Source organism: Salvelinus alpinus, chromosome 8 (assembly GCF_045679555.1).
Source record: "Salvelinus alpinus chromosome 8, SLU_Salpinus.1, whole genome shotgun sequence".
Taxonomy (NCBI): Eukaryota; Metazoa; Chordata; class Actinopteri; order Salmoniformes; family Salmonidae; genus Salvelinus; species Salvelinus alpinus.
This window is the reverse complement of record NC_092093.1, coordinates 20,906,320-20,978,408: the sequence shown is the minus strand read 5'-3', so window position 1 is coordinate 20,978,408 and position 72,089 is coordinate 20,906,320. Positions and strand designations below refer to the sequence as shown.

Sequence of the window (72,089 nt, the reverse complement as noted above, 5' to 3'; positions counted from 1 at the left end):
TTTTTTTTTTCTACCATGTTATTGACTTGTTTATTGTTTACTCCATGTGTAACTCTGTGTTGTCTGTTCACACTGCTATGCTTTATCTTGGCCAGGTCGCAGTTGCAAATGAGAACTTGTTCTCAACTAGCCTACCTGGTTAAATAAAGGTGAAATAAAAAAATAAAATAAAATAAAAAAATTACCTGTATTAACTGCACCTGTTTGAACTCGTTACCTGTATAAAAGACACCTGTCCACACACAATCAAACAGATTCCAACCTCTCCACAATGGCCAAGACCAGAGAGCTGTGTAAGGACATCAGGGATAAAATTGTAGACCTGCACAAGGCTGGGATGGGCTACAGGACAATAGGCAAGCAGCTTGGTGAGAAGGAAACAACTGTTGGCGCAATTATTAGAAAATGGAAGAAGTTCAAGATGACGGTCAATCACCCTCGGTCTGGGGCTCCATGCAAGATTTCACCTCGTGGGGCATCAATGATCATGAGGAAGGTGAGGGATCAGCCCAGAACTACACGGCAGGACCTGGTCAATGACCTGAAGAGAGCTGGGACCACAGTCTCAAAGAAAACCATTAGTAACACACTACGCCGTCATGGATTAAAATCCTGCAGCGCACGCAAGGTCCCCCTGCTTAAGCCAGTGCATGTCCAGGCCTATCTGAAGTTTGCCAATGACCATCTGGATGATCCAGAGGAGGAATGGGAGAAGGTCATGTGGTCTGATGAGACAAAAATAGAGCTTTTTGGTCTAACTCCACTCGCCGTGTTTGGAGGAAGAAGAAGTATGAGTACAACCCCAAGAACACCATCCCAACCGTGAAGCATGGAGGTGGAAACATCATTCTTTGGGGATGCTTTTCTGCAAAGGGGACAGGACGACTGCACCGTATTGAGGGGAGGATGGATGGGGCCATGTATCGCGAGATCTTGGCCAACAACCTCCTTCCCTCAGTAAGAGCATTGAAGATGGGTCGTGGCTGGGTCTTCCAGCATGACAACGACACGAAGCACACAGCCATGGCAACTAAGGAGTGGCTCCGTAAGAAGCATCTCAAGGTCCTGGAGTGGCCTAGCCAGTCTCCAGACCTGAACCCAATAGAAAATCTTTGGAGGGAGCTGAAAGTCCGTATTGCCCAGCGACAGCCCCGAAACCTGAAGGATCTGGAGAAGATCTGTAGGGAGGAGTGGGCCAAAATCCCTGCTGCAGTGTGTGCAAACCTAGTCAAGAACTACAGGAAACGTATGATCTCTGTAATTGCAAACAAAGGTTTCTGTACCAAATATTAAGTTCTGCTTTTCTGATGTATCAAATACTTATGTCATGCAATACAATGCAAATTAATTACTTAAAAATCATACAATGTGATTTTCTGGATTTTTGTTTTAGATTCCGTCTCTCATAGTTGAAGTGTACCTATGATAAAAATTACAGACCTCTACATGCTTTGTAAGTAGGAAAACCTGCAAAATCGGCAGTGTATCAAATACTTGTTCTCCCCACTGTAGCTGTTACCACACAGCATGTTGATATGGTGGTATTTTATAGCTGTTACCACACAACATGTTGATATGGTAGTATCTTATAGCTGTTACCACACAGCATGTTAATATGGTGGTATTGTATTGCTGTTACCACACAGCATGTTGATATGGTAATATTTTATAGCTAGCTTCTACCACACAGCATGTTGATATGGTGGTATTTTATAGCTGTTACCACACAGCATGTTGATATGGTGGTATTTTATAGCTGTTACCACACAGCATGTTGATATTGTAGTATTTTGTAGCTTCTACCACACAGCATGTTGATATGGTGGTATTGTATAGCTGTTACCACACAGCATGTTGATATGTTGGTATTTTAAAGCTGTTACCACACAGCATGTTGATATGGTGGTATTTTGTAGCTCTTACCACACAGTATGTTCATACGTTGGTATTGTTTAGTTTTTATCACACATCTTGTAGATATGGTGGTATTGTTTGGCTGTTACCACACAGCATGTTGATATGGTGGTATTTTATAGCTAGCTTCTACCTCACAGCATGTTGATATGTTGGTATTTATAGCTGTTACCACACAGCATGTTGATATGGTGGTATTTTATAGCTGTTACCACACAGCATGTTGATATTGTAGTATTTTGTAGCTTCTACCACACAGCATGTTGATATGGTGGTATTGTATAGCTGTTACCACACAGCATGTTGATATGGTGGTATTTTATAGCTGTTACCACACAGCATGTTGATATGGTAGTATTTTATAGCTGTTACCACACAGCATGATGATATGGTGGTATTTTATAGCTGTTACCACACAGCATGTTGATATGGTGGTATTTTATAGCTGTTACCACACAGCATGTTGATATGGTAGTATTTTGTGGCTTCTACCACACAGCATGTTGATATGGTGGTATTTTATAGCTGTTACCACACAGCATGTTGATATGGTGGTATTTTATAGCTGTTACCACACAACATGTTAATATGGTAGTATTTTGTGGCTTCTACCACACAGCATGTTGATATGGTGGTATTTTATAGCTGTTACCACACAACATGTTGATATGGTGGTATTGTATAGCTGTTACCACACAGCATGTTGATATGGTAGTATTTTATAGCTGTTACCACACAGCATGTTGATATGGTGGTATTTTATAGCTGTTACCACACAGCATGTTGATATGGTAGTATTTTATAGCTGTTACCACACAGCATGATGATATGGTGGTATTTTATAGCTGTTACCACACAGCATGTTGATATGGTGGTATTTTATTGCTGTTACCGCACAGCATGTTGATATGGTAGTATTTTGTAGCTTCTACCACACAGCATGTTGATATCACACATTGGTGTTTCCTGAAAGGCAGTTGGAGGGCTTGTGAGAGCTTCTCTCTGAAGGGGAGAGGCTATTGAGGCACTTGCCCTCAGGAGAAATTAGCTTCTTTCTCCGTCAGAGATCCATCTTCATCCAGCGTGTATCCTGCCTATAGTCCTGCAGCGCAGGACCAGCTAGAAAACAAACCACACATCAACTCCAATCTGTTTCAAAGTTTTGTGAGGGTAAGAAAAACTGGATTGTTCTTGTAAATTGCCATTGACCTGACTCCAGTGGTTAGTGTCAATCTCTGAGTTGTGAGACAGTCACCAAGCCTATTACTAAGACATGGGTGAAGAAGTATTACAGTTGACTCAAATGGCCTATTATTAGCATATATAAATATGCCCATAAGGGCTGATCTAAGGTCAGGTTTTTATCACATCATGTCCAAATGGTTGAAGCTGTGTGCTGGCTCTGCCTCCATCCCCATTCATCTCTACAGCCTGGGGGAAGAAGGTGGTAAACAAAACAATCTAATTACACTCTCCAACACAACTCTCTCTCTCTCTCTCTCTCTCTCTCTCTCTCTCTCTCTCTCTCTCTCTCTCTCTCTCTCTCTCTCTCTCTCTCTCTCTCTCTCTCTCTCTCTCTCTCTCTCTCTCTCTCTCTCTCTCTCTCTCTCTCTCTCTCTCTCTCTCTCTCTCTCTCTCTCTCTCTCTCTCTCTCTCTCTCTCTCTCTCTCTCTCTCTCTCCAGGTCATAGAGACAGGTCTGCTGTCTTTCCTGTCTACTTACAGCTCCACAGGCCCCTGAGAAAATAAAAACCCTTAAGAATCCGTGTCAATTTAACCCAATGTGCTGAAAGGCCACTGCCTGTGGTTTGGCCAGATTGAAAAGGCATCTGTCATTGTGAATGTTCCTCGTAAACAGAGAAGGGTGAACGACAGTGCCAATATCAATCAGTCGTCCATCCCAAGGTGTTGGTTTTGGTGAATGTGTTTTATATCTAATCGTAGCATGATCTAAGAGCTGTCAGGGACAGCAGGTAGCCAAGTGGCTTTAGAGCGTTGGACCAGTAACCGAAAGGTTGCTTGATCGAATCTCCGAGCTGACAAAGTAAAAATCTTTCGTTCTGCCCCTGAGCAAGGCAGTTAACCCACTGTTCCCTGGGCGCCAAAGACGGGGATGTTGATTATGGCAGCCCCCGGCACCTCTCTGATTCAGAGGGGTTGGGTTAAATGCGGAAGACACATTTCAGTTGAATTCATTCAGTTGTACAACTGACTAGGTATCCCCATTTCCTTTCAGTAGTATCAAATGACAATCCAGTATCAATAGGAGGTAAATGATGATCTAGGATCTACACGGCTAAGTTCCGATGCAGAATTAACACAGCTAACTACCCAGGGTGAACACAACTAAATGGCAATCCAGGAGCAACAGTATTGCACCCCCCTATCCACATCGACGGGTCAGTAGTGGAGAAGGTGGAAAGTTTTAAGTTCCTCGGTGTACACATCACGGACAAACTGAATTGGTCCACCCACACAGACAGCGTTGTGAAGAAGGCGCAGCAGCGCCTCTTCAACCTCAGGAGGCTGAAGAAATTCGGCTTGTCACCAAAAGCACTCACAAACTTCTACAGATGCACAATCGAGAGCATCCTGTCGGGCTGTATCACCGCCTGGTACGGCAACTGCTCCGCCCACAACCGTAAGGCTCTCCAGAGGGTAGTGAGGTCTGCAGAACGCACCACCGGGGGCAAACTACCTGCCCTCCAGGACACCTACACCACCCGATGTCACAGGAAGGCCATAAAGATCATCAAGGACAACAACCACCCAAGCCACTGCCTGTTCACCCCGCTATCATCCAGAAGGCGAGGTCAGTACAGGTGCATCAAGCAGGGACCGAGAGACTGAAAAACAGCTTCTATCTCAAGGCCATCAGACTGTTAAACAGCCACCACTAACATTTAGCGGCCGCTGCCAACATACTGACTCAACTCCAGCCACTTTAAAAATGGGAATTGATGGAAATTATGTAAAAATGTACCACTAGCCACTTTAAACAATGCCACTTAATATAATGTTTACATACCCTACATTACCCATCTCATATGTATATACTGTACTCTATATCATCTACTGCATCTTGCCATCTTTATGTAATACATGTACCACTAGCCACTTTAAACTATGCCACTTTATGTTTACATACCCTACAGTACTCATCTCATATGTATATACCGTACTCTATACCATCTACTGCATCTTGCCATGCCGTTCTGTACCACCACTCATTCATATATCTTTATGTACATATTCTTTATCCCTTTACACTTGTGTGTGTGTATAAGGTAGTAGTTGTGGAATTGTTAGGTTAGATTACTTGTTGGTTATTACTGCATTGTCGGAACTAGAAGCACAAGCATTTCGCTACACTCGCATTAACATCTGCTAACCATGTGTATGTGACTAATAAAATTTGATTTGATTTGATTTGATTTGATTTGATTGTGTGCTAGCAGCCCATGCTTGTATTTTATGAAAATGTAAAATATTATGTCAGGTTAGGTAAAGTAAACTGGGATATTCCAGCATGGTCACACTGAGAGACCTGCTCAGGACCAAACAAACAAAGACCACTGCATTACAATTGACTGTAATGATGAAAACCCATAGCTCTCAAGTGTATGGATAGTGGTATGGTAGCTTTTCTTCATTAGCAATTACTGCTGCAGCTATTAATATCACCATGAGGATCTGGGGTTATTTTATATTACCAGATCGAATGCATATACTGTGTCAATCAAGTTTTCTATACATTTTCTATCGATATGACATAACACCATTACATCACATTAAAAACAACAAAAACACAACACCCAACAAGACGACAAACAAGACAGCAGCTTTCAACCATATATCAGTGGTTGGAATATTAAAAATGAATAATAATAATATAAAAGAGTAATAATACATAATAAACAAAAACATCCATTACACATACATTGGTACTAACTTATGCCCCAGCTTTTCACCCGCAACTCCCTTATATACACTACCATTCAAAAGTTTGGGGTCACTTAGAAATGTACTTGTTTTTGAAAGAAAATCTATTTTTTTGTCCATTAAAATAACATCAAACTGATCAAAAATACAGTGTAGACATTGTTAATGTTGTAATTGACTATTGTAGCTGGAAACGACAGATTTTTTATGGAATATCTACATAGGCGTACAGAGGCCCATTATCAGCAACCATCACTCCTGTGTTCCAATGGCACGTTGTTAGCTAATCCAAGTCTATCATTTTAAAAAGCTAATTGAACATTAGAAAACCCTTTTACAAGTATGTTAGCACAGCTGAAAACTGTTGTGCTGATTAAAGAAGCAATAAAACTGTCCTTCTTTAGAATAATTGAGTATCTGGAGCATCAGAATTTGTGGGTTCGATTACAGGCTCAAAATGGCCAGAAACAAAGAACTTTCTTTTGAAACTCGTCAGTCTATTCTTGTTCTGAGAAATGAAGGCTATTCCATGTGAGAAATTGCCAAGAAACGGAAGATCTCGTACAACGCTGTGTACTACTCCTTTCACAGAACAGTGCAAACTGGCACTAACCAGAATAGAAAGAAGAGTGGGAGGCCCCGGTGCACAACCGAGCAAGAGGACAAGTACATTAGAGTGTCTAGTTTGAGAAACAGACGCATCTATAATGGAATGGCTTGCACAGTCACCAGATCTCAACCCTATTGAGCTGTTGTGGGAGCATCTTGACCGTATGGTACGTAAGAAGTGCCCATCAAGCCAATCAAACTTGTGGGAGGAGCTTCAGGAAGCATGGGGTGAAATCTCTTCAGATTACCTCAACAAATTGACAACTAGAATGCCAAAGGTCTGCAACGCTGTAATTGCCTCAAATTGAGGATTATTTGACGAAAGCAAAGTTTGAAGGACAATTATTATTTATAACCTTGTCAACGTCTTGACTATATTTCCTATTAATTTTGCAACTCATTTCATGTATGTTTTCATGGAAAACAAGGACATTTCTAAGTGACCCCAAACTTTTGAATGGTAGTGTAATTCAAAAAGTGTTCCTATACCATACAAAATGTCCCTTTCCTCTCCTGTAATTTTGCTATCATTGATTCATAAGATGCCGTCTCCACCATGAGTTTGAGCCAATCTGTTGACTTCAGACTATCTGCTCTCTTCTAGTTGCGTACTATGAGTCTAGCTGCTGTAAGAAAACCCACTGAGACAAGACCAAACTCTTCTTCGCTAACACCTGGTGGTAAAATAGATATATCCACTAATAAGCACAGCTGTGGGGACTCTGGGATAGGCTGTTCCAAACATTCTTCAAGCTTTATAAGAACCTTCTTCCAGAAAGCGAGCACCATGGGACATCCCCATATAGCATGCACAAAGGTACCTACTTCACCCTTGCATTTCCAGCATAAATTATTTTGCAATAAACCCATGTTATTTAATCTAACTGGGGTCCAATAGTATATGAACAATCTTATAATGTGTAAATCTACTCTTTGTATCCCGGGTACACCACCCTAAATTGGAATCAATATTTTTCCATACATCGTCCTCAATGTCACAATTAAGATCCCTCTGCCAAATCAACCTTAAATTATTACAGTTTCCATATTGTGCATACGAGACTCTTTTATAAAACACTGAAGTGGAATGTGATATTCCTGGTAACATGTTTTCATCTCTCTGGAGGTTAATACTCATAAGAGACCCCATGCAGCTCCTTAGTTGTAAGTATTTCCAGAAATATCCCTTACCTGGCAAATGAAATGTATCCTTCAGGTCGTGATAGGACATTATCACGCTTCTCTCATATAGATCGCCTAATGCTCTGCAGGCCTTGTTTAAGCCATACCTCCCAGATAAATTTATGTTTTCCCATGCAAACTGATTAATTGTGTCATTTGGAAGAATATTTTTGTTTATACTGGGAAATTCCAAGCATTTTAGTAATCTTTATCCATACCTCTCGGGAATATTGTAGGATGTTGGCTGCCTCTGCACAATGTTTAGTAATAAGGCCTCAATAGGCTTAAATGTGGCCGTGATAGACCTCTCAATCTAAGTCCATCCCAAATGGGAATCATAATTGCCCCAGTCTGGCCAATTTGGCTACATCAAATGATATGTTGTATGATTCCACATTGGGTAATGCTAGTCCTCCTCTATCCTTTGGAGCATATAACTTGTTCACATTTATTCAGTTTTTTTCCCATCCAAAAGATAATCCTTAATCATTTGATTGCACTGCTTAAATAGTAAGGGAGAAATGGTCACAGGGAGCATCATGGACACAACCATTTTAGCAGTACTTATTTTGACCCATAACGTAAGAGCAACCTCCATTTATCAAGATTATTCTTAATTTTTTTGTAGTTGTGGCATCATATTAATTTGCCTGATATTCTGTAGTTCTTTGTTCAGTCTTATACCCAGGTATTTCAGGATGACATCATTTGGATACAGGCATAGCCTCTGACTTCTTCCAATTAATCTTATAACCAGATATTTGTGAGATCATCTATAATACCTTAACCCACCTGATAAATCCAGGGCCAAAGCCAATCTTTTCAAGGGTATATGTCAAAAAGCCCCACTCCACGCTATCAAATATCTTCTTCGCATTTAGGGAAAAGGGTTAAACTGATAGGGCGAAAACTCCCTGGGTCTGTGGGGTCTCTATCCTGCTTGAGAATTCATTAAATTACTGCCTTATTAAAAGTCTCAGGGAGCTGCTCCAGTTCCAGAGCTTCTGCGTACATCCATAACCTTAAAACCTTTGGAAAAACCCAGGATCCTCCTTGTTTGGTGCATAAATATTACACATTTTAACCTTACTACCATTTACAGATCCTCAATACAAATCATTCTTCCTTCCTCATCCTTATGTTGCTTTAACATGACAAAATCTTACTTTTTGTGTACCAAAATTGCAACAGCATGTTTTTTTTGCTTGAAAATTAGCTATGAAATATCTGCCAAACTTAATCCCTTTTCAATTTAGCTGTCTCTTAATCAACTAAACTAGTTTCTGGGTTACAAGCTACAGTTGAAGTCGGAAGTTTAGATGCACTTAGGTTGGAGTCATTAAAACTCGTTTTTCAGCCACTCCACAAATTTCTTGTAAACAAACTATAGTTTTGGCAAGTCGGTTAGGACATCTACTTTGTGCATGACACAAGTCATTTTTCCAACAATTGTTTAACCTTTTGTCAATAGGGGGAGCTGTTAGCATTATTTTTTGTTTTACATTTCCAAATTAAACTGCCTCGTACTCAATTCTTGATCGTACAATATGCATATTATTGTTATTATTGGATAGAAAACAGTCTATAGTTTCTATAGGAGTTGAAATTTTGTCTCTGAGTGGTACAGAACAATTTCTACAGCACTTTTCATGACAGGGTTCAGATTTCAGAAATTTTTACCTCTGATCTGGGGTCTGTTTATAAGGCCACAGTGAATGCTATGAAGAAACCGACACTACCTACGTCTTCCTCTGGGTGTCTGTACGTCATCACGTTTTCAATGAAGTCTATGGGACGTTCACAGCCATTATAAATGACAAAAATGTACAGAGACCCCTCTTTCTCAACGTGCGCCTCAAGCGTGAAGGCCATCGGACCTGCCTCGTTCCAAATCGTTTTCTAACCAGCAGTATTTCTCCGGTCATGTTTTCAGTCGTTATAGTTGTTAAAAACATCATAATGTAGTGAATTGTAACCGTTTTATATCAATTTATATCCGTTTAGTGCGATTTTGAGGAATTTCTTTGTCGTGCACTCTGAAAGTTTGGACACGCTTTAGGGTGTCGGTCGTTGGTGATGGACATTTTGAAGGACAGAGGACATCTATCGACCAAAAGACGTTTATAACATAGAAAGGATACATTGCCCAAGAATATGATGGAAGATCAGCTCAAAGTAAGCAATATTTAATATGATAAACCGTGTTTCTGTCGAAATATTTTAAACGCATACATCGCCATTTTGTTTGGTATAGCTTCACTTGGCCAACCCTGTATTGAAAAGTAAGGATAATTTTAAAAATGTAAATCAGCGGTTGCATTAAGAACTAATTTGTCTTTCGATTCCTGTCAACCCTGTATTTTTTAGTCAAGTATATGATTAGCTTTTAATTAAACTAGATCACTCTGATAGATGACGTCAGACATATTGAGGCTTGATTTCCTAGTATTTTCATTGTGTAACCACGGTTTTGTATGGCTAAATATGCACCTTTTCGAACAAACTGTATATGTATGTTGTAAAATGATGTTACAGGAGTGTCATCGGAAGAATTCTGAGAAGGTTAGTGAAAAAATTAATATCTTTTGGCGGTGATTACGTTATAGCGCTCTTTGGCTGGAATCGATGCTCTGGTAACGTTGGAACATGTAGTATGCTAACTTATCGATTTATTGTGTTTTCGCTGAAAAACGCTTAGAAAATCTGAAATATGGTCTGAAATCACAAGAACTGGGTCTTTCCATTGCTATGCTTTGTCTATTTTTATGAAATGTTTTATGATGAGTAAATTGGTCATACACGTTGCTCTATCTAGTAATTCTAGTGGATTTGTGATGGTCGGTGCAATTGTAAACTGTGATTTCTACCTGAAATATGCACTTTTTTCTAACAAAAACTATCCTATACCATGAATATGTTATCAGACTGTCATCTGATGGTTTTTTTTATAGGTTATTGGCTATCAATATCTTAGTTGAGCCGAATTGGTGATAGCACCTGAAGGAGTAAGAAACTGATGGAGTTAGAATAGTGGTGTATTTTGCTAACGTGTTTAGCTAATAGATTTACATATTTTGTCTTCCCTGTAAAACATTTTAAAAATCTGAAATGGTGGCTTTATTCACAAGATCTGTATCTTTCATCTGGTGTCTTGGACTTGTGATTTAATGATATTTAGATGCTACTATCTACTTCTGAAGCTATGCTATCTATGCTAATCAGTGTGTGGGGGGTGGGGGGTGCTCCCGGATCCGGGTTTCTGAGGCAGTAAAAGTTAAAGACAGATTATTTCACTTATAATTCCCTGTATCACAATTCCAGTGGGTCAGAAGTTTACATACACTAAGTTAACTGTGCATTTAAACAGCTTGGAAAATTCCAGAAAATTATGTCATGGGTTTAGAAGCTTCTGATAGGCTAATTGACATCATTTGAGTCAATTGGAGGTGTACCTGTGGATTTATTTCAAGGCCTACCTTCAAACTCAGTGCCTCTTTGCTTGACATCATGGGAAAATCAAAAGAAATCAGCCAGGACCTCAAAACATTGTAGACCTCCACAAGTCTGGTTCATCCTTGGGAGCAATTTCCAAACACCTGAAGGTACCACGTTTATCTGTACAAACAATAGTACACAAGTATAAACGCCATGGGACCACGCAGCCATCATACCGCTCAGGAAGGAGATGTGTTCTGTCTCCTAGAGTTGAACGTACTTTGGTGCGAAAAGTGCAAATCAGTCCCAGAACAACAGCAAAGGACCTTGTGAAGATGCTGGAGGAAACAGGAACAAAAGTATCTATATTGTGAGCGGACCATTTAATTTGGCGTCACTCTAAAGCGGAAAGGTGGAATAAACGAGTCAGGAGTTGGTTTCTTTGTTTGAACACAGTTCTCTATTGAGGGATTTTGGTCAATACAAACACCAACATAATCAATGAAAATCTCCCAAGGAAAAACATACATCTTCTTCTCCAGATGAAACAGGAACACAATACGATTATCTTTAAACTACAACAAAAGTCACGGGTTTTGTCACCGTCTTAATGGTTCTTCGTGGTTAGCTTCTCTCTCTTGGTAGCCATCTTCCAGAGATAGGTTTTTCCTCCCCCTTGCTGGTTCCCTCCTCTCTCTGGTAGGGAAAAGATAATAGGTCATTATATACCATCAGCTGTGCTTAATTACCTCAGGTCCCCTTGACTCACATGCCTAGTTGGGCTACTATCCGTGAGTCCAGCCTGCCCTCTGGTGGTCCTTCCACATACCTTCCCCCTTAGGACCGAACCGGAGGGTCGGGCGCCAGACGCCCTGTCTTGGTCGCGTCGGGACAGCGCGTCTGCATTCCCGTTCCTCGATCCGGCCCTTTGGATGACATGGAAAGAGAACGGTTGTAAAGCAAGAAACCATCTGGCTATTCTGTGGTTATTGTTTCTCTTACCAGCCATCCACGTGAGGGGAGCATGGTCAGTAACTAATGCAAACCTACGACCCAGTAGGTAGTACCAGAGATAATTGAGGGCCCACTTAATGGCTAGGGCCTCTTTCTCTACGGTAGCATATCTCTGTTCCCGATCGCTGAGCTTCCTACTTATGAAGAGGATAGGCTTCTCTGCTTCGCCTTCACCCTGAGCTAGGACGGCTCCGAGCCCAGGTATCCGAGGCATCTACCTGCACAATGAACTCTTGTGAGAAGTCCGGAGCCTGTAGGACGGGATCAGAACATAGGCCATCTTTTAGCAATTGAAAGGCCTCTTCCGTCTCGTCCTTCCACTCTACCCGGTTTGGCAAGTTTTTCTTGAAGAGGTTTGTGAGGGGGGTGGCAATGGTTGCATATCCAGGGATGAAACGGTGATAATATCCCATTATCACTAAGAAGGCCCGAATATCCCTCTTTGTCCGGGGTTGAGGCCAATCCCGATTTGCCCTGGTCTTTTCTGCCTGTGGACGTATTTTCCCATTCCCCACGGTGTACCCCAGGTATTCCGCGTCGGACAGATCCAGGCAGCATTTTTTTGGATTGGCCGTCAACCCTGTGGCTTCTAGGCTCCCTAGCATTGCCCGTAAGCTCCAGAGGTGACTATCCCAGTCCTCGCTGTGGATGACCACATCATCTATGTACGCCGCTGCGTACTCTTGATGTGGTCGTAGAATGGCATCCATGAGGCGTTGGAAAGTTGCAGCAGCACCATGCAGTCTGAAGGGCTTCCTCACATACTGAAAAAGCCGCTCCGGTGTGGCGAAGGCAGTCTTTGGGCGATCCTCCAGGGCCACCAGCACTTGCCACTATCCCTTTGTCAATCCAGGGTGGTGAGGAACTTGGCCTTTCCTAAGCGCTCCAAGAGTTCATCCACGCGGGGCATGGGATATGCGTCGAATGTAGAGATGGCGTTCATGCTCCTAAAGTCATTGCAGAGTCTCATACTACCATCGGATTTGGGAACCAGGACTATGGGACTGGACCACTCACTCGTAGATGGCTCAATCACGCCTAGCCTCAGCATCTCCCTTACCTCGTTCTTAGCGATGACTCGGCGGGCCTCAGGAATCCTGTAAGGCCGGATATTTACCTTCTTGCCGGGTTCAGTGTGGATATGGTGGAACAGGACATCTGTTTGTCCTGGGAATGGAGAGAATACCCGGCTATAGTTCATCATCATCTTGTCTAGCTGTCTCGACTGCTCCGGCAGGAGAGTTTGGCCACGACGCACCTGTGGTGGAGCCTCCTCTTTTCCTTTGCCCTCCAGGGCCATCAAAGCCATCTCCTCCTCTCTTCCATGGTACTTCTTCAACAGGCTTATATGATATAGTTGGACCTTCTTCCTCTTGTCAGGTTACTTGATGAGGTAATTGACCGGTGATACCTTTTTCATTACCTCGTAGGGCCCCCTCCACTGCGCCAGCAAACGGTGTTCAGCCGTGGGCACGAGCAACATTACTTTTTCTCCCACGGTGAACTCACGGGGTGTCGCGGACTTATCGTAGGCCCGGCCTTGGGTCCTTTGCACCTTCTCTATATGCTCCTTTACTATGGGCCACACTGCCGACAGGCGGTCTCTCATCAGGGTAACATGTTCTATTGTGGCCCGAAAGGGGCATGGTTGGGTCTCCCAGGTCTCCTTGGCTAAGTCGAGGATCCCTCGACAGGGTCTGCCATGGAGCAATTCAAATGGGGAGAATCCAGTGGACGCCTGGGGTACTTCTTGCAGAGCAAAAATTAAGTGTGGGAGAAGCATGTCCCAGTTTTTCCCGTCTCTGGACACCACTCTTCTCAACATGCTTTTAATCGTTTTGTTCAAGCGTTCGCACAACCCGTCCGTTTGAGGATTGAATATGCTTGTACGTATCTGTTGAACCTGATATAATCGACACAAGTCCTTCATCAACCGGGACATGAATGGGGATCCCTGATCAGTTAGGATTGTCTTGGGAAGGCCCACCCGAGAGAACATCAGGAAAAATTCCTTAGCAATTCCCTTTGACGCCATGTTACGCAGGGGTATGGCCTCTGGGAACTTGGTAGCGTAATCTACGACCACTAGGATGTACTCGTGTCCTATGGCGGATTTTGGGAGGGGTCCCACGAGGTCCATAGCTATGCGTTCAAAGGGGGTCTCTATAATGGGTAGAGGAATCAAAGGGTTATGTAGGTGTGGCCGTGGGGCTGTACGCTGACATTGATCACACGTCCTGCAATACCTGGCCACATCCCGGGTGACACGGGGCCAATAGAATCTCTGCATGATCCTGTCGATAGTTTTGTCCCGTGCCAGGTGTCCTCCTAGGACGTGGGAATGGGCTAACTGTATGACTGTATCCCTGTATGGTCTAGGCACCATTAGTAATTCCTGGTTTTCCCCCCTTCGTTGCACGACCCAATATTAGAGACCCCGCCTGATTGCATACTAAGGAAGAGGGGGCTCACCTGATCTGTCGACGTTCCTCCCGTCGATCACCTTCACCTTCCTCATGGCCTCCCTTAGGTCCGGGTCTCTATGCTGCGAGGTGCCGAATTGTCCCTTTAATTCCTGGGGCAGGTCAACCTCAGTAGAGGGGTAAGGAGGTGGTTCCCCATCCCCGCCAGGGGTGACCGAGGAGAATCCCTTCCAGGTTCCCTCCTCGGATGGGGCTTCAAATATATCCCTTAGCGCCTGGTTTCTCCTTCCTTCCTGCGTTGTATATAACCCTTCGCAGGTGGCTTCATCGGTGGTTTCCTGGAATATCTGTCGTAAACGGTGGGTCGCTATTTCTTCCTCTGCTCCAGAGGACGAGGTCGAGGCTACGTCTCCTTGTAGGACTACTACCTCGGGCTTGGATTTTGTTTTTTTCTTCCTTCCTGTCCCCCTTCATCCCGTGCATAACGTCGTCTGCCGAAGCTCTTTATATAGGGGACAGTCTCTCCCGATCAATAATGGCACCTTCAGCTGGGGTACTTTCCCTGCCCTGACTGTACACCTTCCTTTCGGAGTGAGAATAGACAGATTCACGGTGGGGTAATAGTGGGTGTCTACGGCTACTTTATAGTGGGTGTCTACGGCCACGGCTACTTTGTCTGGTAGCAGTGTGGAGGTCACCAGCCGCTCCTCTACTAACGTAACCATACTTCCTGAGTTGAGAATGGCTACCTCATCTTGTCCTTCTACTCGAACCGGAATCTCTGGGGCTGGGGCTATTTCTGCTAACCAACAGTGTTGATCCTGCCCTCTCGAACCGGGATGCGTGGGGATGGGCAGCGATGACTCCGTGACCATGGACTCGTCCTTGCTAGGACATTGTGGGGCATAATGGTCTGGAGACTGACATTTATAACACCGACCCTGCTGGGTGGGGGACGACTTCTCCCACCTCCGAATGGGGATTGGACGTTTCGGTGGCGGACGTGCTGGGGTGAGTCGTGGTACGGGATTTGCAGAATCCTTCCGTTCCTCCTTGTTACCTTTTAACAACTCCCCTGTAGATCGGTATGTTTCCACCGCCTGGGCTATGTTGTCGGCGGACAACGGGTTGGCTTGCCCCACGATCCTTTTTAAGTCACTGGCTAATTCCCTCAATATCTTGTCCACTACGAGGGTCTCGATTACATGTCCTACCCCCTTTCCGGGTTCCAGCCACTGTTTCGTCAGTCGTATTAGTGTGAAGATCTGGGCACGGACGGGTTGGTCAGCCGTATAGGTCCATTGATGGTACTTTACGGCTCTATCTCTGGCAGTCAGCTGGTACCGGGACAGGATCTCGGTTTTTAGTCGCCCATAGTCCGCAGCTTCGCGGGAATCCAGGTCAAAATAGGCTTCCTGGGCCGCCCCGGCCAAAAGAGGGGCTAATGCGCTCGCCCATTCTGTGGGTGGCCACTCTTCCAAGGTGGCCGTCGTTTCGAAGGTCATGAGGAAGGCCTCGAAATCATCCTCCTTGGAGAGATGAGGTAAGATGGCATGAGCAGCCACTCTTGGCTTAACTTAACTCGCCGGCTCAGCTGTTGTTGCAGGAGTTCTATGGTTGTCTGCTCTGCCGTGATCAACTGTTGTAGTAGGGCGTAGTCCATCGTTCTTGAATGGTTCCTCTCTGTCTACTGGAAGAATTTACTCACTTATCCTTGTGTCACTCGTCCACCTAATGCCCGCATTCTCCACCAATGTGAGCGGACCATTTAATTTGGCGTCACTCTAAAGCGGAAAGGTGGAATAAACGAGTCAGGAGTTGGTTTCTTTGTTTGAACACAGTTCTCTATTGAGGGATTTTGGTCAATACAAACACTCCAACATAATCAATGAAAATCTCCCAAGGAAAAACATAGATATTGTTCTCCAGATGAAACAGGAACACAATACGATTATCTTTAAACTACAACAAAAGTCACGGTTTTGTCACCGTCTTAATGGTTCTTCGTGGTTAGCTTCTCTCTCTTGGTAGCCATCTTCCAGAGATAGGTTTTTCCTCCCTCTTGCTGTTTCCCTCCTCTTTCTTGTAGGGAAAAGATAATAGGTCATTAGTACCATCAGCTGTGCTTAATTGCCTCCTGTCCCCTTGACTCACATGCCTAGTTGGGCTACTATCCGTGAGTACAGCCTGCCCTCTGGTGGTCCTTCCACAATATCCACAGTAAAACTAGTCATATATCGTCATAACCTGAAAGGCCGCTCAGCAAGGAAGAAGCCACTGCTCCAAAACTGCTATAAAGAAGCCAGACTACAGTTTGCAACTGCACATGGGGACCAAGACTTTTTGGAGAAATGTCCTCTGGTCTGATGAAAGAAAAATAGAACTGTTTGGCCATAATGACCATCATTATGTTTGGAGGAAAAAGGGGGAGGCTTGCAAGCCGAAGAACACCATCCCAACAGGGAAGCATGGGGGTGACAGCATCATGTGGGGGTGCTTTGCTGCAGGAGGGACTGGTGCACTTCACAAAATAGATGGCATCATGAGGTGGGAAAATTATGTGGATATATTGAAGCAACATCTCAAAATATCAGTCAGGAAGTTAAAGCTTGGTCGCAAATGGGTCTTCCAAATGGACAATGACCCCAAGCATACTTCCAAAGTTGTGGAAAAATGGCTAAAGGACAACAAAGTCAAAGTATTGGAGTGGCCATCACAAAGCCCTGACCGCAATCCTATAGAAAATTTGTGGGCAGAACTGAAAAAGCGTGTGCGAGCAAGGAGGCCTACAAACCGGACTCAGTTACACAAGCTCTGTCAAGAGGAATGGGCCAAAATTCACCCAACTTATTGTGGGAAGCTTGTGGAAGCCTACCCGAAACGTTTGACCCAAGTTAAACAATTTAAAGGCAATGCTACCAAATACTAATTGAGTGTATGTAAATTTCTGACCCACTGGGAATGTGATGAAAGAAATAAAAGCTGAAGTAAATCATTCTCTCTACTCTTATTCTGACATTTCACATTCTTAAAATAAAGTTGTGATCCTAACTGACCTAAGACAGGGAATTTTTACTAGGATTAAATGTCAGGAATTGTGAAAAAGTGAGTTTATTAAATGTATTTGGCTAAGGTGTATGTTAACTTCCGACTTCAACTGTATATCAGCTTGTTGGGATTTGAGATAATATAAACATTTCGTCCTCTAAATAGGATTCTGTGAACTGTTGCTATTCCAATAAATGATCTTTGTATATTTTTTAGACATTTATCAAACGTTGCACATTGGGTTTTAGAATTATATTGGAAATGAAACCAGATCGAATTTTAAAGTTTACGATCCTGGTAGATTTGTATTCTACTAAACTGCACATTTATAATTGATAGACTGTCTGGGTTGAAGTAATGAAGCAATCTCTCAACAAGATGTTCAATCTTTGTTCCAACCCCTGCGCTTGTACATCTGGTTAACAAGTATATTAAGTTTGTAGCATTTGTCTTTTCAGTGTGTGTCTGTAAAATAAAAAATTAGCTGAAGAAGAAAAGGTAGGATTCTGATATTCTACTAGTTTTCTGAAAGTCATTCCTTTTCTGACAACCCACTAAAGTATTTGTGTAATAAAGTTAGTCTATGTCTTCACAGAGAAAACGTGGTATAGTGAAAGCACACGGAATCCAGACAAAGAATCAGATCAATTTCCTCCTTTCCAAAACCATACAGGCATAGTATTTTAGTATTTTGTTTTTATTAGGATCCCCATTAGCTGCTGACAAGGCAGCAGCTACTCTTCCTTGGGTCCAAACAGGAATAAAACAATACATCAATGTAAAACAATAACGTACATCGTAAATAAAACAGTACATCAAACCAGACATTGTGCAGTATGTACATTGCTCCATTACTACACATTTACAGTATAAAATGTACCACATTACAATATTACAATGTGTGGCTGTGTGTAGAGTGTTTGTAGAGTGTACATATGCGTGTGTGTCTCTTCACAGTCCGTAAGATCAAGATCGAATACAACACAAGCCTATGAGGCTATAATTGCCTTTTACTAAGCTAATTGTGGCCCTGGTTCAGTTGTTGATTAACCAGTCAGGGGACAGTTCAATTGGCTGTGGATATTGATTCCTGCTGGCCAGACAGCGTTGTGTTTATAAGGTTGCTATATTGCGTTAACACTTTGAGATCTATACTGATGTTAGCGTTATGAAAGCGCAGGGAAGGAGAGCACGTTTAGATGTAACACAGCTACACATTCCCCATTAATGTTTAAAAGGCTTTCAAACCACAGAAGCTCAGTGTAGAGGGGGCATATCTATATGGACTGGGTGAAGGAATGACCTCACTCTTATGATAACTACTGTTGTCCTCAAGGCACTATCATAATCTCTTCATTTGAAACTACAATGGAAAGACCTTCTATTCTGCTTCTCTGCTGATGAGTTCACCCATAGGGGCCAGCATAATTATAATGCTGCCTTGGGGAAATGATAATGTCGATGTAATTACGGTAAATGGCAGTATCTGTCTTGAAGTGGTAGAGGCATAGATATATAAATAGATCAGTGGCCAGAGAAAGAAAATTGTGTAGAATATACCCCCGAGGCTTGTTGCATTGGATGTCAAGCATTAACGAAGAGGATTACTGTAAGCTTTGACAAAGAAAACATTGAGCACTATACAGTACAGTATTAGCTCCTGGAACGTATGAAGAAATACACTTCCTTTGATATTTGTCCTAGTTATGTCACTCTATTATGTTATCAGCACTAGATTTTTTATCTCCTTTTCAACTTTTTTCAAGTATTAATTAGTACACCACATGACCAAAAGTATGTGGACACCTGCTCGTCGAACGTCTTATTCCAAAATCATGGCCATTAATATGGAATTGGTCCCCCCCTTGCTGCTATAACATCCTCCACTCTTCTGGGAAGGCTTTCCACTAGATGTTGGAACATTGCTGTGGGGACTTGCTTCCATTCAGCCACAAGAGCATTAGTGAGGTCGGGCACTGATGTTGGGCAATTAGGCCTGGCTCTCAGTCGGCATTCCAATTCATCCCAAAGGTGTTCAAGGGAGTTGAGGTCAGGCTTTGTGCAGGCCACTCACACCGATCTTGACAAACCATTTCTGTATGGACCTCGCTTTGTGCACAGGGGCATTGTCATGCTGAAACAGGAAAGGGCCTTCCCCAAACTGTTGCCACAAATTTGGAATCACAGAATCGTCTAGAATGCCATTGTATGCTGTGGCGTTAAGATTTCCCTTCAATGGAACTTAGTGGCCTTGCCCGAACCATGAAAAACTGCCCCAGACCATTATTCCTCCTCCACCAATCTTTACAGTTGGCACTATGTATTCGGGCAGGTAGCATTCTCCTGGCATCCGCCAAACCCAGATGTTCCCGTTAGTTATTGTGCTGACGTTTGCTTCCAGAGGAAATTTGGAACTTGGTAGTCAGTGTGGCAACCGAGGATAGGTGATTATTACGAGCTACGCGCTTCAAGACCCGGCAGTCCTGTTCTGTGAGCTTGTGTGGCCTACCACTTTGCTTTTGATTCGTTGTTGCTCCTAGACGTTCCCACTTTACAATAACAGCACTTACAGTTGACCGGGGCAGCTCTAGCAGGACAGAACTGCCCTGGTCCACACACTTTTGTATATATAGTGTATCTCCATCTAAAACCCTCTCACAAATACCTTAAAGGGGCAATATGTGATTGCTACATCCATTTTTTAAAACTTTTAAATGCATGATATATAGCCCTTTATTCTCGAAGAATATAACTTAGAAATGACTCATGAGCTTAGTTTAACTATCTACCCAATCAGAACCCAAAATATACCTTTGTTTTACTCCTGTGTTTGTAAACAATGTAATTGTTAGCATTGTTTACCAGGTGGGGAGTATTGAAGGAAACATTGAAATCGTTGGTCAGGAGGGAGTGGAGATTTGGGCGTGAGGCTGTCATCCTGGGTCATATTTTCTTTAACGTTCCCTTGTGTCATGCAGCATTCCTCTGGATAACCCCGCTGTCTGAAACGCTCACCCAGATAGTTGGCTTGTTTGTCATACACACTCTTTGTACTACAAATCCTGCGTATGCGACTGTATTGGCTTATGGGGAGGCTCTTTTTTAGGGGTGTAGGGTGGAAGGTGTCTCCGCGTAACAGGGAATTCTTGTCCGTCGGCTTCTTGTATAGATCCGTACTAAAACCGCCACCCTCCCTCTCAATCAAAATGTCAAGAAAACTTGTTTCATGCGCGTCATAGGTGAGGGTGAATTTAATGTTCCCCGCTTGTATTGATGAAGGAGTGGAATCGATGAAGTTCCGTTGCTGTGCCCTGGAATAGAAGAAATATGTCATCAATTAAGCGTTTCCAGAGTCTGATATATCTCAAGAATGGGCTGAAAATCTAATTCTCCTCAAACAACCCCACATACAGATTGGCATAATTCGGTTCCATTTTACTACCCATAGCAGTTCCCTTCTGTTGAATGAATATGTCATTTTCAAATATGAAAAAGTTCTTAGTCAGCACAATCTCAGCAAGTTCAACAATACAGTTAGCGCTAGGGAGTGTGCAAGTGGGTCGTTGACTAAGACAGTGTGCCAGTGGGTCGTTGACTAAGACAGTGTGCCAGTGGGTCGTTGACTAAGACAGTGTGCCAGTGGGTCGTTGACTAAGACAGTGTGCCAGTGGGTCGTTGACTAAGACAGTGTGCCAGTGGGTCGTTGACTAAGACAGTGTGCCAGTGGGTTGTTGACTAAGACAGTGTGCCAGTGGGTCGTTGACTAAGACAGTGTGCCAGTGGGTTGTTGACTAAGACAGTGTGCCAGTGGGTCGTTGACTAAGACAGTGTGCCAGTGGGTCGTTGACTAAGACAGTGTGCCATGGCTTCTAGGCCTCCCTGATGGAGGATATTAGTATACAGGGATTCAACATCAAAGCAATCCATAAGCATCTCCCCATTGATATTGTGCATTGTCTATCATGTCCATAGAATCGCGTACATATGCAGGGAGTGACACCACACTTGGTTTTAGAAATAAATCTACAAAAGCAGATAGTTTTTCAGTCAATGAGCCAATGGAGGCCACAATAGGTCTCCCTGGTGGCATATCCAATCGTTTGCCGATTGCCCCTTTAAAGACAAACCCTATTTCACTAGAATAGAGGGAGACAAATGATATTTTTTGTCTTTAGACTATTGCAATCATGTCGTAAGTTAAACACCATGCAAGACAAGAGATTCATACATTATATGGGAGAGACAATATGTATAACATTGTCAGGAGAATGCAACCAAAGATGTTGCCACTGGGCACAGATGCCAGCTCAACATCTAGTTTTGAACTAACTTGAACACAAAGGGTTAAAAGTTGCGTGGGAGAAAGACAGAATTCTCTTACTTTAATGACCTGTTGCAAATCCAATCAGTTTCCACATTGATTCAACATCATCACCTAGATTTGTTTTGTTATAATGACGTGGAAACAACGTAGATTCAAGCAGTTTTTGCCCAGTGGGTTATTATGTGTTGTGATATCTACTGTGTATTTCCTAAGTTTGTTTTTCTATTTGTTATTCACCCAGAAAATACTTTCAGTATTACAGGGAACTGTTATCTCTTCTGTTCTGTTCATTTGATATTCATATATTTCTTCCCCCACATTCTCATCTCCCTAAAGAACTTGTTAGCAGAGTTTCTTCAGTTGGCTCTCACAATTCTTGCCCAGGCCCAGGGGTTGTGATTAAGCTGCTTTGCATTAGAACCCATTGCCCTGTCAATGAGTGATTCCGCAAAAAAACATATTCACTCACCATAGGCACTTCTCACTTTCTCTGGTTCACACAGACCTACATATAGGACTGTGTGTCACAGATACACCATTATCATTTACAATAGTATTTATATTTAGAGAGAGAGAGAGATTGTGATTCAAATGCAAAAGAGAACCAGGTTTCTGCAGTCTCATTTCTTTGAGTCATTTGTGTCTGTCCATAATATATTCCAAGGGCAATGCTCATTTCTAACCAGGAGAACTGAATGACACAGAGATGAGATGGAAGGATCAGCTAGTAATTAACAGAAACTATTGTAATCAGGCATCGGCTAGTCTAGTCTAGCCTACATATTCATTGAGCTTTTCCCAACTGCTGTAAAATTATTATTATCTGAATCTCCTTGAGGTAAATGTGTACCAGTTTGGTCTCTGCTGATGGCCTGTTGCTAGCATACAGACGGGTCCTGATGTGGAGTATATTGATAAGGCATCCTAAGTTACAATGGTGATTCTAGGATCGTGGGGATTGTAGTCATCTGGTGTGGGAGTGGAGAAACAATAGCAGTGGGCACTACAAAGACACAGAGACAAAGCAGCCCACTCCAATCATCAGTTTCCTGAATGCATAAGTAATCAGAGAGCTTTGAAATCACACCTGCACAGGTCATAATGACCCTACTCCCAATTTGTCTCCTCCCTAGTCTCTCTCCTCCCCCACATCCCTCTCTAGCAACTGTTGATTCAACTGGATCTGAGAAGAAACCCTAGTATTGCAGGGATTAATTATAGGTTCTCTAAGTAATCAATTGATCGGTAGGAGTAGGAATCAAAGTTTTGCCCCCTTGCTCAATGTGGTGCTTCCATGGTTATTTTCAGATAAATATAGATGTGCTTATACTGTAGCTGAATGTTTTCTGAGAGAGCTGAATGTTTTCTAAGGGAGCTGAACGTTTTCTGAGGGAGCAGAATGTTTAAGGGAGCAGAATGTTTTCTGAACGTTTTCTGAGGGAGCTGAACATTTTCTGAACGAGCTGAATGTTTTCTAAGGGTGCTGAATGTTTTCTAAGGGAGCAGAATGTTTTCTAAGGGAGCTGAATGTTTTCTGAGAGAGCTGAATGTTCTCTGAGGGAGCTGAATGTTTTCTAAGGGTGCTGAATGTTTTCTAAGGGAGCAGAATGTTTTCTGAACGAGCTGAATGTTTTCTGAGGGAGCTGAACGTTTTCTAAGGGAGCAGAATGTTTTCTGAACGAGCTGAATGTTTTCTAAGGGTGCTGAATGTTTTCTAAGGGAGCAGAATGTTTTCTGAATGAGCTGAATGTTCTCTGAACGAGCTGAATGTTCTCTGAGGGAGCTGAATGTTTTTTAAAGAGAGCTGGATGTTTTCTAAGGGTGCTGAATGTTTTCTAAGGGAGCTGAATGTTTTCTGAACGAGCTGAATGTTCTCTGAACGAGCTGAATGTTCTCTGAGGGAGCTGAACGTTCTCTGAGGGAGCTGAACGTTTTCTGAGGGAGCTGAACGTTTTCTAAAGGAGCTGAATGTTTTTTTGAGAGAGCTGAATGTTTTCTAAGGGAGCTGAATGTTTTCTAAAGGAGCTGAATGTTTTCTAAGGGAGCAGAATGTTTTCTAAGGGAGCTGAATGTTTTCTGAGAGAGCTGAATGTTCTCTGAGGGAGCTGAATGTTTTCTAAGGGAGCAGAATGTTTTCTAAGGGAGCAGAATGTTTTCTGAACGAGCTGAATGTTTTCTGAGGGAGCTGAACGTTTTCTAAGGGAGCAGAATGTTTTCTGAACGAGCTGAATGTTTTCTAAGGGTGCTGAATGTTTTCTAAGGGAGCAGAATGTTTTCTGAATGAGCTGAATGTTCTCTGAGGGAGCTGAATGTTTTTTAAAGAGAGCTGAATGTTTTCTAAGGGAGCTGAATGTTTTCTAAAGGAGCTGAATGTTTTCTGAACGAGCTGAATGTTCTCTGAACGAGCTGAATGTTCTCTGAGGGAGCTGAACGTTCTCTGAGGGAGCTGAACGTTTTCTGAGGGAGCTGAACGTTTTCTAAAGGAGCTGAATGTTTTTTTGAGAGAGCTGAATGTTTTCTAAGGGAGCTGAATGTTTTCTAAAGGAGCTGAATGTTTTCTAAGGGAGCAGAATGTTTTCTAAGGGAGCTGAATGTTTTCTGAGAGAGCTGAATGTTCTCTGAGGGAGCTGAATGTTTTCTAAGGGAGCAGAATGTTTTCTAAGGGAGCAGAATGTTTTCTGAACGAGCTGAATGTTTTCTGAGGGAGCTGAAAGGCCTACATGAATAATCACAATAATTACAACAGAAAGTGCACTCAGCTGAGAACTCACACAAAAACAAACAACAGTGTATCTTTTGACCAACATCACTACACAGACTATTCCATTGTTGTAGTTGCCTGATGCATCATCTTCTTTATCCCTCTTGAGTCAGAGATGAGCCAAGTGTAATGTATCGTCGGCACAACGATCAAAGCTCCATTAGGCTTTCATGGTTCCTTTCTTGTTCCTGGTGCTTTTTGTCCTTGCTAATGGGATGAAACGCCAGAGTTGGTTGCCGTACACGGGGACAGTTCAGAAGCTTGTTGACAGTGCCTGTCTGAATGCTTTGGGTTCCTGTCCCAATCCCCCTTCACTATTTATGGATGGATGAAGTATTAATGGCGATCTGAGCACGGGGAGAACATGCTAACATGGAGGCGCGTGCACACACACTCACACACACAGGCACGGATGCACACACACACACACACACACACAGCCTTTGGGGAGCATGATGCCTTTATAATTCATTGCATCTGAGCTGGTAAGATCCCACGTGGGAACCTCTAGAGGCATAGCAATAGACTTCATTCACACTCATATACATCTCTCTGTTTTTCTCTTTCTTCCCCAACCAACTCTCTCTCTCTCTGTTTTTCTCTTTCTCCCCCACCAACTCTCTCTCTTTCTCTCTGTGTTTTTCTCTTTCTCCTCCCACCAACTCTCTCTAGCTCTCTCTCTCTGTTTTTCCCTTTCTCCCCCACCAACTCTCTCTGCTTTTCTCTTTCTCCCCCGACCAACTCTCTCTCTCGCTCTCTCTCTGTTTTTCTCTTTCTCCTCCCACCAACTCTCTCTATCTCTCTCTCTCTGTTTTTCCCTTTCTCCCCCACCAACTCTCTCTAGCTCTCTCTCTGCTTTTCTCTTTCTCCCCCGACCAACTCTCTCTCTCGCTCTCTCTCTGTTTTTCTCTTTCTCCTCCCACCAACTCTCTCTCTCTCTGTTTTTCTCTTTCTCCTCCCACCAACTCTCTCTCTCTCTGTTTTTATCTTTCTCCCCCACCAACTCTCTCTTTCTTTCTCTTTCTCCCCCCACCAACTCTCTCTCTCGCTCTCTCTCTGTTTTTCTCTTTCTCCTCCCACCAACTCTCTCTCTCTCTGTTTTTCTCTTTCTCCCCCACCAACTCTCTCTTTCTTTCTCTTTCTCCCCCCACCAACTCTCTCTCTCTCTCTGTTTTTCTCTTTCTCCCCCACCAACTCTCTCTTTCTCTCTCTCTCTCTTTCTCCCCCACCAACTCTCTCTTTCTTTCTCTTTCTCCCCCCACCAACTCTCTCTCTCGCTCTCTCTCTGTTTTTCTCTTTCTCCCCCACCAACTCTCTCTTTCTCTCTCTCTCTCTGTTTTCCTCTTTCTCCCCCCACCAACTCTCTCTCTCGCTCTCTCTCTGTTTTCCTCTTTCTCCCCCCACCAACTCTCTCTCTCGCTCTCTCTCTGTTTTTCTCTTTCTCCTCCCACCAACTCTCTCTATCTCTCTCTCTCTGTTTTTCCCTTTCTCCCCCACCAACTCTCTCTATCTCTCTCTCTCTGTTTTTCTCTTTCTCCTCCCACCAACTCTCTCTATCTCTCTCTGCTTTTCTCTTTCTCCCCCACCAACTCTCTCTAGCTCTCTCTCTGCTTTTCTCTTTCTCCCCCGACCAACTCTCTCTCTCTCTGTTTTTCTCTTTCTCCCCCACCAACTCTCTCTTTCTTTCTCTTTCTCCCCCCACCAACTCTCTCTCTCGCTCTCTCTCTGTTTTTCTCTTTCTCCTCCCACCAACTCTCTCTCTCTCTGTTTTTCTCTTTCTCCCCCCACCAACTCTCTCTCTCTGTTTTTCTCTTTCTCCTCCCACCAACTCTCTATTTTTCTCTTTCTCCCCACCAACTCTCTCTTTCTCTCTCTCTCTCTCTCTCTCTGTTTTTCTCTTTCTCCTCCCACCAACTCTCTCTCTCTCTGTTTTCCTCTTTCTCCCCCACCAACTCTTTCTCTATATTTTTCTCTTTCTCCCCCACCAACTCTCTCTCACCCCTATCTTAAGCCCTAGATATTCATTGAACATGTAATATTGGTGCCATATAGATTCAGACTTGGCAGAACCATTAGTATATATCAAAAAGGAGGCTTCAACTATTGAAAACCAAGAGATCATCATCACATATCCAGCAAAACAGTATCACTACGAACCCCCACTCATTCTCCTGCCAACCAGCTCTGAATCATTTATGCTTCTCTTTTAAATGCGCTGGTGTTTTCACAACATTATCTCTCCTGATAGCCCTGAGCATGACTTCCTGTTTATTTTTGAAAAAATTGCACTAGTTTATTTGGTCGGCTAATTTATACGATATTAGATGATACGGAATGAGATATGAGAAAATCAATACATTAATTCAGTTAACAGGCATTCCATACAATGTGAACAGTGAACGTTAAGGAGTTGTTTATTTTAGAGTCAGCAAATGCTGTTGAATACCATTCAGTAACCATTGCCATTCTTTAGGCTACATGTGTGCAATATTGTAAACCCTGCCTACTGCACTATTGTCTCCTATGGAATTTTTACTGCTTACTTAAATGGCATGCTCTGATGAATTATTCAGATGGTTGGCTATATACTGAACATAGTGTCTCTGAAACGTATAAGACATACAGTACCAGTCAAAAGTTGACACACCTACTCATCCCAGGGTTTTTCTTTATTTTTTACTATTTTCCACATTGTAGAATAATAGTAAAGATATCAAAACAATGAAATAACACATATGGAATCATGTAGGAACCAAAAAAGTGTTAAACAAATCAAAATATATTTGATATTTGTGATTCTTCAAAGTAGCCACCCTTTCCCTTGATGACAGCTTTGCACACATGTAATAAGGATTGTGAAATGATAGTGTCATATTGAACATATATTTATTTATTCTATTGTGGCTTCTCCAGCTGTGAAGGCAATACTAACTTTGCTGATAGCTACTTACATGACACTTTGAAATGTTCTGGAGAGATGAAATGGTTTCTTTATTTCCTGGCCTGAACCTTTCTTTAATGAAGTTAAACTTCTTGTTTTGCACCCAATTCTGGGTTGCTGACCACTAGCCTGATGTAAATCCACTGACACAGCTTAGAATTGGGGTGCCAGTTGTTGCATTCCTCAAACCACTTTATTAAAACGACTGTTGACGTCTTGCTGTAGGCTATTGCCTTTTTAACTAGGATCTAATCTAATAATGACGCAGGTGACGTCCACATCCCTCCTACACCTCTTCCAGTTCAGTCCTGATATATGGTGTGCCTCCCTCTACTTCTCAAACTACAAGAGTCCAGCTACCGCAGCAGATCCCACACAAGCGCTCCTACACACGCGGATGGAGAACAGGAGCTGGCTTGGCGGTGATGTGTTTAGACTTTTTGCTTTATTTATCAGCTCTTTCTTAGGTCATTTCTACGGGGAGAAAATCTAAGTCTTCTATGATGAAACTTGTGTTTGTTTTTGCTGTGGTTGCGTATTTCTTTGCAGGTAAGCTATTGGTAAATTCAATGTGTTTCGTTGTGCGTGTACTGTAGGGGTTGCGTGTATTGTAGCGCGTTTCAGCACCACGGAGAGCGCCACTGCTTGAGAGAGAGAGAGAGAGAGAGAGAGAGAGTTGCATGCAGTAGTCAGTCATGCATTGTATGGTGCATTTTCTCTGTTAATCTTCTTGAGTAATGTTTTTATAATTGCTCATCTATATCGCATATTTATTTTGCAAAACTAAATGTAATGTAATATCATATAGTTATGGAGAAGATTTTTTCAACACAGAACCACATTCTGACCCATTTTGTCAATAATTTACAGAAAATCTATCACTTCCCGTTGGAAAAGAACGACAGCGAGAGGATGTGGTACGCAAAATGTTTTTCGTCTCTTGTTGGATAACTCATATTAAAAAGAAATAGCATTATTATATAACGGAAATTGCACTGTATGCTTTAATGTTGTGACAGGTTGCTTGTTACTGTTTTCTAGGTAACACGGTGCTTGGTTGAGGTCCTGTCCAAGGCGTTGACCAAACCTGACTCTCACCCTCTGGATCAGGAATGCAAAGATATTCTCAAAGCAGGCAAGTAGTCTTTACATGACTAATTGTTGTATTTCAAAGGCAGCATATAGGAAGGATTTTGAAAAGATAGCAATATATAATTTCATAAACGGTGAAAGCAATATGATGTCAGTGTTTGTTTACAAGACTGGAGTTAATGAACCTTGCACTTGCCTTTCATAAACTAACACGTGCACTTGACTCACCCATCCCCCGCCCCTCCACCAGCACTGACTTTGCTGATAGCTACTTTTTCGAGGGAAAATGTGGTTGTCCCAACTAGCTATTTTAAGATTAATGTACCAACTGTAAGTTGCTTGCATAAGAGCATCTGCTAAATGAATAAAATGTCAAATGTTGGTCTGCCATGATGCTACCAATAAATCACTTTTGCCTGTCTTTCTCTGTAATGTCAATGGAAATGAAGGAAAGGAGATGAGCAGATGAAGCTACTTTAGACTATTGAGATGCAGCCCCGTGTTGACTGGAGGCAGAGATGGTGAAAGAATGAGTACAACCAGAGATACCAGTACTGTATATAATGAGGAGATGGTCTTGTCTCCTCCCTAACAATGGGAGTCATTGTCCCAAAGGCTGGAAGGCAGGTGATCTGCTTATCGGTCTGCTTAATGCTGTATTCCTGTGTGGACAGATTTTTGACAGGAGTGGACCTTCTCGCTTGACAGTAATATTACACAGGGTTACTGTAGGTCATAGGACTCAGTGGGGCTTCGGCTAATACAGAGAACAGAGCTATAGAGCTACAACCTGGCAACCAGCTGAGGAGATATGAGTAGAGACACCTAAATTAGCATTTGCTTCTGTATTGATGGAAATTCTACTTAGCTGAATTTAAATATGCTATTATGGGAGACAGATATTGCCTGGGCTTTTCCCATATATTGTTGAGAGACATTTTACAATGGTCACCAAAATGAACTAATCAAGGGTCTATGAGTAGCTGATTAGTTGAATCAGGTGTCAGTGCAATGCTGGAAAAAAGTGCCAGTGCCTCCGAGTAGCTCTTCTGTCTCTGAAATGTTTGAATTGAGGGGGAACTTGCAGTGGGGCTTGAGTTGGACAACATGAGACAATGATAAAGTAGTAGACACTGTGGATATTGTCAACACATTATTGTATGCCCTTTGAGTGTCTCTTCTTCTTCCACCCCCTCCTACAGGTGCCCAACATGCTGCACCTGTGGAGAAGAAAAGTGATGAGGTGCTGACACATGAAGAGGGCAAAGAACATGAACCTGAGCCTGAGGCACCAGGGGCCGACGTGAAAGACATTGAGGACCTCCTGAAGTCTGTGGAGGAGAAGAGAGAGACACTGGAGGACGAAGATCGCAGCCAGGAGTCATGGGACCTCAACTACGAGAAGGAGAAAAGGATTTGGAAACCAACGCACAGGTATCATCATAAGAAACCCAATCACAAACGTGATGAGGAGGTTTCTGAAGAAGTGAGAGAAGAGCCAGAAGAGGAACGTAGTCAGGAATCCTGGAGTCTGGGCGATGAGAAGGAGAAGAGATATAGGCCTACCTATCGGTACACCCCAAAGAAACACCACAAACGAGACGAAGAGGGTTTAGAGGAAGAGAGAGAAGAGCCAGAAGAGGAACATAGTCAGGAATCCTGGAGTCTGGGCGATGAGAAGGAGAAGAGATATAGGCCTACCTATCGGTACACCCCAAAGAAACACTACAAACGAGATGAAGAGAGTTTAGAGGAAGAGAGAGAAGAGCCAGAAGAGGAACGTAGTCAGGAATCCTGGAGTCTGGGCGATGAGAAGGAGAAGAGATATAGGCCTACCTATCGGTACACCCCAAAGAAACACCACAAACGAGACGAAGAGGGTTTAGAGGAAGAGAGAGAAGAGCCAGAAGAGGAACGTAGTCAGGAATCCTGGAGTCTAGGCGATGAGAAGGAGAAGAGATATAGGCCTACCTATCGGTACACCCCAAAGAAACACCACAAACGAGACGAAGAGGGTTTAGAGGAAGAGAGAGAAGAGCCAGAAGAGGAACGTAGTCAGGAATCCTGGAGTCTGGGCGATGAGAAGGAGAAGAGATATAGGCCTACCTATCGGTACACCCCAAAGAAACACCAAAAACGAGATGAAGAAGACGAAGAGCGCAGTCAAGAGTCCTGGAGTCTGGGCGATGAGAAAGAGAAGAGAAAGGAGGATGATGAGGAAAGAAAGAAGAGGATTTGGAAACCCACCCATCGGTACCACCACAAGAAGCACCACAAACGCAGTGAAGATCCTTCAGAGGAAGAGGAGGAGGAGAAAGATAAGAGAATTTGGAAACCCACACACAGATATCACCACAAGAAACACCACAAACGAGGTGCTGACTCATCGGACGAGGAATCAGAAGAAAAGAGATCAGAAGAGTCAGAGGAAGAGGATAGAGAGAAGAGAATCTGGAAGCCCACACACAGATACCACCACAAAAAACACCACAAACGTGATGAGGAGCTTTCAGAAGAAGGGAGAGAGGAGCCAGATGAAGAACGCAGCCAAGAGTCCTGGAGTCTGGGTGATGGAAAGGAGAAGATAGAGGAGGATGAGGATGAGAGAGAGAAGAGGATTTGGAAACCAACTCACAGGTACCACCACAAGAAGCATCACAAACGCAATGGGGATTCCTCAGAGGAGGAAGACGAGGAACGAAGGAGCGATTCGGACGAACATGAGGAGGAGAAGAGGCATGGAGACGCCGAGAAGGATGAGAGACAGAGGGATAGGCAGGAGGCTCTGAGGTGTGTATCTATATATTCATATTTTTTCCAGGCTATAAATCTTCAACCATAACAATCTTTACCACAGGACATTTTAGACACATGCTTTTGAGACCAACGACTAGACTTAATCTGTGTCCGGGAAACCGGCACTGAGTATAGGTTGTGCTGGTGTTTGTGTGACAGGTACCTGGCAGAGAAGAGTCGTCTCCTGGGGGAGGGCGAGGTGTATGAGAAACGTTCTCCCTGGGCTTACAGAGGATACTACCACCCTGCCTGGTGGAAGAGAAGCATAGACCCACACACACCATTGCATAAGGTTTCTATGTACAACCTATTATAACCTACATTTTTAGACTGGACTACTGCTGTATTAGTTTGTATAGTTTGAGCTATTTTAATAATTTTTTTCAATCACTTTTATTGTTCTTTAATCGTTTATATATTAAGGTCCACTTTAAATGATGTTCAGTCCATAAAGGCTTCATAAAGCCTTCACAATGCCTTTATAAGCGCTACATAAATGTGTTACACAGCATCTATAACTGTATGTCATGCTTTATAAAGGGTTAATACATGTGGCATAACTGTGTGACATAATCACCAATGTCAAATGTGACATAACCCACTATGTCAAATGTGATATTAACATGTGCTTTATAAAGGGTGACATGTTGTGCTGAAGGAAGTCACGTTAGTCACGTTACACCTAATTTCCTTCCAAGACACTCTGTCCAAATACACGAAGATCTAGTGGACCAACACATAAACCTTCATTAGGGAAAGAGGTTGGGCCATCCTACAATTGTTTTAGAGTAATATAACATTTACAATTTAGCAGACGCTTTTATCCAAAGCGACTTAGTCATACGTGCATACAGTTTTATGTATGGGTGGTCCCGGGAATCAAACCCACTATCCTGGCGTTGCAATACTCTACCAAGATGGTTATAAATGCTTTGTGAAGCCTCAATTTAATATAATTCATAAAGCCTTTATTAAGCGATGCTTATGGCACCTTTTAAAAAGCACAGGTTTATGTCATATTTGACTTTGGTGGTTATGTCACACAGTTATGCCACATTTATGAACCCTTTATAGAGCATGACATACAGTTATAGATGATTGATTTGTGGCACATGTATGTAGTGTTCATGAAGGCTTTATGAAGCCTTTATAAGCTGCACCTAATTTAAAGCGGGATCTATATTAATCTATCATGATGCTTATCAATTGTTTCCAATTAGATTTTTAATTGTACAGAAATGTTTTAATACACTAAAGTGTGATGTGATTTGATTGGCTAAGATGGAGGAACTGGCGAAGTTGCTGACCTATAAGAATCACCAGCTGGCCAGCCAATCAGAGCCGGCGGACGAGGAAAAGAAGAGGAGCGTATCTCTAACCCCAGAGGAGGTAACATTTGAACATCACAAATAACCTTTATGAAACATGACACAAAACAATTCAATGGTGAATTACCATATCATAAGCCTCCTCTTAAACTTCTCAGAAAATATATCTTGAAAGATGACATATCACAAGGTTTTGGATGTTTCATGCTCTTAGACAGACACCACAATCCTGCTTTATATTGAAGTAAGAAAACCTTTTTCAAGCTATTAAAATGATGAACCAGTCCAATATTGGATGTTGCCCTCTCTGTAGTCTTCTGTGGGAAGAGATTCTACCCTCTCTGTAGTCTGCTGTGGGAAGAGACTCTAACCTCTCTGTAGTCTGCTGTGGGAAGAGACTAACCTCTCTGTAGTCTGCTGTGGGAAGAGACTACCCTCTCTGTAGTCTGCTGTGGGAAGTGACTATACCCTCTCTGTTACATAACCATGCAGAAGCCATATGTTTATCTCTAGGAGACCTGGCTCGGGTTGAGGCTTCACAACTCAAAATGAGCCGTGATATTCTAGAATGGAAACAGCCTGTGTGTGAATGAGCGCAGGTACAAATGCCTACAGAGAAAAGCCCTTTGACTCCAGGCATGTCTTCCTAGATAGTGGTGGTGGCTCACTAAGCAAATTAATAATGTAATGAATATATTATTCTGCAACTCTTGGGCACTGAGTCTTCACAGTGATGAGAGATAGTAGGCTAAACAAGAGATGTGTGTCCCTGAAAGAAATGGTGTCCTCTGCACTGTGGGATTCATCTGAAAGCAATAAAATTACAAGTTTAGAGAATGTGCATCTAGCTGCAGAGAAAAAGGCTGTTCTTTTTCCTCTCTCCCTCGCATGGTTTTCATGGCTGCAGCAGCGATTGCACCAAAACCTAAGTTATTACATCCCCTCACAACCCACCCCTATAAGAGCTGATAGAGAGTTTATACCCGGGCCGGCCACTATCATATCACCTGCTCTGGAGCGAGGAAATACAAATGGGGAGGGGGAGAATGGATGACTCTAGAGTATTATTTTTCATCCTGACAGTCTTCAGACTACACTGCAGCAGCATCCCCTACAATGGGACTCCGGTAGTGGGAATATCTACACTATTGACTGTATTAAGATCCAGGGAAAGCAGTGGCTAATTAAGGGGGGAGTCAGATTCCAGGAGCAAGGGGTTTAATTGAAAGGCTTGCACTTTTACAGAATAAATACCTATGTGTTCTTTCTTCCTTGGATGGAGGCCAAAATGAAGCTACACTGAACAAAAATAGAAATGCAACATTAACAATTTCAAAGATTTTCCTGAGTTACAATTCATATAACGGAATCCGTCAATTGAAATAAATAAATGTGTCCCTAATCTATGGATTTAGATGACTGGGAATACAGATATGCATCTGTTGGTCACAGAGACCTTAAAAAAGATAGGCGTGGATCAGAAAACCAGTCTGTTGATTGTGGTGCCTGGAATGTTGTCCCACTCCTCTTCAATGGCTGTGCGAAGTTTGCTGGATATTGGCGGGAACTGGAACACGCCGTCGTACAGGTTGATCCAGAGCGTCCCAAACATGCTCCATGGGTGACATGTCTGGGGAGTATGCAGGCTATGGAAGAACTGGGACATTTTCAGCTTCCAGGAATTGTGTACAGATCCTTGTGACATGGGGATGTGCATTATTATGCTAAAACATGAGGTGATGGCGGCAGATGAATGGCACGACAATGGACCTCAGGATCCCGTCACGGTATTTCTATGCATTCAAATTGCCATTGATAAAATGCAATTGTGTTGATGTCCGTAGTTTTATGCCTGCCCATACCATAACCCCACCGCCACCATGGGGTACTCTGTTCACAACATTGACATCAGAAAACATTTCCCACACGACGCCATACCCGCTGTTCGCCATCTGCCCGGTAAAGTTGAAACCGGGATTCATCCGTGAAGAGCACACTTCTCCAGTGTACCAGTGGCCATCAAAGGTCAGCATTTGTCCACTAGCGGGTTACGACGCCGAACTGCACTCAGGTCAAGACCCTGGTGAGGACAACGAGCACACAGATGAGCTTCCCTGAGACGATTTCTGACAGTTTGTGCAGAAATTCTTTGGCTGTGCGAACCCAGTTTCATCAGCTGTCCGGGTAGCTGGTCTCACACGATCCCACAGGAGAAGAAGCCGGATGTGGAGGTCCTGGGCTGGAGGTGGTTACGGTTGTGAGGCCGGTTGGACCTACTGCCGAATTCTCTCAAACGGCTTATGGTAGAGAAATTAACATTCAATTCTCTGGCAACAGCTCTGGTGGACATTCCTGCAGTCAGCATGCCAATTGCATGCTCCCTCAAAACTTGAGACATCTGTGGCAGTGTGTTGTGTGACAAAACTGCACATTTTAGTGTCCTTTTATTGTCCCCCAGCACAAGCTTCTTGATATGCCACACCTGTCAGGTGGATGGATTATCTTGGCAAAGGAGAAATGCTCGCGAAAAGGGATGTAAACAATTTTGTGCAGGAAGTTTTTTGTGCGTATGGAAAATTTCAGGGATCTTTTATTTCAACTCATGAAACATGGAACCAACACTTTACATGTTGCATTTATATTTGTGTTCAGTGTATTTAGCAGTAATAACGCTCTCTCTGTGTGTGTGTGTGTGTGTGTGTTGTGTTTTCAGGAGAAGGAGTTGGAGAACATAGCAGCTATGGACATGGAGCTACAGAAGATATCTCAGAAGATGCATGAGAACAGGAGTGACTAGATAGACAGGCAGAGGCATGCAGACAGGGATGCTAAGATACACAAGGTTAGGACACTGAGATAGTAACAAAAGACTAAAAAGAGAGCTGTAGACTTACCCGTCAGAGTTACGAAAAAGAAAAAAAAACATCCAAGAGCCTTGCTGCAAATTCTGCTGTGTTAACCTTTGTACCTGTGAAATGTTGATGTTCTCAAAAGAGACTGTTTAGTTCATATATAAGTATAATATAATAGTATAAAGATAAAGTAGATGCTTTGCTCATTTGTCCGGATATCTATATATTTAAAGTACGCATCACTGTTTTGTTCAAACTTTTGAATGGTTGTTTGTTCAGTCTGCATTTAATAAAATGTATTATTCTGGGACCAAAACTAACACGTATCTCAGGATTTTAATACCTCAGGAACGCAGTTGGTTATCAAGAGTAATAGTATTTTAACAGCACTGTATTTATTGAAATTCACACTAATGCAGCACAGTAAGGAGGCTGTGATAGCAAATGGCTGCTTTACATCATGGCACTTTCTGCTAAAAAAGTATAAAATACAAACAAAATGCTAGATTTGGGAGCTTAGAGCTTTGCAGAGCAGCTCCAGGGCTGAATAACAACCATGATCGTTTATAACTGGTAGCAGGAGGAGGGAGAGACATTTCAGTGATTCTATCCCCACCTCCACAAGTACATGTAAATCAAGTCATCAATGATTTAAATTAGACAAACTCTGGGCACCCCACAATAGTGTCATCCCCCTGTTGTCTCTGAGTTTCAGTCTCTTTGTGGCCGGCTCTTCTGCTGTAGTTGAGCCTGTCTTAGCTTTAGTCGTATCTGTAGTAACGGTCGTCCCGGAGAGGAGGTAACCCCCGCCCCACTCATCAGCAGCACAGGGTGCGTCCTGTTAGGCAACACCTACACACAGAGACAGTGAGGTCAGAGGTAGTGCTGCTATTACAAACATGGACGTTTCCACAGAGACAGTTGTACAGTTTGATGAGGCTTATACCTGGTAATGTCTGATCCAGGCAGGCTGACCGCTCCGCCTTGTTCCCTGACCTTTGTATAGCAATCTATCAGAGGCTGTGGGAGAGAGACAGACAGACAGAAAGAGACAGACAGAAAGAGACGGAAATGACAAGAGTTTAATAACAACACGACAGCGGTGAACACGACCGGGATGAACACGACCGGGGTGAACACGACCGGGGTGAACACGACAGCGGTGAACACGACCGGGGTGAACACGACCGGGGTGAACACGACAGCGGTGAACACGACCGGGGTGAACACGACCGGGGTGAACACGACAGCGGTGAACACGACAGCGGTGAACACGACCGGGGTGAACACGACCGGGGTGAACACGACCGGGGTGAACACGACAGCGGTGAACACGACAGCGGTGAACACGACCGGGGTGAACACGACCGGGGTGAACACGACAGCGGTGAACACGACCGGGGTGAACACGACAGCGGTGAACACGACCGGGGTAAACACGACAGCGGTGAACACGACAGCGGTGAACACGACCGGGGTGAACACGACCGGGGTGAACACGACCGGGGTGAACACGGCAGTACACTAGGGTCTACTAGAAAGAATAATAACAGTAATATGCTTATTAAATACACAACACACACATTAGCGCACACTAGGAAGCATACTAGAGAACACTCAGATGCATACCTATTTGTATTGAGAGTACACTACAAAGGGTTTGAAGGGGGCGAGGAACTTGAGGCCCAGTAGAACTGGACAGGTGTGGAACCGACTGGCTATCACCAACCTGAGGAGAAGAACCAGAGATATTATACTGTAGAACTGGACAGTAGAACTCTTTCACCTAACCAATTTGGTGAGATTAGTGAGTACTTCAAAAGGAGGGAGGATGGAAGAACCAGAGATATTATACTGTAGAACTGGACAGTAGAACTCTTTCACCTAACCAATTTGGTGAGATTAGTGAGTACTTCAAAGGAGGGAGGATGGAAGAAGGCCTGTTGAAAGTATTGGAACTCAGGTGTAGAGACATACTAGGGATGTAGACTACCTGGAAACATGAGTTTCCCCAATCCTCGACAAACCTATCAATAAACACAGGATCAGATGACATCTGCTGTAGCCCCAACATCAATCATCTTTAACTAGACATCTCACACCTATCTCACTTCGGATCAAGATTACTACTAAGCACTCCTGTTTTGTTCCTTGTGTTGACATGAAGATGTTAACATTGACATGTTTGACTAATTTCAGACAGTGCAAGACAACACCAACAGAGCAGAAACTAACTCATGTGTCAGGGGGATGTAATCTTAGTGCCAAAAAGCTGTTACACTGTTTATTACTGCTTATACATGTCTACTAACAGCCCATTAATGGTTTAGAGTTCACTCTGTAACTTAGTGTCATTAAAACAGAGGTGAGAGCGAGACAGAATAACAGACTCACCCGTCAGCGTTCCTCCCCTGCAGCAGCAGTTTCTTCCTCTGCTCCTCCATCTTCACCTTCTTCTCCTGGGCCTGAAACACAACATACAGTTGCTCTTCAATTGTACACCGTTGAAATCTTTGGAGCACACAAGCACCAGGAAGTGTGACAAATAACAGAGACAACTTGCTGCTTAACTATGTGTTGTCATACTCTGATCTCTCCGTTTCTCCCTCTCCTGTCTCTCCTTGTCCTCGGCAGGGTCTGTACTGGTACTAGTCTCCATGCTCCTGTCCTCTGTGTCTGGGCTGCCTTCTGCTTTCTCTGGGTCAGGTTGGACTTGTCTCCATTGGCCTGTCCAGCATCTAGAGTTGTGACAATACATCAATCAATTCAATAGAATAGACAGTATAGCATTGTTGGTCTGTCAAAGGATTATATTCCACACACCCACGTCTATGTCTTTGGCCTCCGTGTCCAGTGTCCCTGCCAGCAGTGCGTTGACATGACAGATGGGAAACTCATGGAGCGTATCGTGGAAGTGGGAGGGGAAGCCAAAGCTCTCTACCCCCGCCCTCTCAGGACCTCCTCCTGGGTACATCTGCACCACTGACCCATAGCCTGGAGGAGAGAGACACAAGATTGAGGAGTCTGTTCGGGTGTCTCCAGATGAACGCAACATTACAGGACGTTCCGATAGAATTGACATCAAATGTTGACTGTTGACATACTTGTGGTTATGTAGTGTATGTGGACACCTGCTCATTGAACATCTCATTCCAAAATCATGGTCATTAATATGGAGTTGGTCCCCCTGTTGCTGCTATAACAGCCTCCACTCCTCTGGGAAGGCTTTCCACTAGATGTTGGAACATTGCTGCAGGGACTTCCATTCAGCCACAAGATCATTAGTGAGGTCAGGCACTGATGTTGGGCGATTTGGCCTGACTTGCAGTCGGCGTTCCAATTCATCCCAAAGGTGTTCGATGGGGTTGAGGTCAGGGCTCTATGCAGGCCAGTCAAGTTCTTCCACATCGATCTCGACAAACCATTTCTGTATGGACCTCGCTTTGTGCACAGAGGCATTGTCATGCTGAAACAGGAAAAGGCCTTCCCCAAACTGTTGAAACAAAGTTGGAAGCACAGAATCATCTAGAATGTCATTGTATGCTGTGGCGTTAAGATTTCCCTTCACTGGCCTAGTCCGAACCATGAAAAACAGCCTCAGACCATTATTCCTCCTCCACCAAACTTTACAGTTGGCACTATGCATTCAGGCAGGTAGCATTCTCCTGGCATCTGCCAAACCCAGATTCGTCCGTCGGACTGCCAGATGGTGAAGCGTGATTTCTCACTCCAGAGAACACGTTTCCACTGCTCAAGAGTCCAATGGCGGTGAGCTTTACACCACTCCAGCTTCCGTTCTGTGAGCTTGTGTGGCCTACCACTTCGCGGCTGAGCCGTTGTTGCTCCTTGATGATTCTACTTCACAATGACAGCACTTACAGTTGACTGGGGCAGCTCTAGTAGGGCAGAAACTTGTTGGAATGGTGACATTGTACTGTTTCAAGTTGAAGTGATTTTTTATTATAATGCAGTTGATTGGCGAAGATGACAAACATTATATTAATGGTGCTACACATACAATTTCTGCCCTATGTGGAAGCTAGGTGAATTGCAATGGCACTAGGCTGCATTTAAACCACACATTAAACCACATTCCCCTGTAACATGGCAGAGACTCACTCTTGAGCCTTTTACTTTCGGTTTTGGTCCACCAGCTTAAAACAGCTGTAAAAAATTATTTTACAATGATTCCCTACACCAGGGACGGGCAACTGGCGGCCCCTCTTTTGAAGGCCCTCGGATCAATCCCCCCCCAAAAAAGTAGACTACACAAGGTGCAAATGTGGTTGTGCATCAGCAGTTTTACTATTGTTATCTCAGTCAGTGATTAGCCCATGTCAGCAAAACATTTTTAGTTTGCCAAGTAAGTTTAGCGGCCTGCTATATAGACTTATTATCATGGCCAAATTACCAGCCGGGGGCCCTCCATTGATTTTGACAAAATGTGTAACATTGCAGCAAACGGCAACATTTGCTCTACACCCCATGATAAAATGTGTAGATTTGCACAAAATGTACTCTAAAACGTAAAAATATATATAATATATATATATCTCCTCTGTGAATAGGGGGACCACTAAGATGTTTTGGTCGCAATGGGATTTTCTGTGGCCCCCACCCCGATCAAAGATCCCTGCCCTACACTATTCAGTGCTGAAATGGAGCGAGCAGTGTAGGATTTTAGCATTCTGGATTTCTACATTGGCCACGTTTTCCACTGATTTCCACTTGATAACACAGTCAAAGTCAGAACAGCTTTCCCATTTTGACAACAGATGGTGCTCCGGCGGGAGAAATTGATAGGCGAATATCACAGCCAATCACAACATTGGCGGGTCAGTAATATCGAAACACTATCATTCCACTATTACTGCAGATATATTATGGACATTTTCTAAAATTACATTGCAAAAATTCGAAGAAATCCCGTGTAGCACCTTAAAGCAAGACATTCATACGAGCCTTACAATCCAATTATAATACAAAAGTCGTGTGAAATTCACTCATAATCAACATGTAAATGGAGGCTTTTTTTCTTGCGGTCCATAAGAACTCTCCCGTGTTTTCCTCCCCGGTGGGGAAATTGTGAATAGCGACTCAGACTACAGCAGTCAGAGCATGGTCAACATAGACAGGGAACAAAACAGCTTGCCACAGAGCAGACATGATTCATAAGTCATGCAGAATAAGGCATCATGTGTGCGTTCGATATGGCACCCTATTCCCTATATAGTGCACTACTTTTGAGGCTCTGGTCAAACGTACTACACTATATAAAGAATATCGTTCCATTTCGGATGCAGGTCACAACAGCTCTATCCATATTTCCAGACATGGTATTTCTATAGTCCAGTTACCTCCCATCCTCTCCATGACGGCCCCCAGCACCAGTCCAGCACAGGTCTCAAACACCAGCACCTTACCGCCTGCATGGATGTTGCCCAGAGTTAACATCTGGGCTAGGGTGTCGTACCGCAGGCAGCTGGAGGAGAAGAGGCAGACAGTCCGGGTTTTCCTGACCGTGTGACCTAGCCAGAAAAACCATCAGGCCCTACGAGTGACTGTCCCTCTGGTGATCTAACTCACCATATCTTCCCTGGTTCTCTGCCGTGATACATCATAGCCAGGATACAACAAGAGGGCCTTAGGACCATCACACTGTTCTCATACCTGGAGGGAACAGAACACAAGACATTCAGAACCCACAAAGCTCATTTCATTCATCACTAACCCTGGTCCTGGAGTGTACAGGCCTACATTCCTCAGACTCACTTTATCTTGATGTATTTCTCTTGTGCAAACTCAGCCTTGTCCCTGAACGTCCTACTGTTCTCTATCAGCTGCTAGACTATTTCCTGAGGAGTGGAGAGAGGAGAAAGAGGAACATCAGCAACATACACAAAACTTTCAACATATATACATATATTTACTACCGGTACTGTTGTGGTATTTTGTGTAAAGCAATTCTAAACAAAATATTTACACAGCACAGTACACATATAGACGTGTCGTTTAAATTGGATTAATATATATTTTTGATCCCCTGAGGAAGAAATGACAACTACTCCACATATGTCCAGAAGTACATGTACCCGTACCTTCAGACCTTGCTCTGTGAGGGTCTCAATGTCATCTCTGAAAAAAAGGGGACATTAAGGTGAAGCAGTCCTCTAAAGACACAAAAGACAATAATACAAGAAACAACACTTCTATTGCCTCTCCCTCTACGATACGCACTTCCGGTTTGGTTTGGAGCGAGTAGTTGCATTCCGCTTTGCTCCACAGGTAGTATTACAGGTAGTATTACATTTCATTTCATTACAGTACAACAGTTTGATTTGTTTGATCTTAGCTGGCTACATAGCCGTCTTTGTATCCAAGATAATTGTGTAGTCTAGAGTAATTGTCGAGGTTACCTAGCCAGTTAGAGGTTACCTAGCCAGCTACACTTTCAAACAAAGTCAACAACGCAGCCACTGCTAGCTAGCCTATTTCACCAGCCAGCAGTACTATATCATTTTAGTCAATAAGATTTTTTGCAACGTAAGCTTAACTTTCTGAACATTCGAGACGTGTAGTCCACTTGTCATTCCAATCTCCTTTGCATTAGCGTAGCCTCTTCTGTAGCCTGTCAACTATGTGTCTGTCTATCCCTGTTCTCTCCTCTCTGCACAGACCATACAAACGCTTCACACCGCGTGGCCGCTGCTACTCTAACCTGGTGGTCCCAGCGCGCACGACCCACGTGGAGTTCCAGGTCTCAGGCAGCCTCTGGAACTGCCGATCTGCGGCCAACAAGGCAGAGTTCATCTCAGCCTATGCTTCCCTCCAGTCCCTCGACTTCTTGGCACTGACGGAAACATGGATTACCACTGATAACACTGCTACTCCTACTGCTCTCTCCTCGTCTGCCCACGTGTTCTCGCACACCCCGAGAGCTTCTGGTCAGCGGGGTGGTGGCACTGGGATCCTCATCTCTCCCAAGTGGACATTCTCTCTTTCTCCCCTGACCCATCTGTCTATCGCCTCCTTTGAATTCCATGCTGTCACAGTTACCAGCCCTTTCAAGCTTAACATCCTTATCATTTATCGCCCTCCAGGTTCCCTTGGAGAGTTCATCAATGAGCTTGACGCCCTGATAAGTTCCTTTCCTGAGGATGGCTCACCTCTCACAGTTCTGGGTGACTTTAACCTCCCCACGTCTACCTTTGACTCATTCCTCTCTGCCTCCTTCTTTCCACTCCTCTCCTCTTTTGACCTCACCCTCTCACCTTCCCCCCCTACTCACAAGGCAGGCAATACGCTTGACCTCATCTTTACTAGATGCTGTTCTTCCACTAATCTCATTGCAACTCCCCTCCAAGTCTCCGACCACTACCTTGTATCCTTTTCCCTCTCGCTCTCATCCAACACTTCCCACACTGCCCCTACTCGGATGGTATCGCGCCGTCCCAACCTTCGCTCTCTCTCCCCCGCTACTCTCTCCTCTTCCATCCTATCATCTCTTCCCTCTGCTCAAACCTATCTCCTGATTCTGCCTCCTCAACCCTCCTCTCCTCCCTTTCTGCATCCTTTGACTCTCTATGTCCCCTATCCTCCAGGCCGGCTCGGTCCTCCCCTCCTGCTCCGTGGCTCGACGACTCATTGCGAGCTCACAGAACAGGGCTCCGGGCAGCCGAGCGGAAATGGAGGAAAACTCGCCTCCCTGCGGACCTGGCATCCTTTCACTCCCTCCTCTCTACATTCTCCTCTTCTGTCTCTGCTGCTAAAGCCAATTTCTACCACTCTAAATTCCAAGCATCTGCCTCTAACCCTAGGAAGCTCTTTGCCACCTTCTCCTCCCTCCTGAATCCTCCTCCCCCTCCTCCCCCCTCCTCCCTCTCTGCTGATGACTTTGTCAACCATTTTGAAAAGAAGGTCGACGACATCCGATCCTCGTTTGCTAAGTCAAACGACACCGCTGGTTCTGCTCACACTGCCCTACCCTGTGCTTTGACCTCTTTCTCCCCTCTCTCTCCAGATGAAATCTCGCGTCTTGTGACGGCCGGCCGCCCAACAACCTGCCCGCTTGACCCTATCCCCTCCTCTCTTCTCCAGACCATTTCCGGAGACCTTCTCCCTTACCTCACCTCGCTCATCAACTCATCCTTGACCGCTGGCTACGTCCCTTCCGTCTTCAAGAGAGCGAGAGTTGCACCCCTTCTGAAAAAACCTACACTCGATCCCTCCGATGTCAACAACTACAGACCAGTATCCCTTCTTTCTTTTCTCTCCAAAACTCTTGAACGTGCCGTCCTTGGCCAGCTCTCCTGCTATCTCTCTCAGAATGACCTTCTTGATCCAAATCAGTCAGGTTTCAAGACTAGTCATTCAACTGAGACTGCTCTTCTCTGTGTCACGGAGGCGCTCCGCACTGCTAAAGCTAACTCTCTCTCCTCTGCTCTCATCCTTCTAGACCTATCGGCTGCCTTTGATACTGTGAACCATCAGATCCTCCTCTCCACCCTCTCCGAGCTGGGCATCTCCGGCGCGGCCCACGCTTGGATTGCGTCCTACCTGACAGGTCGCTCCTACCAGGTGGCGTGGCGAGAATCTGTCTCCGCACCACGTGCTCTCACCACTGGTGTCCCCCAGGGCTCTGTTCTAGGCCCTCTCCTATTCTCGCTATACACCAAGTCACTTGGCTCTGTCATATCCTCACATGGTCTCTCCTATCATTGCTATGCAGACGACACACAATTAATCTTCTCCTTTCCCCCCTCTGATAACCAGGTGGTGAATCGCATCTCTGCATGTCTGGCAGACATATCAGTGTGGATGACGGATCACCACCTCAAGCTGAACCTCGGCAAGACGGAGCTGCTCTTCCTCCCGGGGAAGGACTGCCCGTTCCATGATCTCGCCATCACGGTTGACAACTCCATTGTGTCCTCCTCCCAGAGTGCTAAGAACCTTGGCGTGATCCTGGACAACACCCTGTCGTTCTCAACTAACATCAAGGCGGTGACCCGTTCCTGTAGGTTCATGCTCTACAACAGTACGACCCTGCCTCACGCAGGAAGCGGCGCAGGTCCTAATCCAGGCACTTGTCATCTCCCGTCTGGATTACTGCAACTCGCTGTTGGCTGGGCTCCCTGCCTGTGCCATTAAACCCCTACAACTCATCCAGAACGCCGCAGCCCGTCTGGTGTTCAACTTTCCCAAGTTCTCTCACGTCACCCCGCTCCTCCGCTCTCTCCACTGGCTTCCAGTTGAAGCTCGCATCCGCTACAAGACCATGGTGCTTGCCTACGGAGCTGTGAGGGGAACGGCACCTCCGTACCTTCAGGCTCTGATCAGGCCCTACACCCAAACAAGGGCACTGCGTTCATCCACCTCTGGCCTGCTCGCCTCCCTACCTCTGAGGAAGTACAGTTCCCGCTCAGCCCAGTCAAAACTGTTCGCTGCTCTGGCACCCCAATGGTGGAACAAACTCCCTCACGACGCCAGGTCAGCGGAGTCAATCACCACCTTCCGGAGACACCTGAAACCCCACCTCTTTAAGGAATACCTAGGATAGGATAAAGTAATCCTTCTAACCCCCCCCCCTTAAAAGAGTTAGATGCACTATTGTAAAGTGGTTGTTCCACTGGATATCATAAGGTGAATGCACCAATTTGTAAGTCGCTCTGGATAAGAGCGTCTGCTAAATGACTTAAATGTAAATGTAAATGTAAATCTCTGGTGAGGTTCTGTGATTTCCCATCGTCCTGAATGTTCCGGTTGTCTGACCCTGCTTCCTTGGCATCTACAGGGACGCACAGAAACAAGAAACAGACATCAACTCTGCACCTGGACAACTGAATCCATATCTGAATTAGAGAATGGAAATAGATGTTGTTTGGTAGGTAGGTATCTGCAAAGCTCTCGATGCGTTTAGGTTTCCGTGGCTGTAGTGTCCCACCATTCACAACTTCAAAGGTGGTCCCATACAACTCCTCTACTGCATTGTCCAGGAAGAACCACTGCTTCTCAAAGACTGTTTTCCTGGGGTTGCAAGACAAGTCAGATCACTTCAATAAACCCACAGTGAGTCCACTATGATCCACTACACAACCGCCAATATGTCCTCCAGCTTCAAGCTGGCATCATGACATTCTCTTCTACAAATGAATGTTAAGTTACCTGGCTGAGTATCCTACTCCTAGTTAGCTAGAAAGCAATAATGGTAAGAGTGCAATACTAATCAACAAGGCATAGCTTGCATGTTAGTAGTACAGGCAAATGTTTGACCTGACTGTCAAGCATTGTTAGCTAATGTTGATAAAACGTTTACTGGAGACAGGAGATCAAGTTGAGACATAGGACGAGGTGGATATTTGTATAATAAGGCAGTTTATTCACAGGTAAAAATATCTTAGTAAATCGTGCAGCACGGCCCCTTCTGTCTGACTCGTATGGAATCGTCGGAAAAGAGCGTGCTCTAAACAGTTTGTACTGGTTATATAGGCAACAAGCAAAGTAGGTTGATCTTGTAGTCTGGCCTTCCGATTGGTCGATCTGGGTCGTGGGTAGTCCTGTCCGGGCCTGATGTCGACGTTCCATTGGCTCTTCACACAGTTCTTTGTCTTAAAGTCCCACCCTTGAGCAGAATGCATGTGCGCCTGTTTTAACAGGGGCCTATTCATGGGGGAGGGGAGTGTGTGTGGGTCTGTGGTTATTTATAAGGGTACAAAGTGTGGGGGTATAGTGGGGGATGGGTGCATGTTGTGCCAAGTATAGCTTGTGTTGAGAAGTTGTTAAAACAAGTTACCAGTATCCATTACATTTTCTTACACTAATGCAAACCAATAGCACAGTTGTGTAAAGACTCACTTTTTCTCTTGAATCCACAGCTTTGTAGATGTCTCCCCGTTTCAGTACAACGAAGTCACTCTCATTCACTCTGTGCTGGGAGTCATCTTCATTGTCCGTCATTAGAAAGCTTGTCCTGGCTTATTAGCCAGCTGAATAGTAAATTCGACTTTTGAAACTATACTATGAGTTTTTAATCACCAAAGATAACAGTAAAGTATTAATTATTTTTTGGAGGTCGCCTATTCAATTATCTAACCCACGTGCTAGTTTTTGTTTTTTATTAGCATTCAGGACGATTAGTCAATAGCAGAAAAATCAATCGCTCACCGTACTCGGCTCTGATTGGCTTATTTGCTGTACGTAAAGCGTATCCGCCAATGGTAGAGAAGTGCTAGAATTTTCTAGGTTCTGATAGGTAAGTCTGAGAGCACAGAGGGAAAATCTCACATGGGGTTATAACTGATCTAAAGGCTGGAAAGACAATTATGTGGACATGTCATGAATTGCTCCCAGGGAATCACCATTACAGAGAAAACAACTGACCTAAACATGTTTCTCAAGTTTATTTCAGTGCATCTCAGTCAGCAGAAATTACAGTGTTTTCTCTGAAAACAAATGTCTCATTCAACACGATAATAATCCACCACCAGAACGATCTCAGAAATATATTTTGGACTTGTAATAAAATTGCAAAAAAGTTACATTCTAAAACATCATCCAAGTAATATGTATAAAACAGGGCAATGAACATATATTGATTGTGAAAGTAGCCTACAACATTGAATTGAAAGACTGGGCTACACCAAGTCAAACAAGATGTACAGCCCATGTGCTGAATTAATTGCTGTCTCTGCAGATGGACCATGCAATCAAAGCAGTAGGCCAGGCCTAACCGTCAGACAAAGTGGCCTTGTAGAGATGGTCTACCCATCCTGTAGAGATGGTCTCAGGATTAAATATAGTGACAAAGACATTCTACTTTTCTCTGCAATTTACAATATGAACAAATATTTGATGTAGTCTGCAAAACCATATCAACAATATATTTAAATTATTTCTTGCCAGCAGCACTAAGTGAAAGCTGATGTTCCGGGTTCATTCCTGCCCTCCAGTGAGTTTGTGGAAGAGTTCCTCATCCAGTGTCTCGTTCTGGTCTTTGGAGCGTGTTGAGAGGAAGATGTATCCTCCTATGTACTCATGGACCACCTTACAGTCACAGCTCACACAGGAGAAGGCTATCGACACATTCTGGTCAAACTCTATGGCCACCTGAAGACATTAAACAGTATGGATTAATATTGATTCATGTACTTTATAGATACAGTACCTTGCAAAAGTATTCATAACGCTTGGATTTCTTCACATTTTATTGTGTTACTAAGTGGGATTAAAATATATTTGTCATTTTATGTCAACAATCTACACAAAATACTCTGTATTGTCAAAGTGGAAGAACATTTGTAAAAAAAAAAGTTTTTATGTATAAATGAAATAACTTAAATGTAGTCGTTGCATAAGTATTCAGCTCCCCGGGTCGATACATGTTAGAAACACCTTTGACAGTGATTACAGCTGTGAGTCTTCTTGGGTAAGTCTCGAAGTGCTTTCCTCACCTACAGTCGTGAACAAAAGTTTTGAGAATGACACAAATATTAATTTTCACAAAGTCTGCTGCCTCAGTTTGTATGATGGCAATTTGCATATACTCCAGAATGTTATGAAGAGTGATCAGATGAATTGCAAAGTCCCTCTTTGCCATGCAAATTAACTAAATTCCCCAAAACATTTCCACTGCATTTCAGCCCTGCCACAAAAGGACCAGCTGACATCATGTCAGTGATTCTCTCGTTAACACAGGTGTGAGTGTTGACGAGGACAAGGCTGGAGATCACTCTGTCATGCTGATTGGAGTTCAAATAACAGACTGGAAGCTTCAAAAGGAGGGTGGTGCTTGGAATCATTGTTCTTCCTCTGTCAATCATGGTTACCTGCAAGGAAACACGTGCCGTCATCATTGCTTTGCACAAAAAGCGCTTCACAGGCAAGGATATTGCTGCCAGTAAGATCAACCATTTATCGGATCATCAAGAACTATAAGGTGAGAGGTTCAATTGTTGTGAAGAAGGCTTCAGGGCGCCCAAGAAAGTCCAGCAAGCGCCAGGACCGTCTCCTAAAGTTGATTCAGCTGTGGGATCGGGGCACCACCAGTACAGAACTTGCTCAGGAACGGCAGCAGGCAGGTGTGAGTGCATCTGCATGCACAGTGAGGAGAAGACTTTGAGGATGGCCTGATGTCAAGAAGGGCAGACTGATATTCTGCAAAAGGTACAGGGATTGGACTGCTGAGAACTGGGGTAAAGTAATTTTCTGTGATGAATCCCCTTTCCGATTGTTTGGGACATCCGGAAAAAAGCTTGTCCGGAGAAGACAAGGTGAGCGCTACCATCAGTCCTGTGTCATGCCAACAGTAAAGCATCCTGAGACCATTCATGTGTGGGGTTGCTTCTCAGCCAAGGGAGTGGGCTCACTCACAATTTTGCCTAAGAACACAGCCATGAATAAAGAATGGTACCAACACATCCTCCGAGAGCAACTTCTCCCAACCATCCAGGAACAGTTTGGTGATGAACAATGCCTTTTCCAGCATGATGGAGCACCTTTCCATAAGGCAAAAGTGATAACTAAGTGGCTCGGGGAACGAAACATCGATATTTTGGGTCCATGGCCAGGAAACTCCCCAGACCTTAATCACATTGAGAACTTGTGCTCAATCCTCAAGAGGCAGGTGGACAAACAAAACCCCACAAATTCTGACAAACTCCAAGCATTGATTATGCAAGAATGGGCTGCCATCACTCAGGATGTGGCCCAGAAGTTAATTGACAGCATGCCAGGGCGGATTGCAGAGGTCTTGAAAAAGAAGGGTCAACACTGCAAATATTGACTCTGCATCAACTTCATGTAATTGTCAATAAAAGCCTTTGACACTTATGAAATGCTTGTAATTATACTTCAGTATTCCATAGTAACATCTGACAAAAAAATCTAAAGACACAAAAAGCTCAAAACTTTTGGCCACGACTGTAGATTCATAATTCTTCAAGCTCTGTCAAGATGTTTAGGACCATGGCTAGACACCAATTTTCCAGTCTTGACAGATTTACAAGCAGATTTAAGTCCAAACTGTAACTCGACCACTCAGGAACATTCACTGTCTTCTTAGTAAACAACTCCAGTGTTGGTTTGGCCTTGTGTTGTAGGTTATTATCCTGCTAAAAGGTGAATTTCTCTCCCAGTGTCTGGTGGAAAGCAGACTGAAGCAGGTTTTCCTCTAGGATTTTGCCTGTGCTTAGCTACATTCCATTTATTTTTATCCTGAAAAATTCCCCAGTATTTGCCGATGTCAAGCATACCCATATCATGATGAATCCACCACCATGCTTGAAAATAGGGAGGCAGTTACTCAGTGATATGTTGTGTTGGATTTGCCCCGAACATAACGCTTTGCCATGTTTTTTTTGCAGTATTACTTTAGTGCCTTGTTGTAGACAATATGCATGTTTTGGAATATTTTTATTCTGTATATTTGTTTTCTTCTTTTCACTCTGGTGGATTCACTACAATGTGGTTAATCCATCCTCTGTTTTCTTCCATTACGGCCATTGAACTCTAACTGTTTTAAAATCACCAATGGCCTCATGCTAACATCCCTGAGCAGTTTCCTTCCTGTCCTGCAGCTCAATTCAGAAGGACGACTGCATCTTTGATGTGTCTGGGTGGTTTATGTATAATCCACAGCATAATTATTAACTTGACCATAATCCTTAAAGAGATATTCAATGTCTGATTTGTTATCGTCACCCATCTACAAATCACTGCCCTTCTTTATGAGGCTTTCGAAAAGCTCCATGGTCTTTGTAGTTGAATCTGTGCTTGAAATTCAAAACTTGCCTGAGGGACCTCACAGATGTTGTATGTATGGGGGACAGAGGAAGAGTTAGTCATAAAAAAGTCAACTCCTATTATTTAACACAGAGTGAGTCCGTGTAATTATTTTATGTGATTTGTTAAGTCAAATGTTACTCCTGAACTAATTTAGGCTTGGCTGAACAGAGGGGCTGAATGCTTACGCAACGACTATATTTTAGTTCTTCATTTTTGGGGGGATTTTCTCTTCCACTTTGAGATTACAGAGTATTTTAAGTAGATTGTTGGAAAAAAATGACAATTAAATAAATTTGAATCCCACTTTGTAACAAAATAAAATGTGAATACATCTAAGGGGTCTGAATAGTTTTGCAAGGCTAAGTATATTTTCAGGGAAAAAATGGTTTCTCTTATTACAAAGACAACTATTATCCTTGCTTTCTAATCTGTAAAAAGCAATCAATCAATCTAGAGCCATTTACCTGTCTGATCTCCCAGTTGACATTCCACTGTTTCATGTTGGCAAATCTCCAGGTGGTGACAGGCAGGCCAGTGGACATGTCAATACGGATCAGACGGTTATAGGAGATACCCATCAGCTCATCCTTCTTACTGCCTCGGAACCTGGAACACACACACACACACACACACACACACCATGATTGTGTGATAAGTAACTTTACCTGGGACCTGAAGATTTACATTAGCTCGCTGAGCTAACGCCTAAGGCTAAGGCATTATCTCAGCCTTGAGGTGTTTGAACCTGGTCGGTCACATTTACGTACCTGACTATGTAGTATTTGATACCAAACTCAGCCAGGGACTGCCAGGCATGGATGAAGCGCATTTTAGCTTCATTGAGAGAGAGACTGGCAATGTTCTGATGGGCCTCCAGGATCCTCGCTGTCAGCTGGACAGCAGACAGGAGTCAGAACAGGGACATTTAGGCTACTTTACACAGACATTATGTCAGTCCTTTAACAAATACTGAGAGGGTAAGTGAATGGAATAGAATGATCTGGACGTCGACAGATTGTCAGTCTGAGATTATAAAACCACTGGAAAGCTCTGATGACATCCTCTCCCTGTCTGTGGCTCACAAACACTGAATCATGTTTGATTGATCATCACCCTATATTGCAGATAGACCCCCACCTGTTTGGTCTTGTACCTCTTGGTGTATCTAGGAGAGACAAAGCACTCAGCGTTCATCTCCATGGCTTCCAGGTCTGGAGCAGACTGACCAGGGGGGGGCGCCAGACTCTTCATTTGCAGGAACGACTGGATGTTCTTCACCTCCGACCTAGACCAATCCCAGTTTCTCCTAGTCAGTTTACAGTCAGAACCCTATTAATGTGGTAAGGCATGGGAAGGATTAAGTAAGAACGTGTGACCTGTAGGAGCTGTAAGCCATGGTCTTGCCCTTGGAGGCCAGAGTACACGCTGCCTTCCACTTGGCATACTGCGTCTCCTGGATAAAAACAGGAATATCATCACAATATTGAAGGGGAACAATGGAGTCATGTTCTTGGTGCCCCCCCCCAAAAAAATATTATAATAATTTGGTTCAATAAGAAATTGCATCTTACGTTGTCACAGCGGATGTAGACCTCGCTCATCCCATCAGCCACTGGGAGCAGCAGCTTGATGCCAAACTTCTTGTCCGTCACATTGACGTCAGGGACCACCTCACATCCTCTGAGATGCAGCTGTTCTATGGGCTCTCCACTAGCTGCCTCTTTGTTCTTGTAGTAGGAGACGGTGGTGTCTTTAAACACGAACCAGTACTCCTTATACGAACGCAATGCCAGCCTTTTAGGCCTGGGGTACAAAACAAAATCCCCCAAAAATAAAAACGATTTGAGGAAAAATGTGAACAGGTTGTGTCCCCACACAGTCACACTGTTGCACGTTGTTGTGTGAACTGTCTGTGTCATGGACTATCTACAGTGTAGCATATTAACCTTTCCTTCTGTAAAGTGTAATGGCATTTTACATTTACATTTACATTTAAGTCATTTAGCAGACGCTCTTATCCAGAGCGACTTACAAATTGGACTTCTACGACTTATCATTCTAGGTTTCTAAAACCCATGTTTCCATTTGTTACACAGATATAGAGTTACAGTATACAGTACCCTCTTAATGTGTGTTTCTGGCCATATACAGGGGCCTTTAGGATTTACCTGAACAGCTTAAGGGAGTCTGCCAGCTTTGGAACGTCTGTGATGTCTTCCTGGGGGGGGGGGGGGGGGGGGGGGTGCAAGCAACTGTCAATTATCCTGTGACTTAGTGACATCATCATGTTGAGACATGCAATCGAAGCAGACAACCCATCAACCCTTGCTTAAATACAGGTGTTGCACCCTCTGAAACTGTTGAAAACATACACACTTGTTTATCATTTATACTGTATATAAAGAATATGAATTGTTTAAAATAATAAAAACTCCACTTACCAATATTCTGTCTGTTTTTCCTCCAAGTGTGACCTCTAGATTGGATAAGGCAGCCTCTACTTCATCTATCTCCGGTTCATTGGAGAAGTCCAGAGGTTCCGTGGAAATGGTCATCTTACATATGTGATACTGAAACAATATTAACAAAATCATTAATAATCATCACTTAATGATGGGAATTGGGGGATATATCATACTAAGAGCAACAGGAGATTGTACAATAAACAGTACATAAGAATACAATGCACAGTAGATAAGAATACAATGCACAGTAGATAAGAATACAATACACAGTAGATAAGAATAGAATGCACAGTAGATAAGAATACAATGCACAGTAGATAAGAATACAATACACAGCAGATAAGAATACAATACACAGCAGATAAGAATACAATACACAGTAGATAAGAAGAGTAGAAAACTAACAGACAAGTTAAAAACCTAAATATACCCAGTCTTGTGCTGTGTAAAAGGCAGGTCTGAACCCAGAAACTGTTTTTAGTTCAACACTTGAGGCCAGACGATGACACAGACTGGGAGTAGACAGAGAGAGCCTTGTGATTCCAGTAACTATGCAGGTGAGAGCAATAACCATCTCATGGATTTAATCATTTTTATAGATCAGTTGAGAATAAATCAGTCAGAGATGAAGAACAGTTAAAATTCAATATGTTTTTCACTTAATACTTTTGTGTTATTTATATTTTCTCACCCAAAGGAGTTCAGGAGGATAACCAGACTCCCTCTCTGCCTCCTGTGGGATTGTCCTCTTTCCCATCATGCCTCCTTTGGGACTGAGACACCAAACCAGATGGATAATAGTGTGTGCGTGTGTGTGTGTGTGTACCTGTAAGGAGGCGAACATGAGCATCTCCTCCTCAGTGCAGTTGATCTCCTCCAGTAGGATGGACCAGCGAGCCTGCTCATACAGCTGGGTTATCCTCACAGCATCATACTGAAACACACATCAATAAATCAGTCAATGTTAGGGTTAGAGCTGGTCTTATGGTTACAGTTAGTCTCACCTTCGGGTTGAGGTTCAGTGTTATTCAAACACTCACTTAGGTTTAAGGTTAGGGGTTAGTGTTACCTTTGGGTTGAGGTCAAAGAAGCAGTGGTATTTGAAGCGTAGCTGCAATCTGTCATGTTCTCCGATGCCCTGTTCCATCAAGGAGCGGGAGGAGTCCAGCCACCTGTCAATCACATCAGCAGCCTATCACAGTAAACCAGGAAGTGTTCAGGGAAGAGACAGAACTGTCCTCCAGCATAGCAAAGCCAACAACTAGTAACTCTTCTACCTGTGCAGCCATAGTCTGGTTCATATCAAGGTTTTTGTTTCTGAGAAACTCTTACCCTGCGTTGATGATGGCTTTGTCCACCATGGACAACTGCTGGTACATCTTGGCCAGCTCTACAGGGGGCAGGTTGGGCTGGCTGGAGGTCAGGGGGTTGTCCCCAAACCATAAGCTGGTGGCCGAGGCTGGAGTCCCGTTCTCTGGGTCATAGGTGGGCACCATGGTCTTACTGTACAAGGGACTGCCTGGAGGGGTCAGGTGGAGGAGGAGACACAGTTCAGGGACCATATTCATAATTAGAGTGCTGATCTAGAATCAGTTTAGCCTTTTAGATCATAACAAATAAGATTATATCAAGGGTACCTGATTCTGGACCAGCAGCATTATGGGAGAAATGGGCCGGTCTTCATTTGTTAAACTCCTTTGAAATGGTTCAGAACTACAGTCAAAATGATGCTGATTTTATGAGTTGGAATCCTCAGCTGCTCTATACTGTAGCTACTGAAACAGACTCAGAAAGTGTGTGTGTCTGCGTTTCAGCCTTGAGAACATTGCAGCGTACTGTACTATTCTTTCAAATATCTGTCATGATCGCTCTATTCTTTTAGATCTTCAGAATTCTCCATTCCTTCTTAGATTGTTTCAGAAGTCTACAGAAGCCACCATGTGGGCTGAATCTGGTGGTGTGAGACATACAAGTCAGAAAAGATCCACTTTGAGTTAGCCTGAGGTTCTAAACTTTGACTGTGTTGCCATGGTGATGAATGAAATCCCTTCACAGCATGATTGAAGATGACCTTCGAGATATGAGGAAAGTTTACGCCAGGCTAACTTCACCATGCGGATAACTTAGCCTGAGGTCCTGATGGTTTCTGTGATTCAATAAAAGGTATATTGACAGAGTGACAACAACAATGGGGATGGGTAAAGCAGAAACAGGCAGTCACCTAGGATATGGCTAACTTGGTTGAAAAGTCTTTACATGAAAACAGACGGGAAGAATCTGACGGTCTACTGAAAATATCCATGTCGATTAACACATAATTCTAACTCTGCTTCTCTCACCTGTTCCCCCAGAGCCTCCATTGAAGATGTCCATATCTAAGATGTCTTCCAGCGCTGGGTTCTTGTCTTTCTTCATCTTCTTCTTCTTGGGCGGGTTATCTGGAGGCTTCAGCAGGGACAGCTCCTCTGGCCTCCTGATGTCTAGAGGAGAGAGAGGAGGTCAAGGAGAGTTCCTGCCCCTAAACCCTACACCCTTGCCCCTAGACCAGTGGTTCTCAAATTTATCCTCGTGGACCCCCAGATGTTTCCCAATTTTGCTGTAGAGCTGAACTAGCTCACCTGATTCACCTATTCAAGGGCTTGATGATTAGTTAACAAGTTGAATCAGGTGTGCTGGCTCTGGAATAGATAAAATACATGGAAGGGTCTCCGAGGAGAGGTTTGAGAACCACTTCCTTAGATCCCTAAACCCCTATACCTAGATTTAAATCACTAACCATTAGGTCCTAGCCCCTACCCCCCTCAGTCCCGGTGAAGATGTGAGAGGACTGGAGAAGTATAAACAATATGACAAACATTTTCTTTGCCACCAATCAGTAATGGGAACTTGACCATATTAAACACTGATCCAATCCATTCAGATCTACAGTACACTAGTGCAAAGGGACTAGTGCTTAGGGATTAGGGGCTAGGGGGTGAGGATAGGGCCTCATACACGGGTAGGGTACTCACTGAGTGCTCTGCAGATCTTTACGACGGTCTTGAAGACGACGGCAGAGTAGCTGACGGTGAGTTTGACCGTCTTCATGTTGGGCAGCTGCAGGCACAGGGGTTTGTGCTGGGGAGTGTATCGCAGGTCAGCGTCTGCCTGGACACCGTACTTGTCCAGGGTCCAGTGGGTCTTCAGCAGCCAACAGCTCCTCTGCTTCCACCACAGAGCATGGTCTGACCAGTCCTGAGGGGCCTCTGACGGAGAGATGGAGATGGGGGAAAGAGCGAAAGAGAGGATATATGGTTGGGTAAAAGGACAGTATTTTCACAAGGCACAAACATTGCCATTAAACATGTACAGCTGTATGTATTATCCACAATTAAAACCGCTATTCTCTCGTCTAATAGGAAACCGGTACAAAAGTATCTATATCCACAGTAAAACGAGTCCTATATCGACATAACCTGAAAGGCCGCTCAGCAAGGAAATGCCACTGCTCCAAAACCGCCATAAAAAAAGCCAGACTACGGTTTGCAACTGCACATGGGGACAAAGATCGTACTTTTTGGAGAAATGTCCTCTGGTCTGATGAAACAAAAATAGAACTGTTTGGCCATAATGACCATCGTTATGTTTGGAGGAAAAAGGGGGAGGCTTGCAAGCCGAAGAACACCATCCCAACCGTGAAGCACGGGGTGGCAGCATCATGTTGTGGGGTGCTTTGCTGCAGGAGGGACTGGTGCACTTCACAAAATAGATGGCATCATGAGGTGGGGAAATTATGTGGATATATTAAAGCAACATCTCAAGACATCAGTCAGGAAGTTAAAGCTTGGTCGCAAATGGCTCTTCCAAATGGACAATGACCCCAAGCATACTTCCAAAGTTGTGGAAAAATGGTTTAAGGACAACAAAGTCAAGGTATTGGAGTGGCCATCACAAAGCCCTGACCTCAATCCTATAGAACATTTGTGGGCAGAACTGAAAAAGTGTGTGCGAGCAAGGAGGCCTACAAATCTGACTCAGTTACACCAGCTCTGTCAGGAGGATTGGGCCAAAATTCACCCAACTTATTGTGGGAAGCTTGTGGAAGGCTACCCAAAACGTTTGACCCAAGTTAAACAATTTAAAGGCAATGCTACCAAATACTAATTGAGTGTATGTAAACTTCTGACCCACTGGGAATGTGATGAAAGAAATAAAAGCTGAAATAAATAATTCACTCTACTATTATTCTGACATTTCACATTCTTAAAATAAAGTGGTGATCCTATCTGACCTAAGACAGGGACTTTTTACTAGGATTAAATGTCAGGAATTGTGAAAAACTGAGTTTAAATGTATTTGGCTGAGGTGTATGTAAACGTCCGACTTCAACTGTATATGGCTTAGTCATATAAAGTACATGTTGTCATACACCCCCTTACCTCCGCTGTAACAAACACAACACACCTTGTATCTATGTGAAATAAACCAAGGCTTAGGTCACTTTCATACCCTCTTACACTAGGGGAATTCCATAGTGTCTAATCCTCCTGAATGAAGGCAGGATGTGTCTTAAATCACGCCCTATTCTCCATGTAGGACACTCATATTGTAGACGTAATAATTGTCAAAGCTAGCGCACTACACAGGGAATAGGGTGTCTTTTGAGATTTCTCCCAGGTGAATAAACATAAGATAAAGTGATGGACTTTAGCCCCTCTGGCTGTGGTACTGAAGCATTGTGGGAGTACAATACTACTCAGCACTATAGAGGAATGTAGGGCAAACAAGGGTGTGTTCTCCAGGCTAGAGACAGAGAGGGTTGGAAGAGAGAATGAAAGAGAAAGAGACTTACTGATCTTCTCCACCAGTTTGAGCATGAGTCCTCCAATGTGCAGGTCTCCCTTGACTCTGAATTTAAACCTCATACCCTCGTCTCCATCTCTCTGGTCCACCTGTACTGACAGCTCCCACGACATGTTGCCATACTCTGCCGTGTTCATCATGACCCTGCCTGGAGAGCAGAGAGTTTAGGTGAGAGATAGAGGACTTATTAATTAACAAATGTATTTGTGAAGAGTGTTGTATGAATAAAATATGATTGAGCGACTGATCCTGCTGTGGCTTCCCCAAAACACTGACTGAAGAGACAGGTCAGCGAAAGGGCATGTTCAGTCTCATCTGCAGTACTGACTGACTAATATAAATATAGCACCCTATTCTCTATATAGTAGGGCTGCCCCCAACTAAAACAAATATTGGTCAACCAAAAGTTGTCTGTTCATCGATTGGTTGACATTTTTAAATGTGTATTTTTCCATACACAGACACAACCTACGTGAAAAAAAATCTACTATATGCAGTGCTTTCGGGAAGTATTCAGACCCTTTCCCCTTTTCCAAATGTTGTTACGTTACAGCCGTATCCTAAAATTGATTAAATACATTTCCCCCTCATCAATCTACCCACAATACCCCATAATGACAAAGCAGAAACAGGTTTTTAGACATTTTATTCAGACACTTTGCTATGAGACTCGAAATTGAGCTCAGGTGCATCCTGTTTCCATTGATTATCCTTGAGATGTTTCTACAACTTGATTGGAGTCCACCTCTGGTAAATTCAATTGATTGGATATGATTAGGAAAGGCACACATCTGGGGAGGGAGGGAGGTGACCAAGAACCCAATGGTCAATCTGAAAGAGTTCCAGAGTTCCTCTGTGGAGATGGGAGAACCTTCCAGAAGGGCAACCATCTCTGCGGCACTCCACCAATCAGGCCTTTATGGTAGAGTGGCTAGACCGAAGCCACTCCTCAGTAAAAGGCACATGACAGCCCGCTTGGAGTTTGCCAAAAGGCACCTAAAATACTCTCAGACCATGAGAAACAAGATTCTCTGGTCTGATGAAGCATTTAACAGGTAAAATAACATCTCAATGTTTATATCCCAGGACAAATTAGCTAGCAACAGCAAGCTAGCTAAATAGAACAAATTAACGTTAGCTAGCTAGTGCAAGCTAGCTAGCTAAATTGCCATACATGTTTAATGTTTTTCGACCTGTCCCCAAATTAATGTCATTGGTTCAGAGTTTGTTTTGATATTTTAACCTGCGTGTCGTGATCGCGTTTGGTGTGGGGGGGGCAAAATACATTTATGCACGATAGCGCACGCGCGCAGCCGGTTTGGGTTCATACACTGCATGCTTTTCCGACGTCGTAGTAGAGCATAATTAATTTTACCAACACAAAAAGATATTTGGAAAGTTTACCGAAAAAGTTTATTTTTCCATCAGGCCTGTCATTACATTTTTTTCTACCGATATCTACTTTACGCGCATAAAACGTTTCGATGGAAACCTGGTTATTAAATAAGTCTTGTTTTTATTCGCAGGATGAAATCTGGAACAAAATAAACGTATTTAGGTCTCAACTGTTCTGAGACACATCCATGGTGAAATATGAATGACAAAATATATATATAAGGACTCCTATGTCGATTTACAATAGAGTAGGTTAAATTCAGTAGCACATGCCATAACAAATGTGAAATGTAGGCTTACATTATAAACGATAGGCTAGATTGTATACTAGCCCAGTTTTTTTCTCAAACCTCCTCGGGATCCCCAGACGTTTCACAATTTTGTTGTAGCCCTGAACTAGCTCACCTGATTGACCTAGTCAAAGGCTCAACCGCGAATGAGCCGCAACCGAAACCTCAGCGATGTGTAGGCTACAATCTCTATTATCGTGGTAAAACCGTAACAGAACACAGGTATGTTAGAAAACTCACCTTGATAAAAGTTTGAAACCTCTTCTCTCTTTTTTTTCTGTGGTGTGTGGTGCGGTCTCATGCGGTCTGCTGTCCCGTTCGCTCAGGACAGGTACCCGCCCCATACACACAGTTAAGGAAGTAGGCTAGCCTAGAAGTTTCAGCCTTGTCTTGTAAAATGTCCCAGTAGCATGAAGTTCTGCTGTCTGTATTACTCTTAAAACTACCAACAACTACACAACCCCTTCAAATTAGTGGATTCGGCTATTTCACCCACACCCGTTGCTGACAGGTGTATAAAATCAAGCACACAGCAATCTCCAAAGACAAACATTGGCAGTAGAATGGCCAACACTGAAGAACTCAGTGACTTTCAACGTGGTACCATCATAGGATACCACCTTTCCAACAAGTCAGTTAATCAAATTTCTGCCCTGGTAAAGCTGCCCCGGTCAACTGTAAGCACTGTTATTGTGAAGTGGAAATCTCTAGGAGCAACAAAGGCTCAGTGAAGTGGTAGGCCACAATCAAATTGATTTATAAAGCCCTTTTTACATCAGGCCACACAAGCTCACAGAACGGGACCACCGAGTGCTGAAGCATGTAAAAATCGTCTGTCCTCGGTTGCAACACTCACTACCGTGTTCCAAATTGCCTCTGGAAGCAACATCAGCACAAGAACTTCATGAAATGGGTTTCCATAGCCGAGCAGCCGCACACAAGCCTAAGATTACCATGTGCAATGCCAAGCATCAGCTGGAGTGGTGTAAACCTAGCCACCAATGGATACCTGGAGCAGTGGAAATGTCTTCTCTGGAGTGATGAATCATGCTTCACCATCTGGCAGTCCAAAGGGACGAATCTGTGTTTGGAGGATGCCAGGAGAACGCTACCTGCCCGAATGCATAGTGCCAACTGTAAAGTTTGGTGGAGTAGGAATAATTGTCTGGGGCTGTTTTTCATGGTTCGGGCTAGGCCCCTTGGTTCCAGTGAAGGGAAATCTTAACGCTACAGCATACAATGACATTCTAGACGATTCTATGTGTCCAACTTTGTGGCAAAAGTTTGGGATCCCTTTCCTCTTTCAACATGATAATGCACCAGTGCACAAAGTGAGGTCCATATAGAAATGGTTTGTTGAGATCGGTGTGGAAGAACTTGACTGGCCTGCACACAGCCCTGACCTCAACTCCATCTAACACCTTCGGGGTGAATTGGAACGCCAACTGCCAGCCAGGCCTAATCGCCCAACATCAGTGCCCGACCTCACTAATGCTCTTGTGGCTGATGGAAGAAAGTCCCCGGAGTAATGTACCAACATCTAGTGGAAAGCCTTCCCAGAAGAGTGGAGGCTGTTATAGCAGCGAAGGAGGGACCAACTCCATATTAATGACCATGATTTTGGAATGAGATGTTTGACAAGCAGGTGTCCACATACTTTTGGCCATATTGTATTTTATAATCTTGTTTACTTCTCAAAGGCTGACTATAATTTGCAATAGGTGTGAGGAAGAAGCACATGTAGCCTAACCTACCTATTTAGGATAGTCTGAGTTTTATGAATCAGACAGTCAGCTCACCTTCCCTTACTTTAATAACATCCTGTCTCTATGTGTAAATCTGTACAGTATGAATCATAACACTAGCCTATTTATTTATTGATTTATGTAGTGGCATTACACATCCATTCACAAAACTAAAGATCAAATATAATTTGAGTTACTGTCCAACATGTTACATAAGAATGTACACATTTAGAAACTCCAATCATTGAAACACAGAAGTTTAATTGAATAGTAGGACTACATGGGTAATAATGACTCAAGCCTGCCATCCACTGGATACTTGTGGTAGACTGACAGCATACAGGAGTGGCCAACCCTCCTCCTACAGAACTACTGTAGGAGGAGGCTTTTGCTCCTGCCCCCTCTAAAACACCTGATACTACTAATCATTTTCACATTTGGACCGTGATTAGCTGAATCAAATGTGTTAGAGCAGGGCTGGAGCAAAAGCCTCATGCTGAGAATCTACAGTCACTCAGATGGCATCCATGTAATACTTACCACTAGATTATAAAGCCATCAGTGAGTTGGAGGAGCCTAAATGGGAGTGGATCAAAGAGTTTCTCTCCCCCTCAAACTTATAAAGCAGTGAGTCAGTCAGTCAGTCATACCGGGCAGGCCAAACTACTACTTAGTGAATATAAGCAGTTCAAAGCCATGAGGGATGTGGTCGATCCTCTAAAAAGAACAAGGCTTTCAAGTGAGGAGTTCCATGTAGTATTATGTTACAATGTGGTGGTGTCACCAGCAGAGGGAGCTACTATAGAATTCTGAAACAAACTAGGAAGGCCCTCTCTCTCTCTCTCTCTCTTTCTCTCTCTCTCTTTCTGTCTCTATCTCTCACTCACTCTCTCTCAATTCAATTTAAGGGCTTTATTGGCATGGGAAACACATGTTGACATTGCCAAAGCAAGTAAAGTAGATAATAAACAAAAGTGAAATAAACAACAAAAATGTACAGTAAACATTACACTCACAGAAGTTCCAAAATAATAAAGACATTTCAAATATCATATTATGTCTATATACAGTGTTGTAACGATGTGCAAATAGGTAAAGTACTCTCTCTCTCTATCTCTCCAATAACTTCATTGTCCATTAACTCCACATTCCTCCACAGTGACTAGCATAACACGGAACATGTGCACTTGAAAATAATACATCAAAAACTTAACAGCTTGCAGAGCTGCAACCAACCCGGCACAGTTCAAGTCAAATTATGAGTTTGGGGGCAAATGCTGAAACGTTTTTGGTCCCCAACACTGCTGTTTTTGTAGCATTTTTCACACCTGGTGTGTGGAGGCGACCTTGTAGGTGAGAAAGGAGAGGTTTACAGTGTCTGGACCCAGCTCTGCCTCTCTGTCTGTAACAAGACACCTCTACAGATCCTATTGTCTTATCTCAGATTTACCTAGAAAAAACCTGGTAGGTGTTTTTACCTTCAGGCTAAAGATTTCAGAACTGAAGGAAATAGGGGGTGGGAGAAGGAATGAAAGGGAACACACACAGACACAGACAGAGGTCTCAGTCAGTACAGTTGAAGTGGGAAGTTTACATACACCTTAGCCAAATACATTTAAACTCAGTTTTTCACAATTCCTGACATTTAATCCTAGTAAAAATTCCCTGTTTTAGGTCAGAAGTTTACATACATTCAATTAGTATTTGGTAGCATTGCCTTTAAATTGTTTAACTCGGGTCAAACGTTTCGGGTAACCTTCCACAAGCTTCCCACAATAAGTTGGGTGAATTTTGGCCCATTCCTCCTGACAGAACTGATGTAACTGAGTCCGGTTTGTAGGCCTCCTTGCTCGCACACACTTTTTCAGTTCTGCCCACAAATCTTCTATAGGATTGAGGTCAGGGCTTTGTGATGGCCACTCCAATACCTTGACTTTGTTGTCCTTAAGCCATTTTGCCACAACTTTGGAAGTATGCTTGGGGTCATTGTCCATTTGGAAGACCCATTTGCTACCAAGCTTTAACTTCTTGACTGATGCCTTGAGATGTTGCTTCAATATATCCATGTAATTTCCCCACCTCATGATGCCATCTATTTTGTGAAGTGCACCAGTCCCCCCTGCAGCAAAGCACCCCCACAACATGCTGCTGCCACCCCCGTGGGATGGTGTTCTTCAGCTTGCAAGCCTCCCCATTTTTCCTCCAAACATAACGATGGTCATTATGTCCAAACAGTTCTATTTTCGTTTCATCAGACCAGAGGACATTTCTCCAAAAAGTACGATCTTTGTCCCCATGTGCAGTTGCAAACCATAGTCTGGCTTTTTTATTGTGGTTTTGGAGCAGTGGCTTCTTCCTTGCTGAGCGGCCTTTCAGGTTATATCGATATAAGACTCGTTTTACTGTGGATATAGATACTTTTGTTCCTGTTTCCTCCAGCATCTTCACAAGGTCCTTTGCTGTTGTTCTGGGATTGATTTGCACTTTTCGCACCAAAGTACATTCATCTCTAGGAGACAGAACGCGTCTCCTTCCTGAGCGGTATGACGGGTGCGTGGTCCCATGGTGTTTATACTTGCGTACTATTGTTTGTACAGACAAACGTGGTACCTTCAGGCGTTTGGAAATTGCTCCCAAGGATGAACCAGACTTGCGGGGGTCCACAATTTTTTTTCTGAGGTCTTTGCTGATTTCTTTTGATTTTCCCATGATGTCAAGCAAAGAGACGCTGAGTTTGAAGGTAGGCATTGAAATACATCCACAGGTACACCTCCAATTGACTCAAATTATGTCAATTAGCCTATCAGAAGCTTCTAAAGCAATGACATAATTTTGGGGAATTTTCCAAGCTGTTTAAAGGCACAATCAACTTAGTGTATGTAAACTTCTGACCCACTGGAATTGTATACAGTGAATTATAAGTGAAATAATCTGTCTGTAAACAATTGTTGGAAAAATGACTTGTGTCATGCACAAAGTAGATGTCCTAACCGACTTGCCAAAACTATAGTTTGTTAACAACATATTTGTGAAGTGTTTGAAAAACGAGTTTTAATGACACCAACCTAAGTGTATGTCAACTTCCGACTTCAGCTGTATAAACAGAGGGAGATGTGTGAGTGTTTGTATTATTAGTTGTCATTAGAAAACCTGAACAGAAAGCCAACAAGAATACAGGTCAGTAGAAGGAAGGAAGGAAGGCAGGGGGGACAAGGAACCTCTGACCTGTGACGAACTCAGGTCACACTGCTCAGCTCAGAAGGTACTGGGAGCTGGGACTGTTCGTGTTCAACTCTCTGATGGACCAATCCAACCTCAATTCTGCATGTGTAATGCACATATGGATTTCAATAGAACTTTATATTTATATAGAACAATATATCAAGTATTTAGGCTTTTTAGGGGGGATACTTCTTATTTTAAGCAGTATTCATTTTTCTGTTCAGGCACATTTTCACAACACACATTTTCACTCATCGCAGCAGTTGTAGGATCTCCAATTGACTTCATTGAGTAAATAATTTGCCCTGAAGTCCCAACATATGCACATGTACTGTATCTTAAGATAGGAAGTTTCCCTGAGGTAGTGAAACTCTCACATCACACAGGTCATTCACAGCTACATCCTGACGTAGACAGACACCTATCTACCCTGACTACAACACAGTACACATATGTCCTGGAGACACTCACCTGGGCTGGGACAGTAGCCGCAGCTGTGGGAATTTCACTCTACTTTCTGACGTCATTAACTTATTTTTGTAACCTTAAAGAATGTGTCTGGTTGTAGTTGTGAGGATGAATTTGTTTCTCTCCCTCAACTTATAGGGATAGTTCACTTTTGTCAATGAATAAGCTACAAATGTCTTATGTAATCATTGAAAGCGTGCATGTTCAAAATAGCATGCAAAGGTCGCAGGTCTGTGGAGATCTTCACAATTGCTCTAATAATCTGCGCAGAACAGCATTGATCACTTGCACTATGTACTTTTAATGTAATCTCAACGGGCAATTCAGGTCATTTGGTTGTGCTATTAGATGAAACACAATGAAAACACATTAAAAGGGATCATTCAGTATTTTGGCAATTATCTAGTTCCCCAGAGTCAGATGAACTCGTGGATAACAGTTTTATGTCTCTGCGCCCATATGAAGGAAGTTAGAGGTAGTTTCGCGAGCCAATGCTAACTAGCTTAGATTGTGAAACTACCTCTAACTTCCTTCATACTGGACGCAGAGACATAAAACTGTTATCCACGAGTTCATCTGACTCTGGGGAGGTAGATAGAGTGCTTAGTTGCCAAAATCCTGAACTACCCCTTTAAAGGGGAAATCTGGGATTGGTAAATCCGCTTTGTTATTGTTTAAATCGCAGATTGCCCTTTATGTAAGTGGAGTCAGTTAGTAGTGTATCTGTGAGCCACATTGCTCCCACATACTGATCTAAAATCAGTTTGACGTTTTCTTACGTTATGGTTTTGGGTTAGAATTCTGGATCATGAACTGATCCTAGATCTGTGTTAAGGCCAGCCTCTACCTGGTAGTGTTTAGTGCAACAGTAGATGGGGCTGAAGGTCCATAGTAATATACTAGGCTGCCAGCCTATGTCCTGGGCTTTCTCATAGTGCAACAAGTCCCTAAGGACACAGTGTTTATGGTTTGGTAAATCGAACACGGAGCGCCGGGGAGTTGACCAACATATCAAGTGTCAGGGCCTTGTCAGAGAATCTATATCTGCATCATTACAAACCGTCCCCAGAGGACTAGGGTCAGTATGTCTGGTTGATTCAAACCATGTCAACAGGGTCAGGTTCAGTAGATCACGTAGTACCTCCCCTTCTCATTCTGTTTCAAAATGTTTTTAGCTGTTTAGTGCCTATTGAACAAAACCCTGAGGGATCCCGGACCACTGGGGAGGGGGGACGGAGGGGAGGACGGGGGGAGCAAATGTTTTATGGTCATTACAACAATACTGACAGTTGTCTAACTTTTACCAGGTCGTTATTGTAAAAGAGAACTTGTTCTCAATGATTTATCTGGCTAAATAAAGGATTAATGAAAGTTACAGAGTTGTAAATCGCTGGTACAACACTAAACCCTGTTTTGAGCTCAAACAACATCCACTTCGCATTCTGAAAACCGACAGCTCGACATGAAGCCAAAGAAACTTTCAGTTGTGACTGAGAGCCTTTTCTTTACCCCCACATTGACTTCCCCATTTAGTGTGTTTGTAATGATCAGATAGGCCAATCAGGGAGTCACAAAGGATCTATTGTCCGCTCCCTGCCATGGCCCTGCTCCAGAGAGGGTGTTAAACCCTGACTTCTGATAGCCATCTCAGTGTAAAGCCCCTCTCCCAAACCCTGACCTCATGGGCAATCGCCAACCGCCCACGGAGTATATATAGGATGAAGCTGTCCCTAGATGCTGATTTGTGGTTATTTTGGCATTTTACGCCCTAATGGTTAAGTTTAGGATTTAGGGAGGGTTTAATCTGATTCTAGATCGGTGCCTCAGGGCGACTTTTAGCCATTGGATCAGGCTTTCTACTGCTGTAGGGGCCTTTCATGTGGCCTAAGTCCATTTAAGAAAGAAATTGTTGATGTTTACATCCTGGCGATGACCCCTCCTGGCCTCTCCTCTCAGCATTCCTGCAATAGCTGTGACATATAAACATCAGGACACGCAGAGGACAGGGACATTCTCTTAATCACAGCCATAGGGCACGGACAGCAGAAACAAAACAACCTCTTTACCCCCCAAGGAGTGTGTGTGTGTTTATAATACAACCTCTTAACCTCTCAGTTCAGGGGACAACGTACGGTAACCCATGTCTGAGTCTGTCACTCATTTGATTTCCTCGTCCCTGAATGCACGGCTCAGTCAGGATGAATCCCTCACAGATTTAATCCCTTTAATCTGAAAACCTACAGGGTATTCCTATAAAATGTATTTTTTTGTGCATTTCACAGTTTCTAAGCCAGGAAAGGTTTCCAATAGAATGATTGTAATAGAAACAGACTCCTCAAGTCATGACCTTCTCCTACAGGTCACTACAGCATTTAGATCAGATTATATTCCCAATCTACCCAGATGGGGATTTGTTGTTAATGTTGTCTTGCATCTTGGTCCGGGCAGAGATTGCTGAGGCTGAGCAGAGAGGTCGCAGCAGGTCAACCAAGTCCAGCTACACACCACACACTATCACAGAAGACATTCCCTGTCAATCCACAGGCTTTTCCTTCACACTCTGACAACATCTGGCTCCCGAGTGGCGCAGCTGTCTAAGGCACTGCATCTTAGTGCAAGAGGTGTCACTACAGTCCCCGGTTCAAATCCAGGCTGTATCACACCCGGCTGTGATTGGGAGTCCCATAGGGCGGTGCACAATTGGCCCAGCGTTGGCCGGGGTAGGCCGTCATTGTAAATAAGAATTTGTTCTTAACTGACTTGCCTAGTTAAATCAAGTTTAAAAAGCATCTAATGCTTTAATGTCTGTAGATAAGAGGTGTGCTCAGCCAGCCTCTAATCCACTGTAAAGCCTATAAAAGGATTATTTCATTATTTGCATCAGTTTGACCTGACTTGAACTGAAAATAATGTGTTTAATGACACATTTTGGTCACTTTCAAGGCCATGTTTGTGTGTCAAAATATCAAACATTATTACACTAAATAAAACAAAAAATAAATGCAAACGTGTGCACGGTTGTGTCACGATGTTAGGTTACCAAACAGCAAGCGTTTGGCTGTGTAAAGCCATGCAGCGTTTCAAGTTGCCTCCCTGCCATAATTCCTCCTACCTCTCTGCCTCACTTACCACCTGCAACACACTATGGAGCTCTATTTCTTGTTCACACACACACACACATCATACAATTGTTCTTATGGTTGCTAGGCGCTGTAGTAATTTATGGCTGGATAGAGTTGCAGGCTTAGCGCCATGCCAGTGTTTTACGGCCAGGTGATGAACGCTCAAAGGGCTTCAGACTCTCTGTTCGAACTCAAAGTAGACACAAGCTCCACTACCAGTCAATAGGACAATGTCAATGACTTGTGAACACTATAACATAATGAAACCAATCGGTAGCTAAAACCTGAATGAATTTGTCCACATAGGAACCACTGCTTATGAGCTGCTATTAATACTTCTTTAAATGATGTGTGTAGTGTTTTTGTAGCAATTTTAACAGATCTGGTAACACACAAATAAAAGTTCAACATTGCATTAAAAAAAATATTATAATAATACTATTATAATTTATGAAATTAACTACTATGGGTTTATACACATTGTATATGCAATTCCTTCAAGCTATTTCCCAACTCTATAAATGTGTTTTTCAACATTTCATTGAACTCTTTTCTCTTTCAGTGACACCACGTGCCATGTAGACCACGGTGAACAGTTTGGCGGACTGTAGTAAACATGCCAATCTTATCAGCGTTGTCATAAGTATTGCATGGATGTTTCACAGTACGTAACCCCTCTAACTCCAGCTGTGGAACATCTATCTATCTTCTAAAGGTCAAACAAGTCCGCTTCCTCTCTGCTGCTGGACCTGGGGGGTGTGTGTGTTTACGTGTGAGTGAGTTTGTGCATGTGTATGCATGTGTGTACATGTGTACGTACATATGTGTGTATGCGTTCCTGGGTGGACCACCCCACCCATCACCACCCATGCAGCAGAGATTTTCGATCACATGAAAGCCAACAGGGGGTGGTATGCAGGCAGGGCGAGGAACTTCCATCTGCCCTGTCCACTTCAATTAGTGGGGCCTCGCATCCAGCAGCATCTGGTTCCAATATGGAGACCGGCGGAAGGGTGGGTGCCCCGCTGCACAGCGGAAAATATAGCCTACTGTACCTTTAAATAGCCCAGGGGAGGTTGGTGCTGGCCCATATCGGCCTATCACAAGACTCTCAGTATCTGGCCCTAGCACTTCTCTTCTTCTCCTCTTTGAAATGACGCCAAAATGTACAATTAGGAAGGAATTCCTGCAATGCTGTTTTTGAGCCTGCCGTTGGTCTTTACAGAAGCTTGTGCATGGTGAGAGGGCTAGCAGTAACCTCCTCTTTACCTCACACACACACTGTGCACACATACAAGCACGCTCAAGCACACAAACACTGTCGAGAACAACCAATGTCTCTGATCGTTTGTTGAGTATAGTTCTATAGTGAATGCTGTGCCACAAGGCTGTAGACATCTGTCTCTCTCTCTTTCTCTCTCTCTCACTCCCTCCCTCCCTCCTCCCACGGACAAGAGTCCCTGCAGCTCACCCATAATTCCACAGTTTCCATTTGGCGACCATAACTCACACACTGCTCGGCCCTAACTAAAGGGGCTGTCTGTAGCGAGGTTGATTGTATATTTGTCCACCAAATTGTCGGTGCAGCAGAGAGACTGCAGAGAGGAGAGCCAGAAACATGAAGATGACATGGTTACACAGGACGAATATCCAGAGCAGTCCTTTCTCTCCCAGTCATATAAATCACCTAGTGACACCAAGCCAGACCCACAGAGACAGAGAGAATAAACCCTGCACTGTAGACACACGTAGCCTGGACATGCTAGGAGCCAGCAGACGTGTTGTTGAGACCGGAGTGGGTGGTTGATTATAGTTTCCATGTGATTGGAACCACTTCCAAGCACATGGTGCATGAAGGACTCATCTCCTAGACCACTGAGATGGTCTAGGCCACAGTGTAACTGGAGTTATAACATTAGAGCATTCAAACCTGGTAAAATGAAACATACTAAGGCTTTTCACAATGTATTACATATAACAATATGGTCTATTAAGGGAAGTGAAGGTGATATTGAGAAAATATTAGCATATTCTGTACCCAAAACAGCAGACGTAAAACGTGAAGTCATCTGGTGAAACGTGAAGCTATCTGGTGAAATGTGAAGCCATCTGGTGAAACGTGAAGCCATCTGGTGAAACGTGAAGCCATCTGGTGAAACGTGAAGCCATCTGGTGAAACGTGAAGCCATCTGGTGAAACGTGAAGCCATCTGGTGAAACTTGAGAGATCTGGTGAAATGTGAAGACATCTGGTGAAACGTGAAGACATCTGGTGAAACGTGAAGACATCTGGTGAAACGTGAAGACATCTGGTGAAACGTGAAGACATCTGGTGAAAATCAAAACAACGTTTCTTTGTTGTTCTAATACATACTTTACATTCCCAAGGACAGATTCCATTTTTCTATTTGCTCCGAGAGAGGATGAGGGGGATGGGAGGAAGAGGAGCAGCAGGAGCAGGACAAGGAGGCTATGGAGGAAGAGGAGGAGGAGGAGGGGTGTATGGAGGGGGAGGAGGAGGAGAGTGCATGAAGGGGGAGGAGGGCATGGATGAGGAAGAGGAGGAGGGCATGGAGGGGGAGGAAGAGGAGAAGGAGTGCATGGAGGGGGGGAGGAGGAGGAGGGGGGCGCATGGAGGGGAAGGAGCAGTGCATGTAGGAGGAAGAGGACATGGATGGAAGCAGAAATGTAGCAGGATCAGATAAGGTGGATGACAAGGCGGAGGGATCGATGACAAATTCCCTGATTTGGCTGGTCTCTTCAGACCTCGGCTCAGCAGGCTGCTGACATGTAGATCACTCACACAGCTCCTTCTCTCAGCTCTATAGATACCCCTGTAATGTGGGAGAGAGATAACTAGCTGCTAGCAGACAGTGCCAAGCCATTCAGCCTGCCTTGTCAGAAGTTACATAGTTACAGACATAGTTACAGACATAGCTGTCTAAATGCTCAGGGGGTTTGATTCCAGTACGACTGTTTGTTTAGAGCTGGAAAATGTGTGCGGGGTTAACTTATACTATGACAAGTAAGTGTTTGAAAGTTAATGGTTGCTTATGTTGGAATGGTTCTAGCTGCTTGAGTTTGTGCATTAAACTAACTGACGGTGTCATAGTATTATTGATGCTTACATGTATGAGTTTTATATGTGTTTAGCTGTTGATTCCAGTCCCAATGTAATGCTATAACTTGTGTTTACTGGTGAAGTTAACTGTCTGTGATTTAGCTTCAGTTCAAACTTGTTGAGTATGTGTGTGCCAATGCTAACAACCTTTGATTCAGCCATGAAGTCAGTCACTTGAGCTCGAGTGGAAATATTTACTGCATACATTTGAGCATTCAAATACAAACTCACTGCTTAGGTCACATCACTGCATGTCGTTAAGTGTAAAAACTAACCGCCTGTCCACTGTTCTTTGACCGGGTGGGTTGGAGTAGCCTACCGAAAGGTTACACAGTGAACTAGCCATAGAATCCAAAAGAACAGGGATGCAGACTAATGCAAGGTCTTTCCATCACAGATACTGAAGATAGAAACACAGCACATTTGTAAACACAGATTTTAAACTGCAGAATATTTAGCCATTTCTGCTTTGTTGAGTTGGGTTCACTGTTGAGTCAAGCACTTATGAAAGTCAGAATCCTTTGGTCATCTTTGTGACATTAATTCATTAGCTCTGTCCTAAACGGTTGCAGTCAAAGTACTGCCACCTTCTCTGCTGAACCCTGACCTATGAGTTTGTTTTATTAAGTTGTCACTTCCTGTCATTCCTCCCTTACATTCAGGGGTCAGAGGTCAAGAGGATCTGTCGATGGTGACACAGGGGATTATGGGAACAGGGAGTCAATTGGCAGTCATTACCTTCAGTCAGTCAGAGCAAAGGGATCTCCTCCCTCTCTCTCTCTCTCTCTCTCTGTCCCCCTCATAGCCTGGTTCCTCTCTAGGTTTCTTCCTAAGTTTTGGCCTTTCTAGGGAGTTTTTCCTAGCCACCGTGCTTCTACACCTGCATTGTTTGGGGTTTTAGGCTGGGTTTCTGTACAGCACTTTGAGATATCAGCTGATGTAAGAAGGGCTATATAAATACATTTGATTTGATATTGCC

At 43.6% G+C, this 72,089-nt stretch overlaps 2 protein-coding genes and 1 pseudogene across 5 annotated transcripts; 1 reads left to right on the top strand and 2 right to left on the bottom strand.

Moving 5' to 3' along the window:
• The first annotated feature begins 27,919 nt into the window (after positions 1 to 27,919).
• Positions 27,920 to 35,980, top strand: chgb (chromogranin B). The gene is made up of 7 exons (XM_071412949.1): positions 27,920 to 28,141; positions 28,463 to 28,509; positions 28,634 to 28,727; positions 29,887 to 31,474; positions 31,640 to 31,772; positions 32,762 to 32,869; positions 35,522 to 35,980. The coding sequence occupies exons 1-7, from the start codon at positions 28,093 to 28,095 to the stop codon at positions 35,603 to 35,605; spliced, it is 2,103 nt and encodes a 700-aa protein (XP_071269050.1). The 5' UTR covers positions 27,920 to 28,092; the 3' UTR covers positions 35,606 to 35,980.
• Positions 35,981 to 36,038: 58 nt separating this feature from the next.
• On the bottom strand, positions 36,039 to 46,616 carry LOC139582704 (tRNA (adenine(58)-N(1))-methyltransferase non-catalytic subunit TRM6-like; annotated as a pseudogene).
• Positions 46,617 to 47,044: 428 nt separating this feature from the next.
• On the bottom strand, positions 47,045 to 60,102 carry LOC139582702 (fermitin family homolog 1-like). Of its 4 annotated transcripts, XM_071412948.1 has the most exons (16): positions 59,674 to 59,867; positions 57,738 to 57,896; positions 55,918 to 56,151; positions 55,246 to 55,386; positions 54,239 to 54,425; positions 53,976 to 54,078; positions 53,733 to 53,840; positions 52,883 to 53,011; positions 52,610 to 52,659; positions 52,013 to 52,244; positions 51,818 to 51,894; positions 51,579 to 51,726; positions 51,209 to 51,333; positions 50,906 to 51,047; positions 48,051 to 48,109; positions 47,649 to 47,765 (listed from the first exon to the last, which is right to left on the bottom strand). In XM_071412948.1, the coding sequence occupies exons 1-16, from the start codon at positions 59,732 to 59,734 to the stop codon at positions 47,756 to 47,758; spliced, it is 1,965 nt and encodes a 654-aa protein (XP_071269049.1). In that variant the 5' UTR covers positions 59,735 to 59,867; the 3' UTR covers positions 47,649 to 47,755. The 4 variants fall into 4 exon arrangements, with proteins under 4 accessions (XP_071269045.1, XP_071269048.1, XP_071269046.1 ...); XM_071412944.1 differs by lacking the exon at positions 48,051 to 48,109 and having other exon boundaries at positions 47,045 to 47,765; positions 59,674 to 60,102; XM_071412947.1 differs by lacking the exons at positions 48,051 to 48,109; positions 59,674 to 59,867 and adding an exon at positions 58,221 to 58,367 and having other exon boundaries at positions 47,045 to 47,765.
• Between the last annotated feature and the right edge of the window lie 11,987 nt (positions 60,103 to 72,089).

What these genes read in the sequence shown, in the direction of transcription:
- chgb (XM_071412949.1), top strand. Translation starts at nt 28,093, where the DNA reads ATGATGAAACTTGTGTTTGTTTTTGCTGTGGTTGCGTATTTCTTTGCA. An exon ending in GGTTGCGTATTTCTTTGCAG is followed by an intron (nt 28,142 to 28,462) that starts GTAAGCTATTGG and finishes AATAATTTACAG; the next exon opens with AAAATCTATCACTTCCCGTT. An exon ending in CAAAGATATTCTCAAAGCAG is followed by an intron (nt 28,728 to 29,886) that starts GCAAGTAGTCTT and finishes CCCCTCCTACAG; the next exon opens with GTGCCCAACATGCTGCACCT.
- LOC139582702 (XM_071412944.1), bottom strand. Translation starts at nt 59,734, where the DNA reads ATGAGACCGCACCACACACCACAGAAAAAAAAGAGAGAAGAGGTTTCA. An exon ending in GAAAAACAGACAGAATATTG is followed by an intron (nt 52,660 to 52,882) that starts GTAAGTGGAGTT and finishes CCCCCCCCCCAG; the next exon opens with GAAGACATCACAGACGTTCC. An exon ending in TCAACTGGGAGATCAGACAG is followed by an intron (nt 47,766 to 50,905) that starts GTAAATGGCTCT and finishes TAATGTCTTCAG; the next exon opens with GTGGCCATAGAGTTTGACCA.